At 39.4% G+C, this 64,586-nt stretch overlaps 1 protein-coding gene and 1 long non-coding RNA gene across 2 annotated transcripts; both read left to right on the forward strand.

The window, feature by feature from the left end:
- The first annotated feature begins 309 nt into the window (after window positions 1-309).
- On the forward strand, window positions 310-10,933 carry c25h12orf75 (chromosome 25 C12orf75 homolog). The gene is made up of 6 exons (XM_008432791.3): window positions 310-670; window positions 5,333-5,357; window positions 6,850-6,885; window positions 7,854-7,933; window positions 8,429-8,459; window positions 9,264-10,933. Exons 1-5 carry the CDS (start codon window positions 628-630, stop codon window positions 8,431-8,433), a joined length of 189 nt encoding a protein of 62 aa, XP_008431013.1. The 5' UTR covers window positions 310-627; the 3' UTR covers window positions 8,434-8,459; window positions 9,264-10,933.
- Window positions 10,934-18,305: 7,372 nt separating this feature from the next.
- Window positions 18,306-58,405, forward strand: LOC103478766 (uncharacterized). Its single transcript, XR_014087833.1, has 4 exons — window positions 18,306-21,781; window positions 23,075-23,125; window positions 40,050-40,128; window positions 58,201-58,405. It is a non-coding gene; the product is annotated as an uncharacterized LOC103478766 (long non-coding RNA).
- Window positions 58,406-64,586: the final 6,181 nt, after the last annotated feature.

Here is a 64,586-nt window from a genome sequence, read left to right on the forward strand (position 1 = left end):
CTTTATGGTACTGTCAGTCTCAATAAACGGGGACAGATTTTTGGTTGACCGGAATTTTGAGGGCTCCAGATGTCAAACACGGGAATTTCACCGTGAGCTTCTCTCTCCCACAGGCGGATGCATTGATGCCCTTTAAAACAGTCAATTTTTTACACCTTCATGCAAAACTGAAGCTCCCCATTGGTTAAAGTCACACTCCACCCTCCGCCTTCTTTACCCTGGTTTCCCGGGCAACCATGTCAGGGTGGAGAAAAAGAGCAAATCATGTGAGGGCAAAGCATCTTTCTCTCTATCTCCCCCCCGTCTCTCTTCCCCTTTCTCTCTTTTGCTGTCATTCTCTCCGTCTCAGTGTGTGTACGTATAAAAGCGTCTCAGAGCTTTCACCTCAATCTGAGCTCTCTGTGGCTTTGCGGGGCAGGCGGGAGCAGGACTCAGGCACGCCACCAAAGGGCATCCCTCCGAGTCATTTCTTTGACCTTCCCTCTCTGCTTTCCCCACCGTCCCCCACCCCCCTGAGTTCCTTCTCCTCCCTCCGATGTGTCGCGGGTTTCCCTCCTCATCTCCTCCTCACCCTTCCTCTCACTGAACGTCTCCGCTCTGCCTAGACTGTGGCTGCATCGATGCAAAATGGGTTGTGGCAATTCCTCAGCCACCAGCACCTCAGGAGGGGGTGAGTGTTTCAGGAATCTCCGTGTGGATGTGTCAGTCAGCGGCGTGATGGCTGGTTGGTGAGTGAGAGGCTGTCACCGTCTCTGTGGGAAGGAGGAGAAGGTGTTTTGGGGGTACATGAAGTCTGTCGGGGGTAGCGCTTACGCTCAGGAAGCACATCTTTGTGGGTGCATGCTGGTTACTTGACTTCATTCATGAAAACATCTTCTGCCCTGTCTAAAAATCTTTCTTGCTCTATATTAATGACAAGAAATTTACAGAATCCTTCTTGCATTTTACAATTATGTTCACATTTAAGAGTTAATACCCTAAAGATGCAGAGGCCGAGTCTAGTTTGGCAAAAGCCCTAATCTAAGACTCGACTGCATCTCTACAAACATGTTGACTTTCATACAGTTGCAACATCTGGGCATTCCTTTTTAGTTTGTCTGTTTTTGTTTCCGTCGCCGTCTTGCTTTCAAAGGCAAAACTGACATTCACTCATCCTTGTCTCCCCACTTGACGTATACAGAGTGTGTCCTGAACGCAGGCACCTCTGAAATACTAAATCAACTCCTGACTTTGATTCGTAAAAACCTGAAGGACACGTGTGAACGGAGGATATTCTCTTATCAAATTGTTTTTCTAACCCTCACCCAGACGTCCTGCTTATCTCCCCCCCCAGCACATCTCACTCACTTGGCTCAGACTGTTTTAAATTACACCTGAGAAAATCTCCAGGGTTGCGTGTACACACACGCACACGCACACACACACACACACACCAGCAATACTGTCTAGGTAATAATTAGTTTGAAGTAGCTGCAGAATTACCTCACCAGCACCACTGCCCATTAAAGCAGCGTGATGGGTGTGTTTGTGCTTGTGCAAACGTGCGTGTGCTTGCAGGTACCTAATCAGTGCTTGCCAGGCATGTTGACGTAGCAGCCAGGTCCAAATGTGATCCACGCTGAGGTTCCACGGCCTGTAAACAACACCTAAGTACCTCCCTGTGGGCTGGACCTTGTTTGTCCGTGACAGGCGGACGTCTTCGGTCGGCCTCATCCATTATTTATTGACTTAGTCTCAGAGGTCAGCGATTAGAAGTGTGTCAAAAGTGTGTGTGTGCGTGCATGTGTGTGTGTGTGTGTGCGTGTGTGTGTGTCATCCTGTCACTCTGACAAATTGGGAATTGTCTCATTTGTCCATGCCAGCTGATGCCAGGTCTGTGTCAAAGGACAAAATTAAAGCAACTATGGCCGGATATTTCTGTCAGACCAATCAAACTCACTTTAGATATAGTTATAGATATTTGCTTTATTATTGTAGATTGCTGCATAATAAAGAAAAAAAAGCACCCATACAAAACTTAACTTTTGGTTTGGTTTTGGGTACTAAGGCACTTCATAAACAATCAGAACTCTTTTGATTGCATTTTCTCAGTGCAGACTAATGATGAAATTCCTCCTTCGGTTTTGTTTTCTGCACAGCTGCAGCAATATGTCTGAGCTTCATTTAAAAACCCTCACATGCATTTCACGAAATAATAAAACACCGAAGCAGTTTGTGAGGAAGACCAGGGTAGGCTTCGTCATCAGCAATCACTTTGAGTCAAGTTGTCATAGGAAAACATTCAAGAGCATCTCATGAATTACAATACCAACAAAGAGAAAACATTATTTCTGGAAATTATTTTAAAAAGTGAAGCTCTTTGTTCATTCAGTCAAGAATTTCACAAAGATTTTAAAAAAGAAACTACTTAAAAGGTGTCAATTTTGAAAAAAGTATATTATTTTTATCGTTTACACTCTGAAACTAATAATAAGTGGAAAAATATTCGTAGGCATTACAGCAGATATATGCTCCTCAAAATTGCTGACCAGCTTTTGGCTTGTTTCCACAAGTAGTTTTTGCAATTTTTGAATCTATGGGCCTACTTGGCATATCCCTAATCTTCAACCCATATTATTCAGTCAGAAGAAATATGTTAGGTAAAGTAAAATATTCTAGGTAATACTATGTGTTTGATTACACTTAAATCTATGACACCAGTCGCTATCCACATCTTCTGAATCTCTCTCAAATTCTTAAAATGACTTTGTATCATAATCCTCCAGAGAATCACAGGTTATCTGGCTGCTTCTGTACCTTTTCTCTTCCACATTTTTTTCTTCCTCTTCACCTTTATAAAAATAAGCTTGGATACGTCACTTCTTTGGCAATTTTGTTCACCCATAAACATCAAAATGAGGAGAAAATAAACTCTTATGTTATGCAACTCTGTGTGTAACAAATCCAATAATCGTTTCACTTTTCACATTTTAAATTTTTTTTTTAATTTGTGAAATTCTGCTGTGAAAAAGCGTGTTTTTTATTCTCAGTGTGCCTTCATCTTTAAAAATTAAAACCAGCACATTAGCTTAATATTTATGTGCAACCTAGAAGTAAATATCCCCATTTCTTGATAATAAAAATCCGAATCCTAACCACTGCGGAGGACACTGAAGAAGCTGTGAAAGTCAAGTCGGACAAGATCATTACGAATTCGAGCCTGGCCCTTATCGAGTTCACTCAAATGACCACACTATATGTCACATTGTTCAACCCAAGCCTTGTGCTCGCAGATGCGCAGCCTCGGATATGAATGAGCTTTTGTCGAGGGCACTGAAAAGGCCTCTTTGTCGCTTTAGCGCACAAGAAACCTTGCAGATCTCTACATAGATAGAAATATTCTCCACGTTTTTCCTGCTTCGTTTTCTATGATTTCACGTTCAGTTTGATGCTTCCAGGATAAGTTTGGCACAAGTACAGATAAAAACTGGTTGAAGGTCAACCCTATGCATGTCTTTCTACACTGTTGTTGAATGGAGCTGTGTGTACAGTACGAAGGGGAGGGGGTTAAATTATCCTCCAGCTTAACTTCATCACTTTAGAGCCTGTGCATCAGGAATGAAGAAATGCTAATTGGCTCATCTAGGAGTTAAACAGCCTTGAGCTTTCCACTGGTGTCAGTGGAACTGAGGCTTCTTGTGCTGCTCTCCATACTGTAGGTTCTTTGACAGTGGAGCTGAAAACCAAAAGCAATTTTAAGCTACATGAGCGACATCAGGTCTTTAAACTGAACTGAGTGAAAGTTTCAATGGCAAAAAAACAGAATCATCACACTGTTCAATTCAATGAGCAACAAAATCATCAAAAGGCACTTAATGAGACAAACGTGTCCAGTTCATATCCAATCATATAGTTGGATTTGGATCTAGTTGCATATAGTTCAGTTGAAATTTAAGTCATAACAGGTTAATTATTTAATTGGTAATATTATGAAGACACATCTAGCAGATCATCATTAGCTGTTCTCTGTGCTGACCAGGAGACTGGAAGGAGACACACACAGTGAAAACAGAGCACAGAAACACCGGGTCAGGAGTTCTGTCTAGGGAAAAGAAACAAAAAAGAGAGAGAAGATGTGGTTTATAGTTGAAATATCAGTGGCATTCTCCAGGAAAGAAATGCAGCTCACCTAAGAGGCACTGTGACATAATTATTTCTATAGAAGAAGAGCAAACAAAATGAGCAAATATATTTAATCTAATTTTTTTTTTTTAAGTTGCTCTCCACTATAAAGAGATGCTAAAAGCACTGAAATGAGTGCTTTTAAAAGGAAAACAAAGTGAGTACAAATGACAGCATTATCTTCTTCAGAAAGAAGAGACAGGTAAAACTGAAATACCAACAGAATATATTTTCTATGCAGTGGGAAAAAAAGAGAGTGCACATATTTAATGTTTGCAGGATTTCTTTCAGAAATCTGTCTGGGACAAAGGCACAGCTAAGCTGAAGGGCTGAGCTGGGAGTACTTTCTACACGGAAGAAAAACACAGAGGACACATATTCTTAAGAGAAACAATATATCTGTATGCGGCTCCGACCAAAACAGTTCCTTTGTCTCCGTTTTGTCCTGAATGTCATTAGAATATAAAATACTTGTTTCTATAAAAAAAATAAAATAAGAACAGCTGCTCTGTGGAGAGTTGCTGTGTTTCTTTGCGTCTGCTGAAATACTGAGCAAAACTGAGTTGCAAAACAGCTCATTAACTTCAGCAGCCATCTTGAATGTTTTTAATAATTGTAGCCTTAAGACGCACCGTTGCATTATCTAATCAAAGTCCAAATTCGTGTGAAATCTGTCGCTTAACTTCGACAGGTTTCGCATGGAGCTGTCTTAATGATTGAGGTCGTGATAACTTTTGCTCAGTGACGGCGCATCGTTGTCACGCTTGATGTAACTTTTAGAAGACGCCGTATTGTGTGGCAGTAAAGAACTGGGGATGGTCAGTGAAGACGCTCAACGGAGTACGGTTATTGTTTCTTCATGAGAGTGACAAAAGATTTCTACAGATTGCTACAATCTAGACACCACCTAGAATAAAATGCTTGTCCAGCTCTGTGTAGTTATTGTCTGTATTTCAATGGACCTTCACAACCCAGAGGCTTTAAAAGCAAGAAGAAAGAATAAGGTTTACATTCACCCTTAATAAAGTGAGTCTACCGCCAGCATCCTATTACTGTCTGTCCTTGATTCAGTGAGTCTGAACACAGAAATTAAAAGTTAGTAATGAAACATTCTTCCTCCATTAAGTATGATGGTTGGGTTAAATCTTGTTCATTTGTTTTGTGTTCTCAGGGCCAGCAGAAGCCTCCAAAGATGTGTAAGTACATCAGTCATTTTTAAGAATTTGAAAAAATGTATGAAGCTCTGTAAGACATAAATCAAAGCTAAAATCAAGTGTCTGGTAAAATTTGCAATCATTGCCTTCACGTTTTTAACATTTTGTAACCTTATAAATTTCAACTTTTAGTGCTTTATTGGACTTTAACATGATGCATCAACACACCAAGTAGTGTAATAATTGTGAAATAGAACATAAATTCTGCATGGTTTTCAAAAAGGTTTCTGTTAAAAGACAGGCATAACTAGTGTCAAAGTCTTATGCAAAATACAAGTGAATTTCAATAAATTATCACGTAAAAGTTCATCTAAAATCTATCGAATTTGTGGCAGGAATATTGAATATTTGAAAAAAATCTATTTTGTTTGTGTTTCTGAGGGCTCGTCCTGGAGCATTTGATTTTTTTTCTTTTTTTTGCCATTAAAACTTTTCTGAAAAGGACAGGAGAAGCAACATTACTAAAGTCTTAACTGCAAAAATTGATAATGGGTGTACTTGAATTTTTATTTCATTTTTTCAGACTTTGTGCTTTTCATTTTAGTACTTCTCAGAAAACAGCCTTGGTGGGTCCCAAAAAGCTATTTATTGATATTTTTTCTTGTCAAAGTGAGAATCAAACATGTGTTAACACTCAGCAACATATTGACCTGGTCAGGATGTAGATTTCCAGTAAAAAATAGATGAATTCACTGTAACAGGGATAAATTTACAAGTGTGTGTGTGTGTGTGTGTCTACTTTGTACCTTAAATCAGCATGTATGTTTCCTGGAAGCCATCTGAGCAGCCAGGTTCAGCCCTTGGGAGCTGACTGAAGAGTGCTAACTACCTGAAGCTAATCAGAGCTTCCTAAAACTGAACTACGCATCAAAATTTCACAAATGTAGACCACACTCATTTTGTCGCATACATACAAACTCTTTCTTTATCTATCTACTGCAATGCCCGTCAAAAGGATTTCCTAACCCATTTCTCCTTACCATGATTTCATCCTTTGCTTTTACCAATCAAGCAAAGTAAGCATGTTAGGTCAAGTCTTTATAGGGAGCCACAAAGTGGTCGAATCCCAGCGGTCTACTTTAGTGCCTACTTAGTTCCTTCCAAGATGAAACAAACAAACAAAACATGCACACGCTCGCATTTTATGTTCAAAAGAAAAGAATCTGCAAACAGAACGGCCTCCAAGCTGAGTATTTTTGCTGTTTTGTCCCCGGCGCGGCTTCATGTGAGCTCTGCGACAACAACACGCTGCAAGTAGCTGATTGTTCAATAACCTCAGCTGAAACGATAATTGCCAATTCCATGTGCCGCATCGTCAGCCGCTGCCACCGGGGAATGATCCGTATTCCCTGCGGCTCGCCGTAGATGTTCCGCAGCGCAGCGGAAACAAACCACACCCTGGAGTCCAGAGCTTCTGGTGTTTCTGTGCCAGGCTGTGAATGCTGACCTGACCTGTGATTCTTCTCTCAATCAGGACAGAAGATCCCTCGGCAGACGATGAGAAAAGAAGGTATTCTGTTGACGCTTCTGAGGTTTTCGGTTGACATGTAGCTTTTTGTGAAACAATCAGTATTTTTTTTGCAAGAACTGTAACCAACAACATCTGCTAGTAAGGCAGGTATTATTATATATAAATATATATAAAAAAGTATTCATATCCCTTGAACTTCCTTTTATTTTGTCTCATTTCAACCTGTTAACTTTGACCAAACGCCTTTGTTTTTGCTCATTAAAAGCTTCTGAACAGCATGATACTGCCACCACAATGTTTCGCAATGGGTATGGTGTGCTCAGCGTGTTTTTTGGTGTTCTAAATAATGCCAACATGTAGGCAAGAATTAAAAGTTTTCCATGTGAACTGAGCATATTCTTACACGTTTGCCATGTCTCCTTCATGGCTTCTTGCGAACTGCAAACAGGACTTCTTCTTCTGACTCTGTTTATAGATTCAGGGACTTTCGAAGTCAATCCATTTCACATAACCTCATTTAAATGAACATAGTAAAGGTTTAATTAATGCCCTCCTTGTTACATTTTTCACTTTAAGTGGACAATCATTTCTTGGTAGGCTTGCCATTATGTCAAACTTTTTCTACTTCCATATGATGGATTGAACAGAGCTCTGAAATGTTTAAAGCTCGGAAAATTGTTTTGTAACCCAACTCTGCTTTAAAATGGCTCAATGACACCTTTTCTGACTATAAAATAAACTGAAGACAAAAGTGTGAAATATTCTCAAGATTTTTGAAATGAAAGGTTTTTCTTCCATTTTTTTCAGTCTTTTGGTTCTAAAACAAAATCTGAAAAAGTTCAAAAGAGTATTTTGCAAGGGACTGAAATTTCTTAAGAGTTGAAACTAAAAGAAAATAAATTCTATGAACATATGATTATTAGCTAAATTTAATCTTACTGCTTCTACTCAAAATCTAACTCTGATAAATTACCTTGCACTAACATAATGTCTTCTCCTGTCCTCAGGAATTATGGCGGTGTGTATGTGGGTCTGCCTGCGGACTTGACCACAGTAGCTGCTAGTCAGTCTAAAGCCACACGGAAAGGTGAAGATCTGCTGCACACGTTCTAATTTTAAACAACTTTGACATTGAAATGTATTTATGAGGCACTTCTGAACATAGACGCTTAATAATCTCCATCAGATGAGCTACAGCATCCGATGGAGCTCATCACCTGACAATGAGGTGAGCAGCTACTCACCTCATTGTCAGGGTCCAAAAATTGGATCCGTTAAAAGAAAAATATGTCAATCTTGAAAATGTTCATGCTATTTATTTAGTTCAAGAAGCAGCAATGTACTGGTAAATCATAATGCAGGGTATTTTTTTCTTTATTTAAAATTCTTTTGTGCCATTTTAGTTGTCCTTGCTGAAGTTTGATAAAACCAATTGCATTTTGAGACGTATCATTTCCTATTTTAACTGATCTCTATCAGTTTTGACAGAGATACAGAAAGATCAGAGACGGTAAAAGATTCAAAATGTCAAACAATGTCCCTACAAATAACTTGTTGCTGTGCATTTTTCTTCTTCTTACAGACTAGCAGCTACAGAATGGAGTCTAAAACAGGTACCTGAAAAAACAATAATCCAGAACCAAAGAATTTTCATTACCGCAACATTTTCTCTGTTTCAAAATTTCTAATGGGACCACTGACAATATTTATACTAGATGTTTACAATAAAAAAAGACAATCCGGTTATGGATTAATTGGGATGAGCACTAAATAAACTTAAGAAATGTATTTCTTGGTAAGGAAACGTTCAGGAAGCAATCATTTAAATTAAGATTAGAAATGCATATATGCTAAAGAAAAATATGTATTTTCTTATAATTATTTAAATGTTTGAATATTATGATTACATAAAACGATGTTAAGTTGTAAGAGTAATTAAGAAAATTGTATATTCATTATCTGAAATGTATGAAATCACTGCATGGCCATGTGTTGCAGTACAGCTTGAATTTGTTTTCTAGCTCAGCAATACCCATAAGTCAGTGGGCGGGGCTACAACGTGAAGTTGACTTGTGCTGGTTAACCAATCAGGTGTCACGGTGTCTGACGAGCCACAGTGACAACTGAAATAAGTAAATAATGCTAGAACAATTGTTTGTCATTTCATGTGACTAACTGAAGTTTTAATCACAGATTTAAATATTTAGTTATTTATTCAAATAACAAAATTTTAGTTATTTAATTAAATAACCAATATTCAATTAAATAACTGAATATTATCTACCAGGTATTGTATTTAATGTAATCATGACAGTTTAATCACATGTATAAAAAGTTGTTTGGACTGTGTTCATTTTGGCTCTACATAAAAAGCTAACTCAAAAACTGTTGACTTTTATATTGTTTGGTCTCAACAGGACCCTACAGTTGAATCACTCAGAGACTGTCACATCACAAGCAGAGAGCATCTCGCCGCTCTGGTTCTGGTAGAAAATGGACTAAATAAGGACTCCCAGAGTCACACTGAGCAAAAGACAGGAACTAGCAGAGCGGCAGAAGGTGGAGTGATGTTTGGATGCATACGGCATCAGCCACCGCCCTTTATTCTTGAGAACAAAAGATGAAGAAAGAGGAATCCCAGACAGGCGCCCCACGCTGCGAGGAGCAGCTGAAGGTGGTATCAGTGGACCCGCTCCCCCCTCTCTCTCCCTCTCAGGAAATGATGGAGGATACAGCCAACTTCACAACTGAATGTGTGGGAATCACACAGTCTCCCCAAACTCCCTTGGCAATAATATTTTCTGCTAATTATATCACTACAGTGCATAAATGCTTAATTGCAAAGTAGACTGAACGTGTCGCTGGTGATGAAAATAGATTTTATTGCAATCAAGGACCTGCTGTTGCATCGGGAAAGTGAGATATTATTCTCAATAATCGCTCTCAGAGCTGAAATGAAGCTTGTTTTACACGATGTTCTGGGTGTGGTCACCTAACCTCATTCCAGGCAACGATTTTGTGTATCTGTGCTTGTTCTCCCTTCAGCATTGTTTTTTTTATTTTGCTAAAAAAAAAAGAAAAGCTCAGAATATAGTACCTTTAAAGCCACAAATGGGAGATTTTCTTAAAGTTTTCATAAGCTGAACTGTCAACTTCTTTTCTCACACCCACAGCATAAATGTAGATTTGCAAAAACAGCCTAATCTTGGAAGAGACTGAAAGAAAGTAGCTCAAAAAGAAACGGTGAATCCGTCTTCAATCCTCCCCTCCCCACATACTATATAACTGAACTCCATGTTGTTTAGTCAGTGTGTAATATTTGAAAGAAAATATGTGTTGAATTGTGCAATTTTCTTTTTGTCAACAAACACCACAAGAAAAGATGAGAATGACGTTTTTATTGAAGTACAGCTTATATTGTGATATTTACTGTGCCTTGCGGAGACGTTCCCACCCCTTAAACTTCTTCACATTTTGTCACGTTGCCACAAACACCAGTGGATTTTATTGAGATTTTCTGTGATTATCCAACACAAAGTGGTGCACTGTTACAAAAAAAAAAATCCTGCATGGTTTTCGAGTCCTTTTATAGATTAAAACTTGAAAATGATGCTGGTCCATCACATAAAATCCGAATAAAACACAGCAAAGTTTGTGGTTACATTATGAGAAAATGTGGGAACGTTCAAGAGATGGGAATACTTTATCAAAGCTTTTTAAACTCTTTGTACCCTTTATATTTGCAAATTATTGACTACTGAATCAAATCAAATTTTGTTCTGTTAAGCGGCATGTCGAAAATGTGCAAAAATGTTTGATCAGTGTGGGGGAAAAAAAAATAATCTGGAAATGAACTCAAGAAGAATCTAAAGAAATTCTATTTTGACTTGCTAAGAGCACAAATGAGTAAAGATTTCCAATGAGGAAATATGGACATCCATCTATTTTGAACTTCTGTGATGTACTTACAGTCTGTACAGGTTCTTTGTACCCCGCTCTTTGCCTAATGGGATTTTCTCCAACACCTCTGCAAACCCTGAACATGGATAAGAGAATATTGAAAAGGAATAAACTGAATGAATTTTTATTGCTTCTCTGTGGCTTTAGGACAGCGTCCCTAGCTGAATACTAAGTCAAGAATTATTTTTTTGCAGACATCTTGTAGCTTTTGAAATAACCAAAAGCTACAAATAAATGAATCCGGTTTTACTGCCAAAGTCAACATAATAATTTTACACTCAGGCAGTTAAAGACATTAACTCCTTAAAATGACAAACCAGTTAATAAATACTGATATATTTTCTGTTGTTTTAATCCCTAAGTCCATACTAGAAAATAATAGTTATGAACAAAGTAGTAGCACTGGTACGTTATGTAAAACTAAATCAAAGTAAATAACAATCTTAAACTCCCAGTTACCGAAATCTTGGTTGGTTTTAAGTAGACCTGAAACCTCATTAGTATTAACCAGTTATGAGTGGGTTAAAAAACAAAATACAACGCTCTACACAGTGCGGCTTAAATGGTTCCTTTGGAGAAATACAAAATACTATACAAAATACTTAATTTGCTTGTGCCCAAATATGCAACTGATTACATCATAATCTTGTAGAAACAGGAAGTGCTGCGTAGTAATGTAAAGTAGTGTTGCTACACACTCATGTACAGTAGGTGGCGGTATGCACCTGAAACTCGCTTGCTATCCGCCGTAGTAAAAAAGAAGAAGAGCTACGTCGGCCACTCCCATACGCCTCTCCTGATCTGAACAAAGAGACAAGCACCGGTGAACATCTACAAAGAAACATTAACCAAGAAAACATTTATCATACATTTACGTCTAACAGAAGGAAAATTCAAATTAACCAATGATTCAGAAGAGTTTACTTTAAAAACACTGGCTTGGGTGTAAATTATAACAATGCTATCACTAGCAAACACGAAACAGTACATGAAGGCAAAAAAGCGATGTTAACCTAAAGCATCATGAAAAGCTATAAAACAAATGCAATACATTATGGAAACATTACAGGGACGAATGATGAATAAGCAAAATGTAAGGCAGTTTGTGACACTCACTGTAATTTAGGAGAGAGCAAGAAGTAAAAGTGGATGAAAATAAGGTACCAATATTTTAGCAATATTTGTAGTCACTTAGCTTTTAGGTCACACCACCAAAAAAGTAAAAAAAAAAGCCTAGTTGTTCAGCTCTCTCTTTTTGAAACTAAGTTGTTTTCCCCAGATAAATGGTCACACTCCCGTCAAGGATTTTTTTTTTTTTCTGAAAACAAACAGCTGCTTGTCCAGTCAGGTGGTCATTCAAGACGAAGGAGGGGGATATCTGAAACAGGCAGGAAATAAGAATTAGACACTGCTGCTTTTTGAAAAAAATCAATTACACTGCTGCAAAACTGCGTAAAATCTTAGGTTTCATGAACTAGTTTCACACAAATTCTAACAAATAAACATGCAGAATGTGTAGGAGAAATTGATCACATCATAAACATTTCTCTGTCTGTTTTGTGTTCTATTCCTGCCCCAGCTGGCCTCCCCCTGTACCGACCAGAGGCCTGACTGTGGCGTGTCCAGCATGTTGTGCTGCCCGTCTGTCCCTCTTTTATCAGCCTCACGATGCCCTTTACAGTTGCTCCTCCTGTATGTGATGAATTTCACTTCCTTTTCCCCTATTGGTTCAGTTTTTCCAGGCAGCAGGGTATAGAACGTGAAAGACCAATCGGATGTAATTTACTGTAGAAATCCCATCCAGATGCTGCGGTACAGCATGCTGCGTTAATGTAGGCGGCGTAGGCGAAGCTGAGAGGTAGCATGTTGATAAGGTGTAATGTAGGCTTGATGCTAATGATGGGCCGAGATGCTTTCTTTTGGGCAGATCCTTCTTTTCCCCACAATTTATCTTACAAACCATCTGGATTTGGTAACAGCGGTGACAAAAACCATGAAATATATTAAAGATCTGGTGGTTTGGTGTTTTTTCAGTCATTTACAGTGCTACCAGCACACAAGTCTTTCAAATTTCCCAGTGTCACATTAAGATAGGAGCAGGTGTTACATTTACTGATAGAAAGGGAATGGCAGACAGGATCAGGACAGATTAAACTGAAAAAACGGATTTATCTTTAGAGACCAAACTTTTCCTTTTATTTCGATGTACTGACCACAGATGCCAGATTTAACCTTTCACACACATTTACCTGTTCCTACAAGTATGTTGAAATTGCCCTTGCTAGGCGGTTAGTCAAAAGCCTTTTCACGCCAGGCCAACAAATGTGAGTCTCGCAAGAATATTTTATGTGTCTGAGGTGATTGAAAGCTGTTAACCAGGATGTCTGTCTGTACCATCAAGAGTCAACTAATTACAAATGATTTTATGACTTAAAAATTCACAAAAGATTGAATTTCACTTTAAATAATGATTAATTTGTTACATTTTGAAAGTGAGACTTTTCATTCCTCAGAGTGATTGCATTTCTGAAGCCTTAGATGAGGAACACAAGTCCAGAAATAGTTTTAAATGTTGTACACCTTTGATTTAAAGATTAAGTTGGGAAAAAATATTCAAAGTGTGTATTTTTTTTTCTTGTTAACAAAATGCCCTAGATGCCCCCCTGGTTGGCTAATCAGCTTGTGATGTTGTGTTTTTTTTCCTAGAGTTATCATGGGACCATAACTCCTGGACTATAGGTGTTAAATAGTCTGGGATTTATGGTAGTTGGAAATAATGTGATTGACAGTAAACATAGTCCTATTTTTAGCATTATTATCTTATTAATAAAATATTGTAGTTGGGGTAAGCATAACTAAAATATTTTAAATATTTACTAAAATATCTCCTCAATTCTTTTTAAATATTTTGAGGAAGAATTTCTCCATTAATGTTTCAAGAGATATAAATTGGTTGCTTGCTTCAGACAATCTTAAAATTCTGCATCAGTTTTACATTGACTGCACAACTTCTGTTCAAATCTATCATTTTTAGTTATTTTTATGTCGGACGCCTCAGCTCTAAACCATTTTGTGCTGAAATGTATTATGATTTTACAGACAATGATGGTGCCACACTCGTTTAAGTCATTTACAAGTCAACAGTCGCTCTTTCGGAATCTGAGTTCAAATTAAAATTCAAGCACCTCCTTTCTCCCTGCTTCACACCTGTGCAAAAAAGCTGTCCAAATCGCTAACAAAAATAAACTTGATTGTGAAGGCAGAAAAAGATATGGTGGGTAAAACAAGAGATGAACACATCACCAATGTTTTTTTTTTTGTATAAGTCTATTTTTAAAGGAGCTACTGATGTGAAATTCTCAGCAGATGTTGATGACAACCCACCCAGCCCAGATGTGCAAAGAAACCACCGCTGTCCATAAATTACATGCAATAAAATTTAATAGGGGGGAAAGTATTGCACACATAACAAAGAGAGATTGCTCGGAGGAATGGAAAGTCATGACATCTGCTTAAATCTATAAGTAATTGGAAAGCAAACGTGCTACTTAATGCTAATTAATACCGGCTGGTTCAGACCCAACTGATGGCCCTCAAAAAGGTTTCTCATTAGCAAAGTGTCGCACAAAGAACATCTCAAGAACTTCTAAGCCTTACTGTTAAATAAATTGTCATTTGATGTTGTAGAGGTAAAGGTAATTTTATTTATGTAGCACATTTTCAGGAGCAAGGCAATACAAAGTGCTTGTATCGTCTCTGCAGGACCCAACTGCAGAGACGATTTAAAAACAGTTTTTAATTTAAAAATAATTTATGGATATCTGTGGTTGGATTTCTTTGCATGTGGGGACAGAAATAGTTCCTGTTGACATCTGGACATCTTTCATGTCATTGGCACACTTGGAAGTAAATTTTCTGAAAGCAAACTGATGTGATTCACGTATTTGTCTATATTAATGGTTCCTGAAAAACCCAAAAGTATTCCTGAAAAATTGGGATTCATCGTTGTTTTCGGTGAACCGAGAAGCTTGCATCTGGAACGACATTCTCTAATTCATACCTTCCTCAGTGATCAGTGGAAATTTCATTATTGGCACTACAGGAAAAAAACCTTCTTGTAATTGATCAGCAGCTTTTTGAATGCTTTTCCAGGGATTTTGATGATTTGTCTTTAGAGACGAGCTCTCGGTCTTTGAGGTTGGAAGCCCTCCGTGCCATCACCCTCATTTTTAGCTCCCTCACTAACATAGAAATCGGGACTGTTGCATTGCGGTGTGCTACAGCTTCTTTTTCCCAGAAGGGTTAAAAAAAAAGGTTATTTTGCAAACCATGCATGTAACAAATCTTACTGAAATACTCTAACTGAACCAAATAGTCCACACTGAATTAGATGGGAAAATAAATAAATCTCGCTTTCCAAATTAGATTTTCTTTTTTTTTTTTTCAAAAATGGGTGGTTCAACTGTTTCCCTTCTAAAAAGTCATCATAATAAGGAGAACAGAATGTGCTTAGATGGGAACCAGTTTCCATGAGCCACTATGTTATTTTTTAAGAAATTTGACCAGATGCCCTATTTATAAAAACTGGTTATTTGTCATTTAAGTAAAGTACACATTAATAATGAATGATGCACAGTTTGAAAACTGACCTTCAACCACTGCAATATTAATAACTACTCTTAAATTATTTATGGTACAATACTCATTAACCGGTCTATGTGAGCAGATGCGAGGCTGAACTACTGTTTCATATCGCTTAGTTGTATCAATATTTAGTCATTATTAATGCACCTTTTAAACTTCCTATTTTTTCTTTGAAGTGTGGTCTTTTACTTTAGTAATGATGTGAATGCCTAAATAATTAAAAGCTATTGAAGAGCATTGATTTAAAAAAAAGTATCAAGGTTTATTCTTCTGAAATTGTCTGCATCACTACAACCTAAAAAAAGAAAGAAGATTTCATTGGAATTGTTGATGATAAATCTTAACCACAGGAATACACTTTTCCAACAGAACAGACAAGCAGAAGAGAGCAAGACATTACAAAGCCATCAGTAGTTAAACTATTATTCAGAGACTCCATTTTTTTCCCTCTCCAAGTCTTTAAATAGTTGGATTAGCCAGGCTCTTCTCGAGCCAAGAGTACTCCTGCAGATGGTCGAGCAATAATTTACAGCCTGGATTGTACCAGTTCCACAAAAGCTAGTCATGAATCAGTCACAGCTCGCTGGGATGACCCAGCTCCCTTTGGGGCCCTCCAGAGAAAGAGGAAGAGAAGAGGAACAGGGATTATGGTGTCAAATGCAGCAGAGAGATCAAGGAGGACCGAGATGACAGGCAGTTCCAGAGTCTGCAGCCGTGAGCACACAGCGAAACAGTACGAAGGGCATTCTCTGCATAATCTCTTTGTATGGTGTGAAATAATCAGTAGTTAGTTTTTTTTATCAAAACACTAAGAAAATAATTATTTCTCATTTATTTTAAACACCAAAAAAATGCATGTAAATGCATTCCCTGATAAACCACTATTCATTATTTAAGAAGTGGTATTTACTTACCATTGAGGATTTGCATCTGATCTAATATTGTGTGTCGGCTGTAAGTAAATGGTAATTCTGCAATTAGTTCTTGGTCAGATTGTTCCTCACTATCTCCTATCTAAACTAACGTTGCTCTCCTAATTACAAAGTATAATTACTGTGTAAACACCGCTGCTCCAAGCAAACCGAGAAAAATAGGAAAGTTAAAAACGTAGATTCATATTCTAAATGTATGTGAAATCTATTCTACATAATCTTTTTTTTTGCATTTCACACATGGTAAATTTAATATAACTCCAGCTTTATCACCCAAACCAGTAACACGTGTAACAGTAGCTGGCTGTTCGGTTTATGGTTAACGAGATGTGAATTTAAGTCGTGTAACACAATGTTTGCAGTCCCTTTCAGATGACTGATTTATTGATTGATTTGTTCTTACTCATCATTCAGTGAATGAAGTAAAAATAATTACAGTAATTTAAATTAAAACTACCATGGAAGCGGAGCTATTTTTTAAAACCCTGATTTGATCATCTTCAAATCGCTTCTTGCTTAGAATATGCATAAAGCTAAATTCTAAAATCAAACAAAAGTTACACAGATTGTGTTATAGAACTGGTACACACTGATATTTAATTTGTTTTGACAACAACATGGGCAAATTGACATTTTATTAGTTACGGTATAAAAAAAAACATTGTAAACGATTACATTTCAATTCCTACATACATGAACATGCAACCAGCTGCTGTTAGACTGAGCCTGTTTTCTCTGAATGTAACCTAAAATTAACACATTCTATGTTAATCACTGATGTTCTAAAACACCTAGTATGAGCAATTATTGACAAGGAAAAAACATGAGATTGATTAAGTACAGCCTTTTATGATTAAAGACATCCGAATCCTTCGTGCGCACAGCTGTGGGTATTGATTGTGGTCTGTGATGAAACATATCTGCCTCGTGAAAGCTGCTAGTACACGACACGTGGGATTGAGCTCGTTCCTCTGAGTTGCCGTAGACAAACAGCCTGACAAAGTAAAGCGAGGATTGCCGAATAAAGAGAACATTTGTCATTATTGAACCGAAAACTTTTGTGCAGTTCTCGTACGGAGCGATCAATCACAGCTCCATCTTTGTAATTGACTGCGTCGGTTGTGGGTTGAGGGAAGTCAGGTCAGCTTTTTATTGCACAGAAACTGCTGCATGGTGCTTGATGCTACACTGTTTTTTTTGTTTTTGTTTTTTTTTTGACAAAATCAAGTATTTCACATTACAGTTATTTAACAATATTTAAACATGTCGCTCTGAATTCATATGGTAATGTCAGAACTAAATTAATAAAGAAAAAATAGAAATATTTCCTATCAAAACTTTGAAGAACAGTACATTACATGTATTACTTCATAAAAATCACAAGTTACTATTTCCATTTAAACAAATCAAACTGCCGGATGCCGAACAGAACATGACATGAGCTAAGTAGCTAGCCAAACACTCTTTGCACATCACATTAAAGCAAGATAACTAATCCGTGACGCAAAACAAACTAAATGCATACGAAGTCGCACATACAGGCCTAGCATTCATCCATATCATTCTCCTGAAAGACTAATCTAATTTCTTACCTTATAAGAGAAGAAATGACCACAGATGAAACCCGTGCGCGCGCGCCTTCACTTACTCTTGTATTGAATGTAAAGAGCGCACGAGTCCCCCTAGTGGACTCTTTTGACTATAGCGCCAACGCACCGCTCTTTCAGACAAAGGATCCAACTACATTCCTTGCACACTCCAAATCAAACTAAATTAATGCAGATAATCATCAAACAGTTGGATCTAATATTAACAAGGTCAAATGAACTGGATCTTATATTAACAAGGTCAAATGAACTGGATCTTATATTAACAAGGTCAAATGAGTATCATACCCTCTGCAACATTTTCGCTTTAGAAGTTCCAGGCAGCAATGCTTTGCAGAGTGAGAGCGCCACTTTAGCGGCGTGCCTTGCGTCTCGATGCAAACCTTTTGACTTCAGCTTATACAAAGCAGAGTTTCCATAACGTATACGTCCTCTCACATATGTGCTGTGTGTTTTACGTCAGATAGAGATCTCAGAGTGTGTGAGAGCTGTTGGCGCTACGTGATGGAGAACACGTCCTTAATCGCATCATCGGTGCATCTGGCCCATTAGGACTGTTCTTTCTCATTTGGTAAACACCGGCGTTTCCACTGATCTGCTCCTCGCTGTTGTGGTCTCTGCTTAATTCACACCAAACAGCAACTGTACTACCAGATTGTGTTGAGCAAGAAAAATAATGCCAACAGCTTTATTACTAACTATTTTTTATTTGTATTTAGTTGTCACCAATGTCATGACTAATGCCCATAATTAAAGCACTTAATCAGCAATATTATATGTAGAGTCAGAAACATAAAGCAGTCCTTCGTTTTATAAAACATCACTGTTTATTGGTGCATGCTGCAGACAAATTTGCAGCTTTCATACAGCTGTAACTGTAAAGCCACTTTCTACCAGCAGGTGGCACTGCAGTAACGGCCAAACTCCAACTCTATTATGCCCTGCATGGCTTTTTTGCTGCTTTTGAGGACCGTAGGATAGTAAAAGTATCAAAGTCAGCCAAACAAAAACCGGACATGCCAACAATACCAAAAAAAAGTTCTAAGAGCTTTCTAGTTGTTGTTTGTGAGACTGGAGAGATGGCCTAATCTTCGATGCTGCAGATGGTTTTCTAGTTCAATAGATGTAACTGTCTGTTCATTAATATTTTGGAGAAGAATGAGTGATTAGCTTTTGCTGATTGGCCAACAGGCCCTCGCGAGTCATTTTTGAGAAATGTGCAGCTGCCTGTTAAACACAATCAAGGATAATGCTCAGTGATTTTTAGACTAATGAGTCTGAAGGCTGATAATTGTTTCGAAAGCAAAAAAATTCCCAGTGATTATCACCGCTTTTAGTCTTCTGCCGAGGATAAATAAACTGCAGACTGGGGAAAAATAAAATAAAATAAACAATATGTACATTTATAGAGAAAACAAACACTTCTATAAAGAGAGCCTTATCTGCTGGCAAATGTTACCTTGTGAGTTGAGGAGCGCATGGTGTAAAATCATTAACTCAGTGTTGTTCAAAGTGGAATCCACCATTTTCAGTGAATCTAAATTACATAGACCAATACAGATAAAACACCTCAAATCTGCAATATGCAAATAAACATCTACCTAAGTAAAACACGTGGAAACAGTGGGAACATGAAATTTGCTCTTTATTTTAAGATGTGGTTTTGTGTTGCATTGTTGCATTCATTTTCTGGACAATTTTGAAAGAGTACAAAATACTTGTCTTACAATTTATTTCTCATACAGACCAATTTGCAGAATTGTTTTTGAAATCCATCAAAGGTGATGTAATATCAAAAAATTGTTTTCTTAAAAATGACCTTATGTGTTAAATAGATTTGTGGTCCTTTATTGTGTTTTGTTGCCATATGAACCCACATTTGAGCTGCAGAATTTCTTCCCACTGCTTTCCTTGTGGGGGACTTTTGTGTAATTTATTGAAGTTCATGGATATTTATCACTCTTCAGCAACTTGTGCTCGACTTATTCTTTCATTCCTGCTTAGACGCATTTCTCACTCTTGGACATGGAGTGCAACTTATGCGAGCTACAAGCCGGAACACAATTTCAAAGAAAAAGCAGTCAAAATGATAGCTGCGCCCTTTGCGACATTGAGTTTAAGTTTGAATTGGCTTTGTTTTGGTTTGTTTGGGATTTTGCAATTCAGTTAACTTTACCTGACATCTGTCCTCAGTGCAAAGAGAGACTGAACAATAAATCACTTTCTGCTATTTGCTTATTCCATCTATTTTAATGTTGCTTCCCCTTTCCTGGCTTATAGCACAGATTTCCCTGCGTCCTTAAGAGACGTGGAAAATGAAAATTACTAATTAGCTTAAGAAATACCATGCATTCCTTCCTCGTGCAATTCTGTGTATGTAAAATACTAATTTAGAAGTGACTATCTGTTTTCTCTGTGTTCAGACATCATAGACTGCAGATAATTAGGCGCTCAGTACAGCTTGCATTCTTAAAACATGTCGGGCTCTTTGTCCAAGCCTTCTTCCTTAGTTGACTCTAGTCTGTCTCTCACATTTAACTGTGAGGACGTGAAAGATTCACAGGAACACAGTACAAGTCATCCCACCGAACTCAATTTGACATGTTGCGCCAGGTCGATAAATGATATAAGGTTCTGCGTTGTGTCCCCGACCTAAACGTGAATCTCAGAGGGGACAAAAAAAGAAGAAAAAAAAAGAGCAGGAAGAGGAGAGAATGCCTGTTCTGCTTTACAGTGTTCTGTTTAACATGTGGATCCATTTAGAGCAGGTGAAGCAATGTTGGAAAGTAGATCCATCTTCTGTTGCATTCCAGGGGCCACTGAAAAACATAAAAGTTAATCCAGGGTGAAACGGGTGGGTTAAATAACGCCTGTCACAAGCCATCAAACACCGCACATCGCCCCGAACACTACATACTTACTTTTGACATGTATGCAACTTGGAGAAATTCTTCAAATATGTGATTCCTCACCTTAGAACTGAAGGCAGGAACATTTGGAAACTTATATTAACCTTTCATTCTATCTACAGTGCGCTAAATCTGAGTTCCAAATAGTATTATTTTCTTTCTTACAAAAAACAAACAAACAATAAAATCCATGTCAAGCTAAAAAAAACTGTTTACATGATTTCTTTCACACACTACAAAGCCACAAAATCTTACCAAATACTTTTGGTCCTTTTTCTTTGCATTTGGATTAAGACGAAACTAACTTACAAGTAACTTTTCAGCAAGACATAGGAGATTGGTTTAAGTCAATTCCGAAAAAGTCTTGTTTTAAGTTAAATTACTTGCAGGATTTTCAATATTAAGTAATTATATTGATAATTACTCCTATATCTTGCTGAAAAGTCACTATGTTTTTTTTAATACTTGTACTAAGACATTTGCAACACAAACTGGACCAGAAATACTTGGTAAGATTTTGTGTTTTTGCAAAGCACGGAAAATTATCGCAACCCTCGTTGTCAATTTCGCTTTCACTTAAAACCTTTTTGCATCTCAGTTTCCCCTCGCAGCGTCGCGCTAGGCTTACAGGTGATCATCACAAGAAGAAAACAAGTAGACCCAATAGTAGCCACGAAAGACCAGCACTTCCTCCCGGAACCCAAAGCCGGCCTGGAATCGTGCAGGTACAATTCTCTTCTCACCTCACAATTAACCCAGCAATAAATCATTTCACAGCTGCACCATTACATGCGGTCCATTATCCTCACCAGGCCCTCACTCCGAGATAGGGGTCGATGAAAGAAGGCCTGGGGCTACAGCTGGAGTGTTTGAAGTCTGAGAGGTAATGCTTGCGGACCCTCTTGAGAGGCTGTTTGGGGTTCGGGTTGAGAGACTTGCACATTGTTTTACATTAGGCTTCTAATCCCTCTAATGAAGGCCAACTTCAGGGCTCCACTGTTGTGTAAACTCTCGTGCTTTTAATGCCCATGCGGCGGTGACGGAACCAGCTCCCTTTCTTTCATCAGCGCAGCGGCTACACACACAAACAGTTGTTAATCAAGTCAAACCGATGGTGGAAAATCGTGCCGCGTGTATGAACACACATTCTCGAAACGCAATTAGCTGGCAGTGTGCAAAAGTGAGTGTGGAAGCGTGCATGTTCAGCTGCATGTGTTTAATCTGCTCTTAGCAAACAAACCGTAGCGCGCTAAATCTGGAGACGGAATGATTTTCGTTTCAAGTGGAAAATGATTTTGTCATTCACGGCCTAATTATTGTAAATGTTAATTTCCTGCTTCCTGAGCACAGCCTTGATATGTTTGTAGGTTTAACCGCATTCTGATTCTGGGGCTACTAAATGACCCGGGTGTTTAGTTAAAGTCTGATTTTCAATCAGAGCTGTGGGGAATTGTTTGGAAAAGGTTTCCTGTATTTAAAAAGTCAGAAAAAGTTTTTATCACAGACCTAACTGTATATTCGAAATGTATGTATTCTTTTGGATGAGTTATTTTTCAAAGTAATAAGAAAATCAAAAATATTTTACATGTGCTACCTCTCGTGTAAATAGGTTAATTTCCTTGTCAAATGTTCAAGACGAATTCAAAATTGTGTCCTTTTCCAAACTATTTTTTAACAAATCTATTTGTAGAAACATCACCTCCCATGACATTTTGCAATATTTGTCATTTTACAACCAAATATTTCAGTTTCTCTCTTTTAGGATTTCATGTATCATACTAACTTAAAGAAAAAGGATAGTTTTCAGAAATAATAAAGCAATTTCTTTGAGCTCCCCTGAGTCAGCTTTTTATAGAAACACGTTTTGCTGCATTTACAGCTTTAAGTTTTTTTTTATTTTTTTTGTATCTCCATCAGCCCCATCATCTAGGAACTGAAATTTTTGCTCATTCTTCTTTGCACAATAGCTAAAGCTGAGTTAGACTAGAGTGGTAGCATTTGTGAATGTCACTTTTTTTTTGCCTCATATTCTTCTTTTGATTTAGACCTGTGCTTTGACTGTGTCATCCTAACACATGAATATGCTTTCATATAAACCATTGTAACTCTGGTGGGCTGTTCAGACTTGTTGTTCTTCTCCTGCTGCAAGGTGAACCTCCACTCTTGTCTTTTTCAGGAGTGGACGTCCCAGCTGTTGCCCAGAAACTGCGACTTGTCGGCAAATCAGGTGAGTCTCTGATGGTTCAAGCACATCCAAAACTCAAAACACACCACAGGAAAGGTCAAATGGATGATCTCACTCTGAATGAGTGCAGAGCAGGATAAGGAGCAGCAGGGTAAGGGAGGGGCTCTGAGCAGATGAGCAAATAAAGATCTTCCACGAAATCGTCTTAAAACCGATGTATTAACAAGCTAATGCCACAAGGTGGAGCTGTGGTGAAGAAAGTCAGAATGTGCAGAGGATAAGCAACCAAGAGATTTATTTCTGAAATTGTGATGGAACGGGAAAAAAAATACAAAGTGATGTTTCTTGACAAATGTTCTAAAGTAATAAATAAATAAATAAATAAAATAAAATTGCTATTTACATACTAGTATTTCTTTCATGCTTGACTTGGCCCAGACAGTGTGAACATCTCATGTTTACGTTCACCACTGAGATTTCTGCAGTCAAGATATTATATTTCCTTTCTTTCCACTCAGACAGGAAGCTTATAGCATATAGTGGAAACAAAAAGAATGGTAGACACTGGAGACTGATCTTATTCTGGCTGGATTATTCTTTATAGATGACCTCAACATTAAAGTGTGTTTTCATAACGTTCAATGTGAGAAATGCACAGGTTGTGTAATCCTTCTAAAATTGAATGAACATATAAGTATGTGTTTGGGCAAAGACAATGAAAAGGTAAACTTTTTTCAGTTTAACATATGCATCAGATTGCAATAATCTGTACTGTATTTTCACATTTTCACATAACACTGTCATGATTTGATGCCTTTGCTTGACTGGATGGATGGATGGATGGATGGATGGATGGATGGATGGATGGATGGATGGATGGATGGATGGATGGATGGATGGATGGATGGATGGATGGATGGATGGATGGATGGATGGATGGATGGATGGATGGATGGATGGATGGATGGATGGATGGATGGATGGATGGATGGATGGATGGATGGATGGATGGACGGACTTGTTTGAAATGCAGAGAGCCACTATTGCTGGTCATTTTCTTGCTGGTACTCCAAAACGCTAGTCTGGTAAAAACCATGCACTTGTTTTACGCTTTGCTTTATGCTGAGGGTCTCGACTCTTGGTTATTGAGAAACAATTGCTTGCTGTAGGTGTGGACTCTGTCGAAGTTTGAAATGTTACCCAGTGGCTGAAGTTTAGCCCCTGGGTAACTTCAGCCAGAGTCCACACCTTCAGCCACTTGGCACTGGGTCAAATCTGGACCAAGATTTGATTAGGATTCATAGAAAATTGCTTGCAACAGTCATCCTTCTCTGTGAAGAGAGAAACCGAGATGAAGAACATTCAGTGTTTGGAAGCGTGGCCAACATGGACTGAGCTGCTTCATTCACTTTCTCTGCTGCAATTGCTAAAACTACTAGTACACTTCACTTCTAAAGTAGTGCAGAAAATCAGCATTATTGCTCACAACTTCTCCTTCTGTTCACTGACTGGCCCAGTTAAAAGTCTAGCAGAAAACTCCACATCAACGGGAGAAATCCCAGACGGAGTAGTGAAGGGTGATGGAGCAGAATTGCATAGGAAGGCAATGGCCAGGCTAATCAAAACAAAGCCGTGGCTCTGTAGACTTTCAGACGTGTACCTGGGCAAAAATACGGTGGGGGAAACCGAAGAGACCGGCACATAAATAAATTCCTGACGTGTTGTGAGAAGTTGTCGGGTAATCCTCTAATAATAATGGTGTTAAGTAACACATCCTGTTAGTTCTGTGATATACTGATTCATGTGGTTTTCTGCCTCTGCATCTGAGTTTATGTAATGACGACGAGGCTGAAGATGTCATGCTTTCTTAAAATAAAGGAATGCACTTTCCTTTTATCTAAACAGTGCAGGTATAATTTGGCTTGTTTCTTAAAAAAAAAAAGAAAAAAGCAACAGTATCTTAATGATATGTATTCAACACAATGACTTCTCCCTTGCATAACCGAGCAACATGGTACATTAAAATGACTGATGAGCTTAATAATTACCATCCGCTCTTTTCTCATGCAATCCGTGTCTGTGTAACAAAGCAGTGAGGTGAGATTAGGTGATTCCTCTCCTCTCTCGCTGGCCCGTCTCTGTGCTCAGACATCACAGACAGGCAGAGAATGAAAAGTCCACTTCAGCCCGTGTTCTCAAAGCATGTCAAACTCATTGTCAAGGCCTCCTTCCACAGCGAACTCCAGACTGTCATTCTCATTTAGCTGTAAGCACTTGAAAGAGTTGCGGGACACATGATACAGTCATGCTATTGAACTGAATTTGACATGTTGTGCCAGATCAATAAATGATCTCAGGTTCTGCACTGTGGCCTTCGACTTGGCCCGGACCAGAATGTGGCACCCCGAGTCTGGGGCGGTTAGAGGAAGGCGGGGACGTGGGGGCGAGGGGGAGGCCTGTCAGTCGTGCCGGCCTCGGCCTGCTTTTGCCTTTGCCGTGCATGCTCTTCCAATTACAGACAAAGGAGAGGCAGTCCCGTCCAACATGTGGTTCCATTTAGAGCAGGTGAAACAATGTAGGAAAGTAGATCCGTCTTCCGTCGCATTCCAGGGGCCAGTGAGAAGCAGCTCTAAATCACAGCAGAGTTAATCCTGAGGAGAACTGGTAGGGTAAAAGGTGGCCGAGGGTCCTGGAGGCTTCCTCAGCAGGGGCCTTCAACCCCCCCTGGTCAAACTATACAGCATTTCAAAGGATTATGGCAAGCTGATAGGAGTATCACCTTCCCCTTTACCTTTTGCTATACTTTAGACTTCTACTTCCAACGCCATCACTCTTTTCCTACATTTAAGACCTTTAGTATTGCTTTGGATGTTGTTTTCAAGCAGGGAGAGACTTTGACCTACATTGAACCGTCCTAACCGCTCAGTTACATGGCTTGCCTGGAAGACGAACTGTTTTTTTTCGGGGAGGGGGATCATTTATAGCATAACCCTGAATTGTTAGTAGTCAAATATGACCAGATCCCATTTTCTAGGGGTTCCCCGTGCATTCCCCCGTGTCCTGGCACTTAATTTGGGTAATTGTTAAAATATTCCACTGGAAAATTATACACTCTCTCAAGAAACTGATACATCCTCCAGTTCCATGATTTAATATGCCTGTATGCTGTTATCAGTTCTGCAGCAGCATATTTTTTCTTTAAGGAAAAAGACATATAATGCCAAATGTACCCAGTAAAATCCAGAACTACTTTGATGTATTTATCATGTATATAGATTTTGGATAATGTATTTCCAATATAGTAACAACAAACTATCCTGCATGGTTTATACACATTTAACATACTAAATGCATTTACACTAGAGCAATGCCTTAAGATACATCACATTAAACATTTCAGTATAAACCCAGCATTTTGGGTTCAGCAGATGTCTGTATTTGGTCATGAACAGGTAATCGAGATTATATGATTGAAACTAAAAAATAAAATAAAAAACTCTCATGGTCAGGATGACTGGAAATGCAAAAGCCTTTAAGTCCAGATGGTACCTTGGATGCAGTGTGGTGTATGAGAGAAGGCTGCTCTCTACAGTATGCACGAGAAGGTCAGCAGCTGATTTTATCAGAGCCTTTCCTTCATTTGGCCTTCACGTGAGCACTCTGTTGGGGTTTGGCAGGTTTGTCTCTTTTCAGCATGTGGTTATATTGGGTTCATGTAGCCACTTTACTGGAAAGAATGTAGGTTAATATAGCAAGTGGGATCTGGACATCGTGCTCTCGTTTGGCATTTACAGACCATAGGAGAGGGAGCATAGCGTGTGCTTTGAGCTGTAAATCAGAGGATGTTTGGCGTCACACTATTTTACCAGAGGGGGGAGTTTAGACCTCGTGTTGGGCCACGGACCAGCAGCACCCAGTAAAGCTCAGACGTGCAGAATGAGGGAGGAAAGATGAAAGTAAAGGAGGCATATTTTTACACTGGATAGAAGCCCAGAAAGTTTCAACTAGACACTGAGTTAACAAGGACGTTTTTTGGGGATGACTTCACAGCTAAAAGTTTCAAAGGGATACCTTTTGCTATTTGCTTCCGCCAGTGCCAACATTATGGGAAATAGTAAAAGGTATAGAACTGACCATGGAGTCACAGACGAAATACTTTGGCAGCAGAGAAGTGACTCAAATCAACATTGAGGTTTCATAGGCTGGTCAAGGATTTTGTGCGTTAAAAGCAAATATTAAAGCTGGCATTTATTTCTGTTTCCAATTTCATTGGAAGCTAATAGTATGAATGTTTTTTTTTACTTCTTACCCACAAAGCCAACATATTAGTTTAATGGAAGTAAAATATTCACAATTTTAAAATAGGAAGCACTTAACAGTTTCTGCTCTGAAATGTGTTTTCATAAGGCAACAGATTGCTGTGCGGGTTGATTGCTGATTGCAGCTAATATCAGGAAACCAAAGATTTCAGTCTATTAGCTTTGACCCTCTTGATTGTTATGCCATCATTCATTCAGCTCCCTAAAGTTTATTCCTGTCAGGCATTACTCTTCTTATTCAACTTGATTTTGGTTAGACAAAAACTGTCATATTCTGTTCAGCAAGTCACTACAAGTCACTTAGTCCTTAACTATGGTGCACTTATTGGTTTTCTACCTAGTTCTTAATGGGTATCTACTGGGTACCTTTTGGTCACCAAATGAGTAACTATTGTGTACATACTTGGAAGTTATTTGCTTCATATTCATAAACTTCTGAGGTAACTTTGGGGTTCTAACCAGGTACTTATAGAATACCTCTAGAGGTACATACCAGATACCGATTTTTACAAACAGGGTACCTAAATGACTACTTAGCCCTAATCCCATCCACTGGGTATCTATAAGGTAACTGCTGTGTACATCATTATTTTTGATTATTTTTTGCAACCTTAACCCTAATCCTATCTTTTTGATGTGTTGTTTCCACTACATACTTATGCAAACTTGGCTTTGTGATTTTTCTTTGCTGTGATTTTATTGATCACATGTTATTGATGCAATTTGTGTTTGTAGTTTTTTGTAGAACCCAAATGTTGATTTAAAAATATGGATAAATTCATTTTTTTGTTTTGTTGAAATATTTTTATTAACAAAACAAGAGTGAGAAAAGTAAAGAATAAAGAAGTCCTCCCTGAACATACAAACATTACAGACAGACAAAAACAGATGAAAGGAAAAGAACATTTTGTTCCACATTAGGGCAATGATTCTTCTTCTTCCATTTAACAGTCCAAAGTCTAATTATGAAGGGAGTGAAGTTCTTTGGAGATAAATCCACCTTAGTTCTTACTAAACTTTCATCTATAAAGGGCAAAATGGGTAATGAGAAAAAAACCTAACTGGTAGCCAGACTGATAGAGATTTTTTGGTATTATCATTTTGTTGTTACTTTAGTTCATATTCAGGTTAAAGTGTTAACTGACCTGGAAGTCACAGCTGCCTGTTATCTTCATGTGAAACAGTTTGACCGAGATTTGAACCGGGCTCAGATCAGGGGCCAGATGTTAAATTGTTTTACGACCTTTGCTTTGTTTAGGTAAAATGTTTTACGACCTTTGCTGTTTTTCCTCTGCTGTCTATCTTGCCTATCCTCCCTCTTTGAAGTTTGAGAATAAAAGACAAGCTGTATCCAAAGAGAAGCAGAACGCTCTGTGAACAGCTCTGAGAAGCAGTTGACAGAGTCTTCTCCTTTTGCTTGCAGAAGTTTAGTCATAAATTCATATACGTTGTCTGTGGTTCTTTTATGTAGGTTCTAGGAAAATACCTATCATTTTGGTGCCGAAACCCGGGATCTCTCATACCGACCGCTGTCAGGCAGAGGAAGACGCGCTGAATCCATGCATGGCCAGAGTCAATTGGACCTGGAAAGAAAGACCCAGGAAGTAGAATTCTTCGCTGGGCCAGCGACACATGTCCGACTTTGTCTGCCAACGGCGGAATGACGAGATCCGACTGGACAACCCGAAAACTACAGAAACGTAGGTGAATTTTAAAATGGCTATTTTAGTGGTTTGAGTTCCCTTGTATGATGTCGCTCTGCTAAAACTCTGTGGTTTGAGAATCCTTGTATGATGTCGCTCTGCTAAAACTCAGTGGTTTGAGAATCCTTGTATGATGTCGCTCTGCTAAAACTCTGAGGTCTGAGAATCCTTGTATGATGTCGCTCTGCTAAAACTCTGAGGTCTGAGAATCCTTGTATGATGTCGCTCTGCTAAAACTCTGTTCGAGGAGACCCCATAAGGGTAAGTCCTCAGGCGGATAGGAAGCTTGTCATTGCTGTGTGGTTTTGATTTTTTGATGGGTAAAATATCACTGGTGCTGAGTTATCTGACAAGGCAAAAACAGATAATGTTGCGCTAAATCGTAGTCATTACTGTGCTTATATTGCTGGTTTGCTACTGCTGCTTTGTGTGTGTGAGAGTGATTGGAGGTTTAAATACCGCTCTGTATTTTACCTCATATAAAACAGTGGAATTAAACAGCAAACCTCTTGTGGATGCAATAGGCAAGATTCTCCCACTCGAAAGAGTCGAAGCGGGGAATACCACAACAAGGTATTTTAATTGCTGACCCACTGAAAAGATCTCCAGTTCATAGGACTCCCTAGGAGTCAACGAACCTGGACCAAATTTAAATAATTTCAAATAAATAATATTTTTAAGCTGAAATTGCAAGTGTTTTAAATATGGGAAATAAACATTCTTGTAATTCATCACTCGGTAAGGGCGCCGATGGGGATGAAAAGTACATGCTGTCCAGGTTTCCTGGTAGCACTGTACACATGAAAAAATGGAGAAAGAAATATAAAATAGATGGAAAGCTAAAAATCGATCAATGGCAAACAATTGTGGGAATTTTGGAGAGTAGTGTAGAAAGAAAAATGGGAATAAAAAAAAAAAAAAAAAGGAGAATGAGCTGAGGTGTGCTAAATTATGGTTAAATGAATCTAAAAACTTAATTATAGAGAAGGAAGAAAATAAAGTAATTCCAAGCACACGGAATGCTGCAGCGGTGCAGGGAGAGCAAGCTCCTGCAGCCACCTCTCCCCTGGCTGCTTCAGCAGCTCCGTCTGCCCCAGTATCAGCCGCTGCTGTTCCAGCAACACGACTGTATCCCTCACTAGAGGAAGGGACACAAAACTTATATATCTTTAGACCCTGTACCTTAGAAGAGGTCAGGAAGGCTGTGAAAGGATCAGATGTTTTTCACCTGGATAAATTTGGAGGTTTATATACCTCTGCCTTTTCCAACGACCGGACAAAAGGCCGTGGAAGAGACAGAGGCAGAGGAGGTCACGATAGGCGAGGACCCCAAAATAACACCCCACAAAATCTACGGTATTCAAAAGGCTGCTGGATTTGTGGCAATATTGGTCACTGGGCAAGAAACTGCCCTTCAAAGAATGTTGCACGGGGCGACAAGAGGGGTGGTGGAGTGAGGAGACCACAAATAGGAGAAATCCTCAGCATAATCAGACTCTACCACACCCCAAAAACACAAACCCCCAGTCCAAATTAATGAAATGCTAGAGACATGTGCATGCAGTTTGGGACACGTTAGGTAAAACCATAAAAGAAATTGAATTCCTGCAAGAAATCAGTGTATGCAAAATAATTTTTAATGTTACTACAAAATTTGGTTTAAACCTCACAAGTGAGAAATAATTAGTTTTAAGAAATACTGATGTTTGTTTTGTTTTTCTTTTTGAGCTTCCTACACCTTTAAAGAAAAACCAGTAAAGAGAGGTCTCACTGAAATAACAACATGGGAACAACTTCTTTGTATGCTAAAAGTGGATTCATGTCTTTCCTGAAGGAGGAGAAGCTGAAAAATAAAACTAAATAATAAAATTGTCCTCAGAGAACAATGTTTAATGTATTGTGTCGGAATAATATTATAACACCAACTTGGTGAAATGATTCTTAGCTGTCTATCTGGAGGGGTCAGCGGTCAGAGTAAGGTACCGACCTGGACATTGTCCAGCCTCGTAACTCTTAGGCCTTGAGAGGAGGGCTGCCCGCTGACTTCACAGTCTGCAGCACTGAGATCAACAAATTTAGAGAAATCCATTGTTCTCTGGTGAGACGTGTCTTAGATGAAGTTAACTTAAACTTACATTCTACATTTTACAAGTTAATGGTGAACATGATGAAAGAGACTACAGCTTTTAACATGTTTCATGTTTATATGTGTTTGAATAAGGAAATGGTTTATGACTTCTTAAAAAGTTGGATAATAAGTGGCTAAAAGCTATACGATGAAAAGTAAAGAAAGTTATAATTGACTCTTATTTGCTTCTTTCCTTTTCCTCTGTCTGAGCCTCGCTGCGCTGCGTCTGACCTCTGACCTCAGCTCAGATCTGTCCTGCCAATCAGATGACTCCCTCCTTTATCACCAGCCAGTTGATAAAGAAGCGAAAAAGGACAGGACGATTTCTACCAACTGGACACTGAAGGCAATAAAGTGTCCACTGGTCCTAATTCCTTGACATCTGGGAACTGCCATGCAGCAAAACTACTGTATGGAGTCCTGCTAGACGTTTGGAAAAAGAAAGCAAACTGAACTGTTTGCCGCTTGTTTCATTGGTGGACTAAGGGACGGTCTGGACAACTTATAAATAATCCAACACCAGAGCCAGTTGGACTGACAGGGAGCTGGAGAAGAGACAGAGGGAGGACCAGCTGCAGCGACGCCAGCAGCAGGAGGGGGAAGCGAGAAGCAAGACAGAAAGGAGAAATGCAGATAAGTTATACACACACACTGCTGTGACACACACTGCTACTGTAATGAGGACTTGTTTGCTTACTTACTAGCAGGAAGGAATTATCTATTTAGAAAAGAACATTTTGAAGGTTTTAAGGTACAATGTTAAATAAAAATCTTTCATTTTGTACCCATTAACTCAGTCCTTAACAGAAGGACCAGTGATCCTTTTAGGGCCCACGAGCCATAGATTGGGAAACTGTGAAGGAAAAACTGTAATGGTTAAAAGTTAAGAAAAAAAAAACTGAGTGTGATACGGCTAAATTACACCAACTAAAATTCTTAGATTCAAAACTAATAATGATTTGCAAATGTTTTATTTTCTTTGAAATAAATATACAAGTTTGGAACTAAATTAAACATATCTAAGTGTTGAACTTAATTGATATTGCAGTGTTGAAATACTATGAAGTATTTCTTTGCATTTAACTGAAACGCTTAACTTAGAGTTTAATTATATAAAGAATCTATAAATTGATTGGGATTGTGTTTGTGTGTTTTATATTGGGATGAATGACAATTATTTTGAGACGAGAGAAATTTTTCTGCTAAATTGAGTAACGGATAAAATTATTGACCATTTAATTTTTTATAAAAATCTTACATTGTTACCTTGTCTGAAATGCGAGGTTAAGTGAAAGTCTGAGACTTTAAGCAACCTTGTAAACGGCTACTAAAAACTGATGATTGTGATTAAAAGCAACATTTTCTAGACTTCAGTCTAGAACATTTTAATCCAAATTTGATTGATAGTCAATAAATTCAAAAAGAAATGGAAAATTAGAGGATTTGAGGTTTTGGTTTAATTTCAGGATGGTCATTTTTATTTAGAAAGAGTTATGCTTTGATGAATTTGATAACATCTACAGGGAAACCAGTCACCCATGCATCCTTGCTTAAGAATCTTTTGCAGGCCATACATTTACCAGCTGAACTAGCAGTTTGTAAGTGTGCAGCGCACACCACGGAACAGGATGAGGTTTCAAATGGCAATAGATTAGCTGATAAAGTAGCAAAGGAAGCTGCAACTGGGAAGCATGGGGGAGACAATTTCTCAATACAGATAGAAGATCCTCAAGTAATAGACAAAGCTGTGTTAAAAGACATGCAAGATAATGCTCCAAACGCAGAAAAACAAATGTGGATAACTAAAGGGGCGACACTGAATGATGATAACATTTTTTCAGTAAATAGAAGTCGGTCCTTCCAAAATCTCTATTTAGAGCGGCAGCAATTTTGACACATGGACATTGTCATGTGTCAACAGGGGGGATGGTCTCTATGCTACAACAGCATTTTACCACATTACCACATATGGATTAAATTCTTACTTAAAAAAATTTTTTGTACTGCATGTCCAGTTTGTGTCAGAAACAATCCTCAAGGAAACATTAGACCAAGAAGAGGAAGTTTCCCAAAACCCTCATCCATTTCAAACAACGCATATGGACTTTATTGAACTCACACAAAGTGGACCACATAAATATTGTTTGGTGATGATTGATGCTTTTTCTAAAAGAGTTGAAGTAGTTCCAGCAAAGCCTGCTTTTGACAAAATTTATGGGAGAGCTTACATATTGCCTCTGTTTGCTCCAGACTTACAGAAAGCTGATGAAGAACAAACATTGGTAGATTATATGATCAGGATCCTGAAACAGAAAGAGGTGTTAAATGCAAATTTACTGCCGTCTGACTGTTCTCCTCTACAGGAAATAAATAAAACCACCCCCATCCAGCCAGGAAACTGGGTCTACATAAAGGTCACCAACAGTCGTAAAGACCCAGCTGGATACATCTCAGTCCCTGCAAGCTGCAGAGAGTGTTTGAACCCCTAAGTAGGCGGAGGGAGGAAGGCCGGACTTCAAAGGGGGGCTATTTTTTAGGGTAGCTCGTCTCAAACCCGGTGAAGAAACGCTTAAGATTCCCCCGTCTTTAGGTTGGGGGTTCTGACATCTCTGTGCACCGAGCAGCAATGGGGACTCCATATGCCAGATGGATCTTCTACTGCGCCGTGACTGCAGCATCAACCTGTGGTGGAAACTAATGTATAGAACCGCGTACGAGGGACATGCTGTGAACTGCTATGTGTGTGCGCAGCTGCCAATCGCCACACACAACTCAGGTCTGCGTGTAGGACACATCACGGATGACAAACAGATGTGTCTCTATGGCCTGAGCACACAACCACGACTAAGCGTCCCCATGCCAAAGGGATGCAAATGGTGTAAAAATGACTATTCTGTTCTACTTCAGATAGGAGATGCCGTGAAGGAACTTTTTGGATCTATGAACTGTTCCTTTAATGCTGACGTATTTCCATTTCCACTAACCGCATGGAAAATACCAGAGACCATTTCTTTAGCAGGAGCTAAACCCGGGTCTCTGAGGAGCTGCGTGTTCAACAACGGACACGTTTCTCTTGGAATGTTACCTTGGAACTTGTGTAACAGAGTTTACACCCACTGCGAAACGACACCGGATTACATCAACTGCATCGCCTGTAGGGGTCAAAGGATGACTCCACACTGCAAAGTCTGGAAGGACAACCTAGACTGTGACAACTTGCTTCAGGAGAGGAGTTTCAACATCACGCATAAGACAAAGAGGAAACAGGAGACAACGCTGTGCAGTGCCATAGTGCCAGGAGACTATGGTTCACGGGTGATGGCAGACTGGTACTTCTTGTGAGGAAATGGAGCTTAGCTGCCCGCTCCAAGCATGCAGTTATGCCAGAGGCCTCACTACGGACACTGGAGTTCCATGGGAAATTCAAGATCTGGACCGGAGGTGAAAAGTTCATGCAGAGCATGTTCCCAGGAGTTGGATTAGGAGAAGTTCAGGACCACGTTGAAATCAACAGATATGGATTACTGCAACTCATCAACAGCGCACACCGGCTGGCAGACGGCTCCATGAGAGGGCTGACTGAACTGAGAAACATGGTTTTGCAAAATCGTGTTGTGCTGGACCTGCTCACAGCCTCTCAGGGAGGTGTTTGTAAAATCATTGGCCCAGCGTGTTCCTGACGAAACAGGAACTGGTGGAACTATTTCTGATGCTCTACATGGCCTGGAGGAACTTAAACATTGTGTAGACGGTGCTACGAAAGGATCACATCCTTTTGACTTTCTGTCTTGGTTCACGTCTGGGCCGTGGTGGACTTTACTGTTGAAGATTGTTACACCAATTCTGACTGTGTTGATTCTTTTTTGCCTGTTTACAACTTGCATCATGTCATGCCTTCGTAGCATGATGCTAAAGACATTTAACACAGCCATGATCAACTATCAGATGGTCAGGGTAATCTCTGACACCGATGAAGATTACATGTCTCTTCAGAGAGATGAAGATGAAAAAAAAAAATGTATGACGATGTCCTGTAACTAATAAACAGATGGAATCAAATGTTTTATGACGCCTACACCGAAAATGTGAAAACAAGTGGTGCTAGTGATGAGACACCTGCATTTGGTTTATTTTGCTGTTTCTTTCTTTTGTTTTTGTTCATTTCATTTATTCATTATATTAATTTAGTCATTGTGTAACTTTTATGTTTAGACTAGGGAACAAAAAAAAAAAAAAAAAAAAAAAAAAAAAAAAAAAAAAAAAAACATTCTTGCATTTATTGGTTCTATTTTATTTCTTTTCTTTTCTATGCTTGGCTTTTGAATAAGGTTTACACACATGGTGAAATGATAAAAAGGGGGGAATGATAGAGATTTTTTGGTATTATCATTTTGTTGTTACTTTAGTTCATATTCAGGTTAAAGTGTTAACTGACCTGGAAGTCACAGCTGCCTGTTATCTTCATGTGAAACAGTTTGACCGAGATTTGAACCGGGCTCAGATCAGGGGCCAGATGTTAAATTGTTTTACGACCTTTGCTTTGTTTAGGTAAAATGTTTTACGACCTTTGCTGTTTTTCCTCTGCTGTCTATCTTGCCTATCCTCCCTCTTTGAAGTTTGAGAATAAAAGACAAGCTGTATCCAAAGAGAAGCAGAACGCTCTGTGAACAGCTCTGAGAAGCAGTTGACAGAGTCTTCTCCTTTTGCTTGCAGAAGTTTAGTCATAAATTCATATACGTTGTCTGTGGTTCTTTTATGTAGGTTCTAGGAAAATACCTATCACAGACCAACACATGCAAGGATTTGAAAAGCACAACAGAAACCATTGAAGGGTAAACAGAGGGAGGAAATGATTTCTGACACAAGGCAGGTGTGATTTTGAATCCAGGACATGGCGGGCATGGAAGTAAAAGGCAAAACAAATTGAGGCAAACCAGAGAGCAGACCAAGGAAATGGAATACAGGTGCAACAAACCAAACTAATGGGATCCAAACCACCGCACAAAATCGTGGAAAAAGAACAAAAATACCAAAGAAACTGGTCTTCTCTCACGACTGCCTCTTAATTTAATTAGATTTGCCTTAGAAGGAATAAATAGCAATAGACCATATATGACCAAGACCATTTATTTACTAACTCTGGACAGAAGGCATGGAAAATGTCATATACTAATTAAAAACGGTGAAACGTTACCTGAAAGGGGCAAAAATTAAAAAGTTACTCAAAAACAAAACCAACTTCAGTCACCAAAACTTAAATATCTTCTTATCTCTCTGGATTTATAAGCAGAACGAACAACTGTAAACTAAATACCTGATGTGTATTAGAACATTCCTCCATGCATAAACGTACAGGCTGATGATGGAGAACCGCTGTGCAGCTAGCCAGCACAGGAAGAAAACAATAAACCCCTGCTAGTTGGAAAAAATGGGTCTATATACATGATTTCCTGGAGTCCGAGTGCTTTCTCCCTTGTCTTACTTGTCCTTGGGAAAAAAAAGGGTCAGAAGGAGACATAGGTCCCATTAACCTGATAATTAACTGCACATAATGTCGGATGGCAGGCGAACCTGTAATCACACCTGGAGCAAACAGCCTGTGGGGACAACTTCCTTCTCCCCCAACAATTAACCTACCAATAAATCCTTCCACAGCTGCTCCATTACATGAGGTTCTTCTCCCTCTACAGACCCCATCTTTATGACGGGGTAGACGGGAGAGAAGATGCGTTTGGGTTATATGTGGGGTGCTTGAACTCAGGTGTTGCACTGTGTGTAGGAAGAAAAGGACCTTTGGAAAAAAGCTGCTTGGGGTTTGTGATCCGCATTGTTTCACCTTCGGCTTTTAATCCGTATAATGAAGGCCAGATTTAGGGCTCCACTGCTGTAAACCCCTTTGCCTGTAGTCGCCATGCTGCAGACTGGAGCAGCTCAGTTTCTTTCATCACTTGTACACATAAACAGTTAATCAAGTCAGAATGATGCTGGAAAATAGTGTTGTGGGTATGAGCACACAGATCCATGGATCCAGTTAGCTCACAGTGTATAAAAGTGGATTTGGAAGGGGGCACGTTCAGCTGCTTGCGTTAAATTTGCTCCTTGTTAGCAGACGTAAATCTGGCAACAAAGTGACGACGCTTTTTCTTTTCCAAGAGTGGAAAATGATTATGTTGTTCACAGCTTAATTATTGTAAATGATAACTTCCCGCTTCCTGAGCACAGCCATGATGTGTGCGCGTGTTCGTTTAACCACTCGCTGATTTTTAAGATGTGATGATAGGCTACTGCGCAACCCTGCTGTTTAGTTAAAGGATGAGTTTTAATCAGAATGTTTGCGAGTCGTTCATTAAATGCTTCCTGCATTCGTAAGATCAGAAATGTCGGGGATCTAAATATATCTTTATTAGGCATTCAGACAGAGAATTGCTTCTCTATATCCTGTCTTTCCTGAAACTAATAAACATTTTCAACCAGAAGCTTCTCCAAAATCTATAAAAAGCACAGAAAAATCTGGTCAGGCAGGTGAGGAGTGCTGACAGACACTGATTGAGCTACGGTTGACAGAGACACTGATTGTGTGATTTTGTGACGAAAATCAAACTTTTTCTTTGGAAATCTTGCAAAGTGTTGGCCTGTAAAACAGTTGCCTTGTAGGCGAGAATGAAATATTCTAAAACCTTATGGAAACAAATATTATAAAACCACATCTTAACTTGGAGCACAAACGGTACGTTTAACACAAAAACAACATTGAACATTACCAAAAGAACACCACCACAGCGAAGCATGGTGGCGGCAGCATTATTCTCTGGTCAATCAATCAATCAATCAATCAAATTTTATTTGTATAGCACATTTCAGCAGCAAGGCATTTCAAAGTGCTTTACATAATTAAAATAAAAACAGAAACAATCAGTGAGAAAGAGAGAGATAAAAAAAAACAAAAAAAACAAATAAAACGTGGTCAAACGTGGCTTCTTGTCAAGAGAGATGAACATAATGAAAACTTCTTAATAACAGGAATTTTTCTTTAACCCACATTATTCAGATTTTCACAAGAGAGTTGAAGATGAGGAGGGATTTCACGTTTTTTCCTCATCGCAGTCAGTCCAAGCAGAATCACCCAAAACCTGACTCGATGACAGGAAAATTCAAGTCTTAAATTTGCCTAATCTAAACTTAGTTCACACCTTACTCCTAAACCTAACCAACAACCCAAAAACACCACTTCTTCCTCATCGGTTCTCACAACGCAGTATTTATTGGGAAAATGGTCCTTACAATGTATCAAACAGAAGGCCACACACATTCACACACGTACACACCACGCACACACACACACACACACACACACACACACACACACACACACACACACACACACACACACACACACACACACACACACACACACACACGCACACACACACAATAAGCCTTTCTCTATAATTTTCTTTCTAAATATGCTATTCCAGGAGCTATAATAATCACTCTGTCGTCTCTTCATTTTCACTCTATAAAAAACCCTCCAGTGTTTTGCTAAATGGCACAAAGTTCTCCATTATCCAGCCAGCAATGATCAGCCCTCGCGCACAGTTTTTGTGCCAAGCCACTACTGTCCTCCCCACATCCTCTCAACTTCCTCCACCTCCTTTTACCACCCATAACTTCCTTAGAGCAAGTCAATACAAGGACAACTGTCTGTTGTTACCAACTTGGCTCAAAACAAGAGGAGAGGCTGCGCAGACAAAGCTTAGCTTGCTAAATGAGTTTATTTAACAAAGACATAAAAAAAATGCAAAGTGAGTAACGATACTCACAAGGCCTTGTTGTAAAAAGATGTAGGACACAAAAATATTTCCCATGTTGGCAAGCAGCCTTCTAGAGAGAGAGGCGTTTTGCACGAGCTTGCTTTATAGACTCCTGTCACTCCCACCTCTCAGGTGCAGCTAGCTCTTTAATGACCTAACCCTGGGCTGCAGGAAAGGGAAAAAGAAAAGCAAAACAGTGCTAGCAGGTCATCATGCTCCCACCCTTTTAAAAATATGGCTTAGCTAGTCATCTAAAAGGTTACTTTAAACTTTTGAACTTCCTCTGATATGACCCCTACTTTTAGGTATAAAATGATTGGTGCAGAAAAGAGAAAATGCTTCTAACACTGTGCCAACAATTTATAAGGCTATGTTACCAGCCACTGATAATGAATCTGCCTAAATATTGTCTGCACCTTTTAGCACCGATTATATGACTGAAGACAAACGAGAAAGGTGCAGCTACCGTGGAAAGGTTCTCGTATATCACTTAAACTTACTTTACCTCCACCTAATTGTACAAATCACAAATACATCATTCACTTCTTCTTTTTACACCACTTTGGTAATGAATCGGTACATGTTTCATACAGGAAGATTGGTGATCATCGTCTCCTGCAAACATGCAATGGCTTAAAGTTACAGAGGCTCATATGAACGTCTTGAGATCAGAGTTGCTTTAACATTGTGAAAATGCATCATAGCATCTGGAATTATTCTAAATGAAGATGCAGGGACAGTTGAGATATTAACTGCTTATTCATTTAATCTATGTAAGGTAATTTTTGGTGTATTTTGTTAGTTACTAACTCGGCAACAACTCCAAGATCTTTTTTTTTTTAAAGACTGAAATGACTAAAAACACAAGTGCTACCGGAAAGAACCGTGGAATACTAATTTGACTGGAATCAGGTGACTCTTGATGATAAGTCACATGGTTTGTCAGCTATGATCAACCGTTGTTTCAACACCAACTTTTATGTCCTGTGTCCTGTTTCCTGTCAGAACCTGACGGAGAGTGCAGATGGTCGTCAGGGATACAGAAGGACAGGTCCTACAGTCGTACCCTCAGACAGAGGCCTCTGTAAGTTCGACATCTCAAACCTTTCACTGACACGCCGCTAAATAAACTGTGACAGGGTCTATAATCAGGAGCCATTTGTGAAATGTGAGTGAGACCAGGAGCTACACGGTTTGACCCCCTCGTGTGTGCTTGTCCTGACCTGGGGTCACGCAGACATATCGCATAGCTGGTTTAAACTTTGCTCCAAATGGGAAATGACAGCGCTTAAGGTAGAATCCAGTGATGAAGGTTTTTTTGATGACATCTTGGCCCAGGATTTGTGCATGGATAGTTTCACAGAACTCACAACATCACAATGAGAAATACTTTATAGGCAAAAAATAAGAAGAAGGTTTTAAAAGGTTCCATGTGTTTGTGTATTAATAGTTTCTCTTAGTGATAGAATTATTTGGATGTTTTATTTTGTTAATTTATCCATCCATTTTTCATAACCCATTTTTTTTTATGAGGGCTTGGAGGAGGTAAAATACAGGGAGATTTTCTTTTGTCTTAAAGGGACAGTATTATGTAAAATTAACTTTATAAATCACGTTATAATTTCATATCCTCATCAAAATGAGCAGCAGCAGCAATTAGCAAACAGCTGATGCATCCGTTGAACTTATTACATGAACAATTTCTCAGTCCAGTGCTCCGACGAATGTTTGTAAGCGCTCCATAGAGGAATGTTGATGTGATGACGGGCTGAAGGTGAAGTGTAGCAAAGGCAGAAACTTCTTAAAGAGACAGAGACCCAATTGACATGACGCCGAGGATGATCGCAAAGCCATCATCCTCCAATCATTCCAAGCCAAAGGTCAGCAACTGACTAGTCGGCGTCGCAAGTACACTCCTCTCCTCTAGAGGAACTGACCTCCGACAATAGTGACCCTGTTTATCATCGCAAACACGCTGTGGTCAGAGAGATTTTGAGAAAAATAGTTGATAGTCATGGTCCAAGTTGTCAGTGGGGAATATGCAATCCCGATAACCGTCACCCAGAATGTTTAGAGGCCGAAATACAATTTATTACATTTCCAAAACCAAAATGGAGTCTGGAATAATGCAAGAAATGGATCATGGCCTGGAGCTTACTTCACGTCCAGTTGAATGAAACGGCTAGTTAGTTATGCTAGATTTTATGCTTAGATTCCAACGGTAGCTCAATGGCAGCAAGAAAAACATAGACTCCAGTAACTTTTTATGCTACCGTTTACTTTTAAGCATTTTTTTGAAGGTAGATTTTCACAAGCCGGTATTATTCAAGTCATTACTACCAGTTTTATACGTGCAAAATGCATCTGACACAGCGTTCACACTCGCATCCAACCAGACTTTGTGTCCCTCATCATGTTTCCTCTTGGGCTTTATCGTTGATTCTTCTGTTGTTTCCTGCTAATGACCTGACAGACCTGACGTAGGAGTCCTTACAGAACTTTCATGCCCGCCGTCGTTGCCTCAGTGTTGGTTTCTTAGGCAAAAACGACTCAAAAAATGACTTGGGTGACGCATTGAGTTCTGTTACATCTGTCATAATAACAGTTTGTTTGTCGGGGTTTGCTCTACTTCTGCATGGGGGCAGGGTCAGCGTCATGTCAATTAAAAGGCTTTAAGTGCAAAGTCAATTTTCTTTTAATCCATTTTGATATATAGAGCATTTTTTATAACAAAGACAACATAGTTACTTGATTTTGATACAAAATGTTTTAATGTGCCTGGGAAACACATAATACTGATCCTTTAACCTATTAAGTCTATATGAATAAGGTGGCATTTGTATGTACTTTATACATACTGTATTTAACCTGCAAAGATGACTCCAGACAAAGAAATTCAGTAAAACCATGGTGATGTCAGTTAGTTTCTCAACTTAAACAGTAATGGATTGGTTTCTATACTCTCTTCTGAACTCCTGACTGACCTTTAACTTGATCTCAATGTTTATCGTGCGTCAGATCTGCAGACAGGTGAAGCACTACTGTTGTAACAGCTGTTTTCTTGAACTTCCCGTGAATGTGCTGACCTGTGAGCCAAAGTGGCTGAAAGATCCAAGCAGAGGTGTGGAAATAGCTCAGGGGTCAACAGTGACAGACGCACAGACGGAGGCCGTGAAAAAAGGCTGAAAGACAAAGTGCTGTGACTAAGTCTTCAGTTTGACTCTTTGCGTGCAAACGTGTGTCCTTGAGTTATGACTGCATACGTTTCTGTGTGAGTGTGAGTGAATGTGTGTAGAGTTTTCTGACAGCGGCACCCTGTCATTACCACTCTTCGACGCTGATTACTGGAAGTACATGGCCTGTGGAAGTGCACCTGGGAAACTCACACCTGTCCCAGCCCTCCTCTGGTTAAGAATTGCTGTAAGGACCTGTTTTCCATCCCCTCTCCAAGTCGCACTCAGCACACTACTCATTTCCATGTTTTTATAATGTTTTTTTACACTTGTAAATCAACATGGAAGAATGTTCTGGCCCCGTCGGACGGCTCTTATGTAATGCCAGGACAGCTTGTATTACCTCCCACACAAACTACACCTGCTCCGACATGTTGTGTTGAGTGGATCTGCATGCACAGATGTTTGTCAAAGGTAGCCAGCATTACATCTAACGCATTGTTCAATCTAAGTTGGGTGATAACATGCGTCAGTGCTTGATAACATATTGGCATATAAAGCAACCTTTCTGATGCATTTCATTAAACATAGAAAAGTTTATAATAGATGATGGCATGTTAATATTAGTGGCAATATTAGCTGTTCTATAGCAGCTTCATAGCCAAAAAGGTTTTTTAATGTTCAGCTTGTGAACACACACATTTGCTGGTCTACCAGTGTTATGCCACAGTTAAAGACTTGCTTGAAAATGTTACCAGATGAATGCCTTAACATTTTTCTCAGCACACTTAACCTGCCTGATGGACTGAGCTTTCCATTTTCTTTAATGGAAAGGGTCTATTCCCTTCTTCTGTCAAAATTCGTACTTTCTATAATATTGTCTTCCTCCTAAAAAACTATATTTTTGACTCTTTGCGCTACAGTGGAGGCTTCTTCTTCCACTGTTTGACTAAGACAAGGTTGATCTTCGATGTTGTATAGAGGATGACGGATGTCTTAAGGCCGTAGCCCAACAGGTCAAATTGACCGAGTGAGATGGCATGGCTTTTGCTGAGCTTGACAAATTCAGGAGTGGAGCCTTTAATCTGATGGCGCTTAAAACTGACGTGAAGGAAACAGCAGTCACTGTTGCGACACTATAATTATTACTTCATTGGATAAGAGGTTGGATCAAGTACACGCACAACATACAGGAGTACAAACACAAACCAGTGGGCAAACATTATTGCCGACCAATGTGCCTCCACAGTAAATCTAGTTTTAAGTTACACAAGACTTCATTTCAGATTTGTGTGAAAATCAAATGCAGTCCTGTTCCGATGTCAGCTGTCATCTGAAACAAGTACACATCTGTTGCTTTTGACATATGATTGAAAAAGTTAAAGGTGAATACCATAAGAGGAAAACCTTCAAGTCTACACCTCTGTGTGACTAAACAGTAGATGACGCCTGAGGCACTGTTGAATGTTCAAAAGTGTAACCCCCCCTCTCCCCAGATGAACCCTATTTTTGTTTTTTCTTCTGCACAGCTGGTTAGTCGGGCTTGTGATATTTTAAATGTTTTCTTAATTTTCCCTGTGGATTCATCAAGGCCTCTATATTCCATCTGCCTTCCGGACTCGTGAGCTGAATATTTTATATCTTCAACATACTTCTGCTCAAGTGGGAATTCAAATGATAACCATGAATTCAGTTTTCTCTGTTTTGTTTTCTGGAGTTTTGATTGGTATTGTTTTTGCAGAAAGGCCATGTTGATTTTTATCTTCTTTTCCACAAAGACAGCAGCATGGAGAAGAGGTGAATGGCTGTGTTGTGCATGTTCACAGAGGTGTGTGATGTTGGAGACTCCCGTTTTGGGTTAGTCCTGAACTCCGAAAATGCTCGCTCCACGTATCATCTGTGCGGCACTGCAAAAAGTAGGTCAGCAAAGGAAAGTTTTGACTGCGGTTCTCAGAAAGTAAAACAGGACAAAGTCTCAGCAGCAGCAGCAGAGGATGTAATGTACCAGTGAGAATGATTGGGTTTCCTGCAGTAATAAGTTTTCCAGGACAGCCTTTGCATGAACAAATAAGGAAATATAGCTTCTCGATTCAAATGTACACACTATTAATTTTTATGGGTCTACCCATAAATTTATTCACACAAGCATTTCACTTTATTGCCAATTTAGCTGAGGGGTTAAAACAATATCTTTATTTAAATTAGAGAAATATTATTGATGAAACACTGTGCGTATCTTTGTGGATATGATTTCCATATAAGCTTATTTATATTTGTTTTTGTAACACACTGGAAAATAGGAGTGAGAACACAAACCTTATACTTCTTCCTACTCCCTTTAAATCAAACAAAACAAACTTTTGCATAGATGTATTTCTAGATGTGTTTGTATTTCTTTTAAGCATATATAAGTATGTTATAAGACAATGTTAACTTTTTCTAAGAATATTCAAAATAAAGATACTCTTAGGGTGTTTTCACACATGATAGTCCAGTAGACTCTGTTCTGTGGGGGGACCAAAGTTGCAACATTTGTAACATTTTCTTCCAGTGCGGTTCTCTTTCACACTACTCAGTGTCGAACAAATCAAACCATGTTCACCCCCTTCGCCTGTGGGGGCGCTGCACCAAGAACCACTGAAGGAACCATGAAAACCTCTGAAGAAGACATGAGTGCAACTTCCTTCTTTATGAAATGTAAACAAAAACGAGGTAGCGTCAGATTTTAGCGGCTGCAGGACTTCTCTTTTGTCTTTGGTAAAAGCTCACAAGTCCTTTCGCGCTCTAGCACCAGATTTGTACTTTTTTTTTGTTTGTATTTTCACCAAATGCCCTGCGCCATTAGTTTGCTTCCTGCTTTTGGCGCAATCTCCAGTCAGCTTGACATTCACACATGCATTAGAACTGCACCAGAGTTCACTTCAACCAAAACAAGACCTAGACTTTTAGATGGGGAGGAGTTTGGTTTTGCCTTCACACCGCCCCAAACCAACTTGAGTTTGAGATAAATGAGTTTAATTAAAGTGGACTAAAGAAGGTTGGGGTGAAAGATAAGAAAAGGGCAACTAATGTTTTATTGCTGTTTTTTCCAGAAGGATATGAACAAGAAAAAAAAAGATTGGAGAAAACAACTTGTCACAAGATTTATAAGATGCTAAATCTTGACATCTGATCCTGAAACAGGACATGAAACAAAAAGGTGGCGGTTAGTTTCCTGATAAAGATATACATCACTATTACAAATGAATAATTGTCAAAGTTATCATTTAAGCATTCAAGGCTTGTGGTGGGAAGAAATGTTGTTAATGCAGAAAGTGGAGCTCTTTTATTAAAAAGATTAGAGCGCATTGGTATAAAAATGGCTGTTTACCACCGCCTTAAGCAGCTAAGTTGCCAGTTGCTGTGAAGATTTAATGGCAAATACCGTGCAGGGGATAAGACAATATTCTTGATCAGTTTAGGGGTAGTAAATGTGTACATGTGCAAGGTGAGGTCAGTTCAATATTGTCCATCAGTTTACAGACGCCCACCTCACGTCTGTACAGAAATAGTCGGTAGGCTTAGGGCTTAGACCCTTGTCTTGTCTACGCACTGGGCCTGGAAATGTAATCTTAACAAAGACTGGTATTCTAGAAAATATTACAGCAACAGTAACAGAGACTAGCTTGATATAAAGTGATCTGAGCATGGATATAAAGGGAGAAATAGTTTTATCTTTTATGGTCATGTCATTTTCTAGATTACATAAGTGCGTCTTTCATCATTCTTAATCTTAACGCCAATGAGTGATAAAAGATAGTCTAATTCTTCTCCCCTTCCTGATTTCCACAACCTGCAGTAACACAGAAGCATGAATATGAATTTATATAAAAATATACATATAGTAGCTAGGCTAAGCTGCCAGATTGCTCCCTCCCTGTTTCAGAGACTTTGCTTCTTCTTCTTCAATTGCCGCCACTTCTTTGGCACGCACGCGCTAAGATGACAACCGAGCCGCACTCTCGCACAAAGAAGCCAGTATGTGCACAAGACCACAGCCATTAAGCGATCTAACAGAGTGACAAGAAGGTAGATCCAGTTTCGTTTGCAGTTTCCAGGGGACTACCTTCTGTTTACCCCCATTATGACTCAAATTGTAAGGTATGCGAAAGGCTGCAGCAGCTTACAAGCTCCCTCAAGAGCTTGGCTTCCCACCTACTGCTATCTGGTGAGGGGAGAACCGGTTTACAAGACATGCAGTGTAAAACTCAATACAGAGAGCATGGAAAAACTAAATCACTGCAAGTTTTTGGGCTCAAACAACATCACACATCAGTTGAACATTACTAGCCTGCTTGCTGTGCTTCTTTTACTACTTAATTAATTGTTGTTTTTGAGGCAAATCATGTTTTGGAGATGCTGGTCTTGCAGCTGGAAATTCTAGCAGAGCTGTGGCCAAAAAATGGAAAATTCCCAGGACGCTAAAAAAGAAATACACCCAGGGATTAACTGTAATTTTATTTATTTATTTGGTGGGGACAGTGCGCTAACATTTTTCTAAATATGCCACGATTAGCCAAAATCTTATTTTTTGATATGCTGTCCTTTGACAACAAGTACTTTGTCTTTCTAAATACAAGCGAAAGTTAAACAAACAAGGTTTACGACTTGACTACACCAATTTTGTTAATGAATGCAATCAATTCAAACAGCAATACAAAATAAGGAAACAACAGTACAATTATTATAAAAAGTAGTAGAACTGACAATATCTTCTAGAGCAGAAGACAACTCGTATATGTAGTCTGTAATTTTTAAGGAAAGCCGCTATAATGATATTACTGTTGACAGGGCAGGCGGATTTTTGCTTCTGACTTTTTCAGTCACACCTGCCAACCTTGCAGAGCATATCTGGAAAATTTCAGCGGATGTGGGAGCACAGCAAAAGGAAGATGAAGAACCACCAAGGGGGAACAACGTGAACACGAGTAAACATAAACCGCTCTATTTCCTTGGAACTACTGTGTACACATAACTCTTTCCTTCAGTTTTGATCATGTGCTCTAATACAACGTTTGGGTTTTTTTGGCGATCAGTTCTGTTTTTTTTTTTTGTTAACCTGATGTTTTACACACGTCTGAGGTAATGGATTTGACAAAAATTGGGTGCATTTGCTTGACTTTGTGTAGTATTATTATAACTACACTAAGATGTGTGTTCATTACACAATCTTTGTAGCAATGTACATGCTTTTGGCATATTTCCACTTAGATATTTGATTAGTTTTCTTATCAGATTTGATATACTTAATTTAAACTTACTTCTTCTAACATCTTCTACAATGTTTGTGGTTTTTCAAACATCTGTCTGTTGATTGGTAGTTGGTCAGAGGTAAAGTTGACGGATTTACAAGTCCCTTTGTTTTTAGATTCACTTCTTGAAATGCAACATGGCTCTTCCAAACATAAATGGCTTCATTTTTTCCCCCTGCCTTATTGTGAAATCTTTCGTCTTCTTCCAAAAGGATTGTGGCTCCAAGGTGTTGATTTTGAGCCTGGCACTGGGTACAAGCTGGGACTTTCTTAGTCCATAAAACTCCAAAAAAGGCTCCAGTGTGAACAATGACACTGATTTTTGATCCGTTTCCAGTTTATTGCAGTTTCTGAATTCTGTAAATTCAATATATTTTTTTCTTAGATCATCACTGAGCCCAAGTATAAGTCAGTTCAATGAATGCAGACAAACATTTTTATTTATTTATTTTGCTGATAAGAACCAGGATAGTGTGTCAATAGCAATCATAATGATCACCAAAATGAAGCTAATTGACCGTAGCCATGTTGCGTTCAGGCATCAGACTCTTTGGGTCCACTTATTAAAAGATTTGGATTAATTTATGTATATATGAGTGTGTGTTCAAAGACTAATCAGATTGGCCAATGTAAAAATAATTTTAACCCTGGATAAAATATCATTTAAGCAAAAAACAAAATCTGAAAAGCATGTCCATGATGAGACTATTTACATTTTTAGCCAAAATGATAATTTCAAAATAAGTTACACTGGGTTTTTGTTTATTTTTTTGAGAAAAGTTTCAATGTATCTTTAAGAAATTGACCTTTCAGAGTTCAGGGATTCAACTTGTGTGATTTAACCCTACAAGTCTCCATTTGGCTCTGCTAACTGTGAACTTATTTCAAAGCCTCCCGGCCTCAGAGGAATGCACCATAAGCTCTCACATGTCAAGATGCACAGGGTCAGATGCCTCGGAAGACGGGAATCAAAACAAAAAATTAGGGGATGAAAGGAAAGAAGAACATAACAAGGTGAGGCTGAGACGCATTTTCACTTCAGACATGCATATGTGCTTCCACCCATGAATTCCTGTTAAATGAAGGCCAAGCATGAGAGCTCGGATCACGCTGTCTGTCTGTCTGTCTGTCTGTCTGTCTGTTGTTCTTTGGCGCAGGTTTAAAACTGCACAAGTCGATGGATCTGCTTTTACGAGAACAGGAAATATATCAAGTTACTCTGCCACCCCTGTTTGCTTCTGGGTCTGTTTAGTAAGTCAGGCCCGACCGTAATGGCATTTAGTTGAACTGATCTAATAAAGTCGGAAAAGTGAGAAAAATAGACGAAAAAAAAAATGGATGATGTTGTTGAACTTCAAAAAATGTCATTTCAGAATGAAGGGAAGCACATTTAAAATTACAATTATTTTAAACCAATTTAGACCAATTAATGGTGACCTTTGTGTGAACAGTGTTCAGTTAGAAATGCATCTGGCATGTTTGAAAGAGAAATGTTTGAAGAACGAAGGCCGGGCTGTCTGCGGCAAACCTTACACATGCTCACTAATGTGGCATGGAGGATATAACAAAAGCAAGAAGAAGTATGGAGGTTAAAGGAGAAAAGGGCGTCCCAGTGGATTTTATGTTTTAAAAACACATAGCATCTGGGTCTCATTCAGCTCAAGAACCTGAGTATCATCTCCGCTATGCAACATAGTTGAACCAGTAACGTCTTTATATGAATTGATCCTGCTTAAGACGATCACTGGGAAGGTTTTGAGGATAAGTAAGGTTCAAGTATCCAGATTTTCTCCTCGACTTTTCTGTTAAATGTCTATGAAATGAAATGCATGGAGAAAGACCTCATTTTTTTTTGCAAAAAAAAAAAGCACGTTTACAAGCCAGAGACGATGCTTTAGTGTTTGGAGGCCAACTCTGAGCCAAAAACCAACCGTGGGATTTCTTTCTGGGCACCAGGAAGTGGAGAAGGCGGCCGTGTTTTCCGGATCTGAAACGAGCTCTTCCTCACGGCCGTGAGTTTGTTGTTGCAACGAAAGCGGAGAGGATTGATGCCTATAGGTAGCAAGGGAGAGGCTTGTGCAGCCAGAGTGTCTGGAATGCATTACATATCCCTCTCCCAGTCGAAAAATACCTCACCTCTCAACATCGCGCTCCCCATGTGGTCCAAGTCGCTACACAGGCTTCATGTTACAGAAGGATCAGGGAATCGCACGCTAACGGACAGTGGAGTAAACGCGTTTGGGTTTCGCTCTCACATGAGCTCATGTGAAAGGTTGAACAAATTAACAATTTAAAAGGTCAAATATTTAAACCAAAAGTTTTGGCATCAAATAACTCAGTCCGCTTTGAAAACGAAAGTTGGGTGATGTTAAAATTTGACGCAAAATATGGTTGGGATGGTCGCTTGTCAACTCAGAGGTTTGGGTTTATTAGACAAAATAGCTAAATGGTAACATCATAACAAGGTTTATTTTCTGTCAGTGACACACCAACTTGGTGCTGCTATTAAACAGGCCCGACTCATGATAAGTGATAACTGATTCCAGGCCATTCACGAGCAAAGAGTGGATTGATTACATTGTGTGTGTTCTGTTGAGTGGAGCTTTTTGATATGGGCCAGACACACAGTTTCCCAGGGCTGAGTTAGTAAGGGCCATATAAACACCAGTTACAAGAAAATACAATGTATTTGTTAGGTATACCTTGAACAAATGTTCTGTTACTTTGGTGCATTTGCAGTCAAAGGGAAGTTGGTGCCTGCAGCTTGTTGCTGATGATACAGAGATGATTTTACCTGTTTCATACAGAACTGCAATACGTTACATTAAGTCCCCAAATTTTATGCATTTTGACTGGTAGGGGGCAGCAGAAAGAGAGGTTTGCCCAAGGTATCATTCATAAGACCCTTTGCTGTTTCTGTAAGTTTATTTTCTCAAGTACTTGTTGGACTCCAGAGGGAAACTAAGACTCTTTTCAGCAGTTTGTAGTGTATTGATCAGAAGTTTATTTTTTTGATAGTCATCATACTTCAAAGTGTTACTCCAACTGGACTTGGTCTAAATCAGGGGTGTCCATCTCTAGTCCCCAAGGGATGGTGTCCTGCAGTTTTTAGATGCGTCACAGGTACAAAACACTGGAATTAAATGGCTTAATTACCTCCTTCTTGTGTAGATCAGTTCACCAGAGCCTTGCTAATGACCTAATTATTCTATTCAGGTGTGGTGCAGCAGAGGCACATCTAAAGGTTGCAGGGCAGTGGCTCTCAAGGACCGGAGTTTGACACCTGTGGTCTAAATGATCAAATCTCTTAAGACCGTGGGAGGGTTGATGCTAAATTTACAAATCATGCTAATCACTAATAAGATGCTAAAGGTGTTTTTTTATTTGTGTACTCTATTAATATCCTCAAATCTTCCTTCTTACTTTGACACCTCAGGTTGTTGCTGTAATAAAGTGGTAAAAATACTTGTTTTGTTTCTCCTGTATGAACCACATGTTTGCAGACCGAGTTGCCTCTTTGGAAAATGTTGCAAAATGTTGCATTAGTTATTTGTGGACAGATGATGAGTTGCATTCCAAGCATGGTCTGTTATCTTGTTGTGCCCACCCTCACGTCTAGAAAAAAACAAGCGGCTGGGTGGAAACTGTACAAATATTACTGACAAAACCACCTCAGTGAGGCCAGTCTTCACCTCTTAAGGCCTTTCTGGATTCTCTGTACACAAGCACTTAACCCAAAGCCGTTAAAGTCACACATTTACCATTGCTTGCCTTTCTATATGAATTTCATCGAAGGTCTCTGAGGCTTTCTCTCCTCAAACGCCGATGATTACAACTGAGCACTTGAGCCCAATGGCTATTATTCTACTATTTGCACATGCTGCCTAACACCTGGCGTGTGTCCAGTGTTGCTGTACCGTAAGGATCGGACTTTGCTGGATCACATGCGTTCAAATCCCGTCTGGGTAACATATAGGCTTGTTCTAATCCAAACACCCTCTTAGCAGCTTAGTCGATGCCCAGTCTATCCGAAAATGTGAGGCCCAACATGATCTAAAGACAACCATCTTTTTTTTATTTGATAGTGCGTGATTAAGCCCAAACACTCACACCCTCACCTCCCTTACAAACACAGACACGCTATGACTAAAGTTTTTGTGCAATTATATATTTGCCTCATCGGAGGAGTTCTCAAATGAATTCATCAGTTGTTGGTAATCATGAGATCTACGTTTTCCCTCCAAAGCCCCGACAATCTGGCTTGCGTTAGCCTGTCCCGGGGTAATATTTAGAGGGACATACCTTAGAAGTAATATGTCTGCTTCATCCACATGTTGGCTGGAAGTCTGTCAAACAAAAGACAAAGGCCCTTTTCTGTTGTCTCTTGAAAGGCATGCAGCCCCCTTTTCTGGATTGACCATGGGCCATGTTAGGGAGACTATTTGAAGAGCAACCAGATGTCCGCAGGCTGAAGTCGGAGCAGGCTGCCATCAAGTTGGGCATTGCATGTGGAGAGTTATTACGCAGCTTTGGAAATTACCCTGTTATTAAAGCTGCTGGCTTATTTTGGGCTTCACCAGAGCTCTTTGTCTTTGAAACAACAGGAGAGAGTGGAGGGCGGCGGGTGTTAGGGAAGGCCGGGTTATCAAATGAAGGGCAAGGGGTCCTCAGAGTTCACTGTATCAATAGGTAAACGTGTGAAGATGCTTGGTGATCACAAAGACATACTGAATATGAACATCTAATAGAAGTTTGGCTTCATTTCAGGAGCAAAACTGTGTGCTCATTCTCTGTCTTTTGACCCTAAATGTTGCAGACCTGTTGCCGATCTGCACCATTTTCCCCTCAGTGACTTGTAGCAGGACCTCTATTCAGCAAACCTATAGATTCATTTTTAATTTTTTTATCTCAACTGTGCAGCAGAGAGCTGTGGGACGGAATCCAGCTTATTTATTATTCAAGACACTTTTTCTCTAGAGTCTGCACACGTGAAAGTTCAAGGCCTGCTGATAGCTTTGCCTCATCTGAATAGCCAGTTGAGAAGGTTTGGAGTTTAGTCTGATGTAAAGTGAAACTCCTCAATCAAGATGACCTTGCCACTCAAAAAGAGGCTCTGGTGAAATCAGGTTTTGGTACCATGAACATATGTTTGTATTTTAAGTTTCAGGTGACAGGCACCAATCATGTTTCGAGGTCATTTTAAATTCAAATATCCAGTGTGTCTTCAGTTTGTTGTGGCAAAAAGGAGCCAAGATGAAAAATAACATATGATGAACACGAATTGTAGGTCGTGGAGACGGCGACGAGGAGCTTCGCGTTCAGACGTTCAGACAGAGCCTCCTCACTGTCACAAGAATCATCAAAGCGTTAAAAGGAATAAAACTGGAATAAACAAAAAATATAAGCAGGAAACACTAAGCAGTAAGGAATAAAAACTGGAACATGTAACACCCTATTGAACAAACACCCTATTTTGTACAGTGTAAAAGCGATTAGCAATTATATCATTCTGTTTGTATTTATTTTGTATAATATAAAGAACAAATGATGCATGTATTGGTATGTTTTTTTCTTTGAATTTATTACTTATGCTGTGGTATGTTGGGGGGAGTGCAGGTAGCACAGCCTGACAGGGAGGAACGATCCACAGCTTCACCCCAGCAATATCTAATAATTCTGTGATACTTTTATGGTTCGTTTCAACAATTTTTAAAGGTAGTTGTAAAAAGTTGACCATTCACTCACACTAGCCCCCCTGAATGTTATTATTTCCTTCTTACAACTATCCTATTTTTTTGCTCACACATGTATAAAACAACAAATGACTACAGCAATGGATATTTATTAATGGCAAATATTCAATGGAGGATCTCGAAACATGCAAATCTCTACACCTTTAGCTTTGTGGAAATACAAAAACAATCTATATAAATCACTCGTCTGCCTGAGCAGTAAAACTGACAACATATGAGTCATTATTGTACATAAGAGCTGAGACCACAGTTGGACTCACACACCTTAAACATTTCATCATGACAGCAAGAACATTTTGTTCCCTCTGTTTGAAAGATATGTGAACTTCTATCAGCGTTGGGTCCGTAGAACCTGTGTTTAGGTAGTGTGTTAACCAACACCCTGGAAACGTTTCTAAACCCAAACACATGAGGAGATATAATACCAATGTGACATCCAGGGTCACCACCATGAACATACACAATAACAAAACGACAGCAGGTTGGCAGTGATTCAGAGCAAGAATAAGACGTATTTGGCAAACATGCGAAACTGACTTTCAGTCAGAGGAACACTGAAACCTTCTGCTCACATGTGATTAGAACAGCTGAGCTGTTTTTGGGACCAAAGTTGCTGCACAAGTGTTGACTAAAGAAGAAAACGCAGTTCCTTTCAAAATTATTCACATCGTTTAAAGAGGGGGTGGTATTATGTAAAATTGACTTTTTTAAGCTGTACATCATGTGATAATGTTTCCTCTTTTTGTTTCTTTCATGCATGTTTGAGAAATCCTTTACTCCCCCCCTGGTAGCCATTCTGTTTCAGAAACGCTTGGTGTCACTAGGTGGTGCCTTTTCTATGAAGCTCCTCCACCAAGCTTCCACCTCATCGCACAGCTCCACCAATCAGCCCCTACAGACTAGCCAGCAGCAATTAGCAAACACATGGTGGAACTGCAAGTCTGCTGAGCTCATCATACAAACTGCTTCTCAGTGAAATTCTGGTTAAAAACTTTGTTAAAAATTTGGTAGAAGTAGTGGAATGATGACATGAGCTCCTGCTTTTTCCGGAGCTTCTAAACAGACAGGGGACCAATTTTAAGGTGTTAAATTCCAAAGTTACATTTTATATAGACAGTATTTATTTATTTATTTTTAAGTGGCCTTTATTTGATAGTGAATTGACAGGAAAGTGGGTAATGAGAGAAGGGGGAAGACATGTGTCAAAGATCACCAGGCTGGGAATCAAACCTGCGACAGCCACGTCGAGGACTAAGGCCTCCTTATGTGGGTTGTGCTTAACCACCACAGCACTAGTATAGACAATATGTTTTTTGCTATAAAGTAACATAGTCAAGCATAAAATGTCTGGGAAATATATTATGCTGTCCCTTGAAAGAATTAATATAAAGTGTTACAATGTTCTAAAAGTAGCAATAATTTTGAGAGGCTCTGCATGTCAAAATCTGTCTCTCAGGGTTAATCTTTCACTAGTTTTTACTAAAAGCAGTGCCATCCCATCTTAACCACCTTGAACCTGTCTGCCACATTGTGATTTACAGTTGCCCAGCTTTCCTTCTCGCACGCGCAAACAGACAATGCAAATGCATGCCTGGGCTTGTACTTATGGTTTTCCACAGCAAAGCATCCTCTGCTGGCAGTTCTGACTCGGATAAAAATCAGACACGGTTCAACCCAAAACTCCAAGACGCATCCCCGGCTCTGGGGCTTCATCTGCACCTCCGTCCCGTTGACCAGGTGCTGCCTTCAAGCTATACAGTTTGCAATTTCACCTCCAGCCACCCCACGCCTGAACTCACCCAGGGACATCTCTTTTGTTTCGGGTGGCACAGAGGAATCATGTTGCCGCTTTGAAATATGCATGCAGCGCCATTCTTGATCAAAAGACACATTTTTTCCAACTCAGGAAATGTTAAAGAGGGCATAAACAAATGGAGGTGCTGTTAAAGTGAGTAAGGAACTCGGAGTCAGATATCCAAACAAGAGAGAGAGAGAGAACGGATAGATTCTTAAGATGGAAACAAAGGCTCTCATACACTCCTAGTAATGCTTTATTTGCAAGAAAATGATGGATGATGAGCATTAAATTTCTCACCACTTTGCTGAACCTTACCTCTCCTACATCCTTTTCTCTCCCTCAGTGGGAATGCTTGAAGGTCCTCTTACATTTTAGTTGTCCCACGGGAAATGTAAAGGAGGAAAAAAAAAAAGGCCCTACATGTGGTGTACATAATGACTCCATTCGGAAGTTTACTGTCCTAATGATATAACGTCACACATGCCAAGTAAAACAAAAGCCTCTGGTTTGAAAGACAAACAAAAGTCGCACACATGCTGTTTTGTTCTTATTGTTCTGTGAAAGGAGAATAAACGGTGTAAAACTCAGGATAGCCGCCGAATGTAGCATGTTAAAGGCCGCGCTGCTTCGTAAAATGTTTCACGTGATTTTAACTTTTCCACATTTTTTTTACATTACGACCACAAACGTCGATGTGTTTTTGGGGGGAATTTGGTGTGACAGACTGACAAAAAGCTAAAATAATACTTGGGTTTTCAAAATTGTTTTACAATAACAGATATAACAAGTGTGACATGCATATTTATTTATTCAGCGATCATTTACTCTCAGCCTCTTTGTAAAGTTCATTGTAAGCTGTCACTTGCACATTGACCTACATCCTATTATCTCAGTAAAACAGAAGCAAAAATTATTTGTTAACAATGCATCATATTTATCCTACTGTACAATAATACGGTGTGTATTTTGTACACTGTGTGTGTATTTATTCTACTGCTTATGTCTCAGCACGATCTAGAGAAACTCATCCATGCGTTTATCTTTAGCCGCATTGATTACTACAACAGCGTCTTCACAGGTCTGACTAATAAATCAATCAAACAGCTGCAGCTGATCCAAAACGCTGCCGCTCGCATTCTGACAAAAACTAGGAAGATAGAGCACATAACAGCAGTTTTAAAGTCCCTACACTGGCTCCTTGTAGCTCAGAGAATAGATTTTAAAATACTATTGTTAGTTCATAAATCACTGAACAGTTTAGCACCACAATACCTTAAAGATCTGTTATTGCTGTACCAACCGTCTAGACCCCTCAGATCTTCTGGTTCTGCTCTGCATCCCCAGAACCAGAACCAAACGAGGAGAAGCAGCATTCAGCTTCTACGCACCACAAATTTGGAACAAACTTCCAGAAAACTGTAAAACACCTGAAACACTGGGTGCTTTTAAATCTCAACCTGTTTAACCCACCTGTTTAGAGTTGCTTATTTTTAATGTTTTTATCCTTACTTTTTATTTCTCTTTCTCACTGTCAACCATATAAAACTCAATTAAAATACACTAAAGTTGATGCTTTTAATATCAGAGAATGATATAAAAAGTCCAAGCATTGCGGATACGTCTGCAACTTCTGCACGTGGACGGCTGCGTGTCAAACCACCCGGAATTCACTGAAAATAATGTTGTGAATAATCTAAAGAGAACACAGATGAACGCTCGCGAACGTGAAACGGCAGAAATACGAGCACTAACGATAATACATGCTGATGAGGTGAAATGTAACCCAGGCAGGAAGCTGATAGCACTTGAGAGTGTAATCTAAAGGTTCTTTGACGAATGGCTTTAAGGTAACGGCATTAACAGAGCTTTCAGCCCAGACTCATTAGTCACCTTGTAAATCCATGTAAGCAGAAGATGTGTTTGTCTTGCAGCTTTATGTGACTGTTTGTTAATACTTGTCTGCATTCCTGTGCATGCAGACAGTGTCCTCACAGAACCTCAGTTGTTTTGGGAGGTGCTCGCAGTGCTCTTTGTGTGCCGTTGACTCTGAAAAGCGCCACTTCAGTGGAATAAGCCTAGCCTGTCATTAGCGAGCATGGCATGGGCATGCTTTTTAACCATTAGTGAGGAGTGCAGTTCCAGCGTTGGGCTCTTCCAAGAACAGCACTGCTGTGCCACGAAGGCAGAAGGGAGGAGAGAAGATTTCTGCAGGAGCTTTTTGTATTTGAGAGAGAGCTCTGCTGTGCGAGTTTGTGTGGGAACTGATTTTACACTCATTGTTTTTTTGATTTTGGGGAATTTTTATGGTTGCCTCACAAAAAACAGTCAAACTGCATTTTTTTGTTTCCCCCCATAACTATTTCTCACTCTCCCAATACTCCAGCTTTTCAAAACCACACAGTTCACATTGATTGACAGCCTGCAGGACCCCAGTCTCCTCCCGCAGTTTTTCAGCATGTTTCACAGAGCTGTGGGCGATGTGGGGAACTCAGACGGACGTACTAGTGACGCAGGCTGGCCTGGAGAGCCGCGGAGTTGATGTCTCTGAATTACAGAGTACATTTGAAGGCATGCTGCTGCAGCTAAACCACCTCATTAGATTGCGGCGACTGCATTTAGCCGGCATTTCCCCCATCACACATCCAGAGAGGCCGCATCAGACATGGTGATTAACGGCAGAGTAAACACGTCCATCTCCAAGGTCTCAGGTCTCCGCTGTGCAGCACGGAGGCCATCCCAGCTTCCTGTAACTACCAACCAAGAAGCTCTAGAGGCCCCCCGTGAGTGACAAACCCGTAACTGCTTTGACACATACGGCTCACCGCAAAAACGCTCTAGACATTACGTGGAAATGCATGACAAATTATGCATTTTATATTTAGACCGGACCATGCCGGGTCTTGCTGGACCTATATAGTTTTTCAAGTGCATACGGCGGTTTTTCTAATATTTTATTTGGGGGGAAAAGACAAAGCTTAACGATTGATTCGTCACTAGATTTTTGTAGTCATCATTCTCAGTTGTAATACTTCTGCCATTCTTAATGTCTTCTTAATCGTGACGTTCAGTCCTAAATTTGCAAACAATCCAACTGTGTAAGTCAAACATCCAGCCGTTGTCTATACCTGCTTGTGCTTTCAGAGTCAGAGGTGAACCGATGCATATCTCCAGTGGCCAGAGGCAGATTGGAGAGGTCAGCAAGCCATCACAGGTCAGCATATATGCTCACAAGACAGACAACCATACACACACACACACACACGCACGCATTCACGCACACACACATGCGCACGCACACACACACACACACGCACACGCACACACACACACACACACACACACACACACACACACACACACACTCCAAAGGGCAATTTAATCAATTAACCTGACAATCAAGTTTTTGGAGTGTGAGAATAAGCCAAAGTACAATGGGAGAGCACCAGTCATTTTATGGGTACAACTTGCAAACTGTATGCAAAAAGACACTAGACTGGGATTCAAACCCATGACCTTCTTACTGCAAGGCAACAGTGCTACCAGCTGTGCCACCAGACAGACCTCCCTGTGTAAGAGTTGTAATGGTTAAATGGACTGAATTTGTATTCTACTTTGCTAGTCATACTGACCACTTGAGAAGCTCTACACTAGAGCCACATGCACCCAAACATATTGGAGCTCAGTGACCAGTAGGCAGCTTAAGGTTAGATGAGTAGGAATCGATACCACGGCTTTCGGATTACAAGAGAACTACTCTTTGCACTGAGCAGTAGTCGCCCCTGCTCATGCAGACTCTGTAGCTATGTATTGGAGTTCTTGACACAGTTATGTGGTTTCAATAGTTAGTGGGTTTTTAATAGGAAATTGTCTTCTATCCATCCATTGTTTATTCCTGCTTATCACTGCAGGATAATGGGAGAACTGGTGCCTAACTCCAGCAGCCACTGGATGCACCCAGGACAGGTCGCTGGTTTATCCCGGAGCAAGCTAACTTTATGCCCATTCCTTTCGAGAAAGCAGTAATAACCAGATATGGCAGGTACAATGCAATAATGGTTTTTGTTGTTTTTCTGGACAGTGCCAAGTTCTTGTGTTTCTGTAAAAAAGTTGAAACTGGGTCAAAGTGATAAAAAACAACCTTTCATCATTTTCTGCTATGATTATAAACCAGAGGAAGAAATCAAGAATTCTTAAGACAGAATAGATGAAATGATCAAGATTACATAGGAGGTCTGTGTCTGCTCTGTTTGTATCGAGATAGTCTCTTTTACTGTGAAAGTTTCCAGGCCGGTACTTTGGCTAAACCCTTCGACAGTTCTTTTTCAGACCTGAAGTTGGCATTCCAAGACTAGTGGATATTTTGTGTGTGTATATTTCAAAGGGATAAATTGATTGATTTAGGATATTATCTTAACACATGCACATAAAGCTACAAGTAAATCTAGACAGTAAACGGCAGTTTAGATGTTTCAGGAAGACTGAGTACATTTTAATTCAGGATGAACAGTATAACTTTCATCCTGGCTATTAAATAGTAGGCCAGAGCTTTTCTTCTGCAGATCTGCTGAGGGGGTCATGGGAGTTTGGGTTTTGTGGACGTGGGGTAGTCGGGTTGCTTTTGAGGGCTATTTGGTCCCTGAGTTACCAAAAGCAAGAGCTGTGTCTGCATTCTCAGCAAAAAGTGAAGCTTGTTTCCAGTGTGGGCTATATTCTGCCAGGTATGCTCCTAATCCTGGACCCAGGCTACAGTGTTCATGGACAGTATCTCAGAGTGCAGTAGAGCGGAGTGCTATTTGGTCTGTGGTGGGTAAAAACGAACTGGGCCAAAACCCAATGTTGTCAATTTGCAGGTCTATCTCTGTTTCAACCATCCCGTCTCCGTCGCTAGAGGACCCAAATTTGGGTCCTCGGCGCTTGCCGCAACAAGATCAATTAAAAACACATGCTATACATTTATCAATATAGGCATATTGCATATCCACGTAAAGGGAAAAAGTTCTTCTAAATGATAGGATCGATATTTTCTTCCTCAACAACACCCAGAATGAACACTAAGCAGATTGATAAAAAGAAACGCAATTAGACGCTAACGAGGCTAACGAGGCACACGCAATAGTAAAAGAGCAAGGAGGCCCGATGTACAAAAAATATTAATCAGAGTAAAGCCGAAGCTCTGCGGTTTATAACAATACTAGAGTCACCACGCTAGGTGCAAAACTCAATGAACCAGCAGCTAAAGAAGAAAAACAGAAATAGCTAATTTCACGAAGCTAAAATCAAAAATCCAGTCCTACCTTTGCCGTTTCGTGGTCATAATCCATATTAGAGTAAATATTTCCACCTGGTCCGATAATCCCTTTTCCCTGAGTACATCTCACATGGTTTTTGGTTCGGCACAGAGGCATTTCCGTGTTTTATGTGGATTCACATTATGCCGGGTCAAAATTGGTCAATTTACGTCACATGCCTTTTTTTCGCTGTAATTGGTGAATGACTTTAGTTTCCGTATTAATGTCAACGCCCTCAGATTCTATTGGCTCTGACGGTTCGAACGACATGTCAATCGTCAAAATTGACCAATGGGTTGCCGAGAAACTGCCCCGTGTAGTTTTGAAAAATTGAATGGGGAATTGGGAGGTTTTACGCACAGAGCGCAGTTATTGTAATGTAATTATGAGATATATTAGTTTTTCCTTTGATCATATCATTTTGACAACTTAGTTTTCATTGCTATTTGCATTTTCATTGTTGTATAATTCTATTTGAAGTGTTATTGTGAGTTAATCTGTTCCATTTTCAGTCTATTACAAATTGTCTATTTTTTTCTCTTTTTATGAATGAATGCAATGTGGACTTTTCAAAAGAACCCCCAAAAACAATTATTAGATGTAATTACTTATTTATGATAAATAATAATTTATTATATGAAAAGAATAAATGATTAAAACAGACCCCACAGAAATAAAAACTAAGAAAGTTCAAATGGCACAAATTGTGCCAAAATGGCTCATTTGGAAGGTCAGCCTAGATTTTTATCTAGTAGCACCTCTCTAAAACTCATATGATTGACTTTTTTTTCATGAAACTTGGCACAGTAAAAGGTCAGATTGTGTACTGTTGTTACTACTTTTTTTGGCTTTCACTGCATGTTTTGAAAGGAGCATTCATAGATTGAAGTGGTTTTTTTTTAGGCGGAAATTGATTTTTTTCTTAATTTCTGCTGTTTATCATATTAATACACTTTCCTCAGTAACAGGCAGGGTGGTTTTTAGAGCTGTAACATGTTCTCTAGGGTCTTGCCTTTGTTTTGATACCAAAACAATTAAAATAAACTCTGTAGTTCTTGAGATACATTCAATTCATTTTGGGCATGTTATTTTCAGCCATATTGCTCAAAAGGAGGCCTGGAGTCGGAGAGGTTTTAAATACAATGTATTCGAAGTGATTGAAAGAACAAAATCCTGAACACAAACCGAAGTGAGGTTCCTCTGTTGAGTGAGTGGACTTAGCCGTGTAGATAAGAAGAGGAACCCTATCACGGAGGAAAGCTGCTTCTTGATTTTGAACTCGGACCAGATACCATCGCAACCTGATCTAGGATAAGTGAATGGACAAAGGATCTGACAGCACAAATTATACTGCGACTGTTCTGGGAATCTTTTGGATTGCAAATCAGAGTTGATAATTTTGTAAAGCAGTGACATGAATAGCTTTCAACAATTCTGTGTGAAGCATTTCATTCACAACAGATGTAGGATATTTTGCGAGAGTTTTTTTTTTTTTCGTCATTTGCTTAAATGTTTGGAAAACTCATGGGGTTTGAGTTCGGTAACTAAGAATCTTCATGATTTCTGTCCAGAAGAAACAACATGCAAAAATACAACACAAGACTACATCTTGACCTAGTTTTTTGCCCTCTAACCTGAATGTATGAGACCAGCAATGACGAATAAAAAAAAATAATAATAAAAAAAGGTTTTGCACGACGTTGCTTCATGAGTCGCTGTCATTCATTCAAACTACTTATATTATTTCTGAGTTGCAGCCTCTGTGTAATTATCCTGGAACTCAGGCAAACACAGCTATGTAAACCTTTCAGATAATTCTTTCAAAAATAATGACTCAGTTTATAATGCAGTGTAAAACACCATGAACCCATACTCTCGATGAACCCGTTTCATGCATTAAAAAAATGGAGCTGAAGGTTGTTCAAGTCTCCTGTTCAGAATCCACTTGGACAAAAAGGCAGAATACAACAGCAGAAAAGTATGTAAGCGGTGGATTAATCTTTGGAATATCTACAGGAAAGCCGCGCTCAGTTTTTACACACTTCATTTATTTACTACCGCTTTTCTCATGGGCTGTAAATGAAGTTTACCTTACTCTTGCCACATTTTTGTTTTACTGATTTATTTGTGGAGTTATGAAGATGCTGCCAAAGCTACACTTTTGCTATATGGATGAGAGAACAAAAACGGAGGGGGAAAAAAGTGTTTATTTGCCTGTAAACGTTACACACTTCAAGTTATTTCTAATTTTATAGCACTCCAAAAGTGCAGAATGCATTTTTGTGCGTGTGTGTGTGTGTGTGTGTGTGCGTGTGTGTGTGTGTGTAGTTTGTGTTTCTATTCTGCACATTTTAATGTGCTTGAACCTACCCAGCACAAATGTGGTATGCATGTGGGTGGCTTAACAGAAAACATGTAGTTATGGTATCGGTGTCACGCTCAGGTCATGATGGATGCTGCGAAGAAAAGGAGACAGAGGTGTTGGGAAAGAGGTCTTTGCTGCAGGCTACGTGACCCACCTCTGGAGCTGCAACTCAGCTTTTGCACCGACAGCTGCAGACACCCTGTCTGGATGAGCAGCTGGCCAAGATGTCTGAGAGAAAAAAAAGGAGGGGCAGGAAAAAAAACCAAGACTGAGAAAAGGAGAAAGGTGGATGATAAATAGGCACGAAAAGGAGAAGAAGGAATGCAAAACAGGAAAAAGGGGGGGAGAAGGGAGAGGTAGGCCGAGGTGACAAAAAAAAAGTACTGGACTAGATATAATACATCCAGAAGCTCCGGAGAGGGGCCTCTCTGTGGGAAAAGACTGGTGGAGGCTCATAAATCTGACCGGGCTTTGCTTGTCCTGGTTGCCTGGTTCCACACTGGGTTTATTCAGGTGGCCCTTTCCATCAGGCTGCTGCTGCATCCTCAGAGTGCTGCAAAAAAAAAATAAAAAATTTAAAAAAGCACCGCTTATAGAGAAATTTGTTGGAGGAAAGGAAGAGAAAGCCCTTTATGGTTTTATGGTTTCCTTGTCTCTGCAGGCACTCTTACAGTCTGAGTGAAACGGGCTAAGTGGCATGACCGGTCTGGACAAGAGTTACGAGGTTCAACTTTACTCTGCAGACTTTTTAAATCTTTGACGTTCCGGGGAAAAGTTTATCATTGGTTCTCTGAAATCTCAGCTGCATTGCTTCTGAATCGTCAACGTCTTCTATATGTTACTAAAAAAAAATCTTTGCATTTGAGTCATGGCCTTCAGCTGAAGCAGTAATGGTGAACTGTACCAATCAAAGAAGTGCATCAATTTTATTAGGGATGGACCGATTGCAGTTTTCTGGCCAAACGGCGATTACCGATCTTTAAAAAGCCTGATTTTCACAGATATTGATTTAAAAAAATGTTTTATCTGAAATGTTGGTAAATATAGCAAGAAAGTGGCTGAGTTGGTAACAGTGGGGTGACGATTGTGCTGAAATGACCTGGATGGCCGATCTGTCACTCAAACAGACTCACAGCAGAGAAAAAGAGGACAGTGGTTGATCTTTAGTCCATTGCAGAGGTAGACAAGATTGGTGGACAGGATCAGCTTCACAAGTAAGAATTGGCCGATCATCGAACTCCCAAAATTAAAGAAATCGGGGCCAATTTATTTGTTCATCCCTAACTTTTATAGACTAGATTTACCAATCAAGTCAACTATCTGAGTGAATTGAAAAAGTACTTTTTCTAACATTACAATTCTAAACATTTGTTTAATTCATTGCAATATGATAGATCAAAACACATTTAGTAACTGAAAATTTTGCCCATTTAAAAAAAGCTCCAGCTCATTCAGATTGATTGACATGTGTTTGTAAAAATTTCTTTGAACATTTTGCTCATTCATATGTGTCTTGATTGTATATGACTCTATATACCATAGTATGAACTGAATGTGGTTTTCTGGTAGGAGAAGAGGAATGGCCAGCATTTTCCAGGGGAAGCCACAGCCCCTCCGGTTCTTCCTCTTGGGTGCACCAATGATTTGGAATAGACAGGTGGTTAAAAAAACGTGTCTAAATGTCAGTGATGTGATTTAAATTTGAAAAGAAAAAGACAAAAAGTTCATTTGTTTTTATTCCCATATCTGTGGCTCCACAAACAACCAATAAGAACCGGTCCAAAATGCTTTGACAGAACACGATCGGCCAAACCTTAAGAAAATCTCGGACGGACCTTCAGATGGCCCGGAGTGCTTTTGATTAAGACGACTTT

Source organism: Poecilia reticulata, chromosome 6 (genome assembly GCF_904066995.2).
Source record: "Poecilia reticulata chromosome 6, P_reticulata-male-v2, whole genome shotgun sequence".
Taxonomy (NCBI): Eukaryota; Metazoa; Chordata; class Actinopteri; order Cyprinodontiformes; family Poeciliidae; genus Poecilia; species Poecilia reticulata.

What these genes read in the sequence shown, in the direction of transcription:
- c25h12orf75 (XM_008432791.3), top strand. Translation starts at nt 628, where the DNA reads ATGGGTTGTGGCAATTCCTCAGCCACCAGCACCTCAGGAGGGG. An exon ending in CACCAGCACCTCAGGAGGGG is followed by an intron (nt 671 to 5,332) that starts GTGAGTGTTTCA and finishes TTGTGTTCTCAG; the next exon opens with GGCCAGCAGAAGCCTCCAAA. An exon ending in GCAGAAGCCTCCAAAGATGT is followed by an intron (nt 5,358 to 6,849) that starts GTAAGTACATCA and finishes TCTCTCAATCAG; the next exon opens with GACAGAAGATCCCTCGGCAG.